General features: G+C 32.9%; 3 protein-coding genes and 1 pseudogene across 7 annotated transcripts; 1 reads left to right on the top strand and 3 right to left on the bottom strand.

Moving 5' to 3' along the window:
- LOC111401243 overlaps positions 1 to 4,090 on the bottom strand; it is a 12,665-nt pseudogene extending 8,575 nt beyond the window's left edge.
- Positions 4,091 to 9,386: 5,296 nt separating this feature from the next.
- LOC111401242 (protein STRICTOSIDINE SYNTHASE-LIKE 6-like) lies at positions 9,387 to 12,260 on the bottom strand. The gene is made up of 4 exons (XM_023028889.1): positions 11,788 to 12,260; positions 10,290 to 10,597; positions 9,942 to 10,074; positions 9,387 to 9,841 (listed from the first exon to the last, which is right to left on the bottom strand). Exons 1-4 carry the CDS (start codon positions 12,169 to 12,171, stop codon positions 9,569 to 9,571), a joined length of 1,098 nt encoding a protein of 365 aa, XP_022884657.1. The 5' UTR covers positions 12,172 to 12,260; the 3' UTR covers positions 9,387 to 9,568.
- A 2,255-nt stretch (positions 12,261 to 14,515) lies between these two features.
- Positions 14,516 to 28,998, bottom strand: LOC111401240 (DNA mismatch repair protein MLH3). Of its 5 annotated transcripts, XM_023028887.1 has the most exons (25): positions 28,677 to 28,940; positions 28,413 to 28,538; positions 27,696 to 27,747; positions 27,381 to 27,428; positions 27,038 to 27,189; positions 26,889 to 26,946; positions 23,205 to 23,262; positions 22,975 to 23,067; positions 22,735 to 22,900; positions 22,626 to 22,641; positions 22,196 to 22,419; positions 21,526 to 21,595; positions 19,615 to 21,081; positions 19,396 to 19,525; positions 17,932 to 18,032; positions 17,618 to 17,691; positions 17,311 to 17,508; positions 16,886 to 16,930; positions 16,762 to 16,815; positions 16,580 to 16,686; positions 16,286 to 16,334; positions 15,628 to 15,687; positions 15,450 to 15,522; positions 15,172 to 15,257; positions 14,516 to 15,061 (listed from the first exon to the last, which is right to left on the bottom strand). In XM_023028887.1, exons 2-25 carry the CDS (start codon positions 28,536 to 28,538, stop codon positions 14,894 to 14,896), a joined length of 3,675 nt encoding a protein of 1,224 aa, XP_022884655.1. In that variant the 5' UTR covers positions 28,677 to 28,940; the 3' UTR covers positions 14,516 to 14,893. The 5 variants fall into 5 exon arrangements, 2 of the variants coding, with proteins under 2 accessions (XP_022884655.1, XP_022884656.1); XM_023028888.1 differs by lacking the exon at positions 16,580 to 16,686 and having other exon boundaries at positions 15,628 to 15,671; positions 28,677 to 28,941; XR_002703956.1 differs by lacking the exon at positions 14,516 to 15,061 and having other exon boundaries at positions 15,202 to 15,257; positions 15,628 to 15,671; positions 28,677 to 28,944.
- A 4,784-nt stretch (positions 28,999 to 33,782) lies between these two features.
- LOC111401239 lies at positions 33,783 to 35,738 on the top strand. The gene is made up of 2 exons (XM_023028886.1): positions 33,783 to 33,908; positions 34,334 to 35,738. The coding sequence occupies exon 2, from the start codon at positions 34,381 to 34,383 to the stop codon at positions 35,515 to 35,517; it is 1,137 nt and encodes a 378-aa protein (XP_022884654.1). The 5' UTR covers positions 33,783 to 33,908; positions 34,334 to 34,380; the 3' UTR covers positions 35,518 to 35,738.
- The last annotated feature ends 17,579 nt before the right edge of the window (positions 35,739 to 53,317 follow it).

The following is a 53,317-nucleotide window of genomic DNA, read 5'->3' as shown; positions in this document are numbered from 1 at the left end:
TTACCATATGTAAGTTACCAGATATAGCTCCCTAAAATCACTCTATGTAATTAGCATGTATAGTTTAAGTTTCCTTGTATACTACTTAATTTTGCCTATATAAATGAAAGACCTTCTCAGAAGAGAAGACAATTCGAACCATTTTAATACGAAGAACAACGTGAAAGTAGAAAATCTCACAGAGATAAAGCCATGGCGAAGGGTCATGTAGTCAGATTTGCTAACAGACCTAAAAAATTGATTGAAAAAGCATCCCTGCATGAAAGAATTTTGATTAGCAGAAAATCGTATACATGAAATATTGAATTTGAAAATGCAAACAACTAAATGAAGGCCACAGGCACTTTACATGGAAAAATTTTAAAGAAGAATGACTAGGGCAATATATCTTACAATATAGAAGAACAACGGAATCCTGGTCCAGAAAGAAGTGTGTGCTCTCACAAAAGATGTCTCGTGAGATAGCCTGAATCTTGAAGGATCTGCCAGTTTCACAATTAAATTGACAACTCAGTGAGAATCACGCAAGTAGTGAGATGTGAAGATTGGATGACATCTAGATAACAAAGTACCATATATAATTATATATTACAGCATGCGAGGATTTACCATTTGAAAACTCATAGTTGTGGGATGAAGTCTCGTTTTCCCATTGCTTCCAGCCACGAATCTGCATGACATAGTTTTAGCAAATGATTATATTACAGTGTAAAATCATGACTTCTCTAGTAGAGATTCTGAACCTTATTTCAGATCAGAGATGAATTTAAGCCTTGGTATCCAGTTTGGTATCATAAAATTAGGATATAATTCAGGTCTAATGGTAAACCTTGAATTTGAAGGTTAGATCTCCTCTCCAATCCTAAAAACAATGGTGAAACAAAAGAGTATATATTCTTTCAGAGAATGTACCCAATCATACTGGATGACTATCTTAAACACGCAAGACTTAAATATACCAGGTGATGAAACATGCTTCAATAACTCCATTTTGTTTCTGTATTTGGCATTTCAAAATGACATTTTACATGACTTTTGAATTCCAAGAATACAAGAGATAAGAGGATTTTAATAGTTGAGTGTCATCCAACGATGAGCGACTGTGACTCATTAGACAAACTATTGGGTTTCAGAAGGAGATAGAGAAGAATACATGGTGTTGTCCCATTAAGGGGCGGAATACATGTAGGTTTTTCAATTAGAGATACTAAGGGCTTGTTTGGCATGATTTTTGCTTCTTGTAGAAAAACTTCTAGAGGAAACTCTCTATATTTTTGTTTGAAAACTAATTTTTAAAAGAGCTTTATATTCCGAAAATGTTTTTAGAGGAAGCTATATTGGATCAACTTCCTCTAAAAACTCTTCTAATTATAAAAATCACTTTGATCAAATTGGCCAAATGGGTTCAAAAGAAGCTTTTGGGTCCCAAAAACTCCTCTAGAATTTTCAAAAGCCATACCAAACAGGCCCTAAATGGAGACTCTCTACTAACTTTGGCCAAAAATAAAATAAAAATAAAAATTCCTCTGAACTTTAGTCGGAATTGATTGATCGACTTCGAAGTCCAAGGTTAATATTATAGAGGCTTCTACAATTGCTCAAATTTGCAGGTTTGATAATGCATTCTTGGACACCAGTGCGGCATTTGGATCCTTAATTAAAATAGATAGTTATCAAATACGAAACATCAACTTGTTCAAAACTTGCACTGGATCTATGTAGAGACTAAGAAAAGATATTTCAAACAATAAGATGGTTAAATTGATCTTTGGGAAACATTGTTTTCTACTTCATCACAGTATTACATTCTTCCGTAAATAGCATTGAAAAGATATAAAAGCACAAAGTCGATAACTACAGTTTGAATTACCTTCAGTCTTCCGAGCGCCATAGTAATAGCACTGTAAATTACATGAAAAACTGCTAGAAAGAATATAAGAATGTGTATCTGATGCAATCCCTTAGCTGATATAAGTGATACATGGCCCTGTAAGAATTGATCAAAAGTAAATGATTAGGGAAGTTAAGCCAAATGTAGAAGGGGAAGAAAAAGAAAAAGGAAAAATGCATAGCATATACTTAAATGTAAAGGTCTAAGAATATAGTTCATTATTATCAGTTATGAAATCACTCCACTGTGTTTTAATTGCTGGCCTCTTGAAAAAGGCAGATTTAGTAGTAATGCATAGCCCATATTTGAAATATGGCCAAATTGTACTGTACTAAACAGGAAAGAAAAATATCTATCTTTGGAAATTGGATCATGTAAAAGTCTCTAAATTAAATCCACCACAAAAAGATTAATCCAGTGTAAACTGAACATCATATACATTTAAGTTTCACTGGCTCAATTTTACTTTCTCATAATAACAAGAAATTGATTGACAACAAAAATAAATTGCCAAAACTTCTGTTAATTATTGATGAGTTGGTCTTCTCGACAAAAAAATTATATCCATCAAGCATGTTGTCTTAAACTTATTGGAGGGTCAAACTTGTCAACGAATCATTTTAGATAATCATATTTCCTGTATCTCAAATTTCATAGAAATTATTTAATGTGATATTGATATTCACTTGGTCCCAATATTATGACCAGTTTTGAGGCAATCACCACATGATTTCCTCAGTTAGACGAGGCTTTCCCAACAGCATTCAAAAATAGTATTTTTCTAGCATGCTCGCTTAGTCGGCTAGCTTGACACTATTTTTATCATATTCTTGTTTATTGGGAATTTTTATCAAAATAATTTACAAGAAACAATTTCATTTAATCAATAACAGAACTATATTCGACAAAAAAACCACGTTTACCTCCTTGCACTCGGGTTTTTTATCGCCAGCCAAAATCCTACGCTCATACCATAGAAGTCTACGATTACCACCATCTCCCTTGCCTTTTTCGTCTTTTAAAGGACAAGGCAACATGGTATTCGCAACGTGAGTAGGTATGCAGATATCAGCAATATAATATTGACTGAACACAAGGATAAGTGAGATGAAACCAAGTATCATCAACTCTGTCACAATCCGAAAAGAATAAATTAGACGCCAAAATGCAAATTTCTTGCTCGGGGAGGACGGAAAAGGGATATGACCTACCGGCTTTGATCTTCTCCAATGCCTCATAAAGAGCTTTCTTATGCCTGTCCGTTAACCACTGTTTAATAACATCAGCAATGTCATGTTAACACAAGCACCCAAAGGAAGCAGCAAACAGTTATGGATTTCTTTAATTCAAGCCAGCAATATGATCAAATATATAATTGGAGCAAGAAAGGAAATATAGCAGTTATTTAAACATCAATAAGTAAATAATCTCGAAAGGTGAAACCATCGAAATACAGATCAATTAAGAAGTTAAGTATCATGTAACAGTCATCATATGTGATGACTACCCAAAGCCATCAATTTGAGTAAACAAAAAGCTTCAACAAGGAAACAACAAATTGAATTGGAGAAGAAGGATAGGTCCATACAGTTATAAAACTACAATCACAGGTTAACAAGAAAAGTAGAAACATAAGATATAAACAGCAAATATCCAGTGGCTTAATATCGAAAGAACATAAACCCACCAACTAATTTGTTAGTATTTTATATCAAGATAAAAAAAAATTTCGAATTACACGAAGAATTCAATTTAAAGACCAGATTGTTAACCAACTGAAAATTAATGTTCAAGAATCCATAAGGAAAAACACAAACAAGAGTGGAATTCAAAATATTTTCAAAAGAAAACAGAAACATTAAAATTGTCTAAAAGTAAATTCATACCGTTCCAACTTTGTGGAGAATCTTTTCCAAAGCAATAGAGATAATAATGATAATTGCACACAGAACAGACACTGCCCATGTCGGTGTCTGATCAATCCCCCTTGAGTCATCCCCCGCCATATGATTTTACACAAAACACACAGTCACACACTCTGTGGCAGAAACTCAGTTGAAGCACAGAAAAACAGATTCGACGGCAGAGAATTTCAAATGAGGAAGAAAAACACGTGGTTTCCTACTCTTCCGGTGAAATTTTATCCGGAAATGAAAATATCCTGAACGCAATTTATAAGTCAATGCATGGAGTATATAAATTAGACGTTAGAAATACGTGTCAATGCTGTCCGAAAACTAAACTCACACAGTCCCAATTATATAGGCTGAATTTTTTTTTTTCTTGTCCCAAATATATAGACAAGTTTCCTAATTTAAAATATGTTGTTTTGTTTCTTTATCAATATACCCTTATTTAATTTTCTCCACTTAATATGCCAATTTGTTGAAATAATCCAAATACACATATTTCCACTTCTTGAAAATATGAAACAACTCTCATTTCTTTTTTTTAAAATTAAATTATTCAAATTCTTTACTAATTTCAACAATAATTTACTACTACATATTAAAAATTAAATAAGTGTAAACTAAGAAATACCTTGACAAAAAATTAATTTCTCAATGACATTAAAAAAGAATTCTTAATCCGTGTAAAAAATGAAATAAACATGTATAATCGGGACAGAGAGAGTATATAGAATAACCCAGTCGTTGTTAGTGACAGGCCAATAAATAGCGCAAACTCTCACACGGAATTAAGAAAGATATTTATTTAGCATTATTTATCGTTTTTTTCCTCCCATTTTTGGACAAAAACTCCGGTTTTTTGAATTGACAGCAAGAAGTCCGAGATTTCGACAATATGAATGTGACTTCTGTCTTATCTCTTTTTATTGTAAATTAATATAAAATGGACTCCCAGTGATATCGTAACAGCTAACTAACATAAGAATATGTTCGATTCGATACAAAATTTCATGTTATTATTTTCTACGTCTCTCGGCTTTCAAACCCAAAAAATAAAAGTTCTTAAGGTTAAAAATGAGTCAAACTATAAAGAAATGGAAATTAAAATCTAAAAAGAAATCTTTGGGCTTAATTAAAAAAAAAAAAAAGGGTTGTCAAAGCACAATGTTGACTGGAACACGTAGAAGAACCGGTTAGGACTTGATCAACTCTTGAGTCAAGGGCTACTTGGTGGAAGACTTGATCAACGACGTCGTTCCGTGCGGGAAGGAATTAATGAATTACGCCTCATTTATTTCATCTATTAAACCACTAATAAATGACACAAACATTTATTGAGCTAATTAGTTTACGTAGGTATACTAGGTTGTTTTAATGGATTTTCAAATTTTTTTTTTTTTGTCAAATAAAATTATTCGAGTTTTGTATCGTTGAAGAACAAAATTAAAAGCCTCCGCAGTAAGAATAGTTCAATCGAATCCAATAAAATTAGTTATCGAATTATCTAGCCCCATATTATTCATATTATCATGAGTTGAGTTTGCTAATGATTACAAATTACTAACTATGACAACATCAACTTGTCTCGATTATGTTTGACGGTTATTATTTGGTAAAAAAAAAATTTTGAATAGTGAATTTTTAGATTATATGTGTGTAAGATTTTGGGTTTACGTGGAAATTATTTTATTGTGTGAATACGTAATTGAAAATGAGTATGTAAAATATAGAGTTGTCAAACCGAAGCTAAAGAATTTTTATTATTTTTTTTTTCTTTTAAATTTTTGGCCAAATGAAGTGAAGGATCAAGGAATTGATACCTTCATTAGTACATAATTGATATATTTCAACTTACCAATGACCAAATGGCTGTTGCCCGCATGTAGGAAACAATCTTGTTGTAGCGTTTAGTAGTAGCTCGTAGAATTTTTCAGGATTACAATCCTACCACCATATTTGTATGAATAATACTATCTAGTATTAGTGCTGCTAGAACAATTGTTTAAATAGTTACACATTATATATTTAATTAAATGAATCATATGACATTGTATTTAAATGAACTTATCTCACCTAAATTACAGCTTGACACAAGTAATACTGGATATTATTTCTTCAATTTACCTATTCCTTCTTTGGAATTGTCTTCTTCTTGTAATTGAATATCCCACCGGTACACCAACCTCTAGCCCAACTCAATAAAGACGAAAGTAAACCAAAAGGTGGTCCCCCTCCAGGTACCTTGTCGATGGACCATCTAGTGATATACAAAAATAAATAAATAAATAAATAATAATGTCTAGACGAAGGTCTAGATTTAGAGGATTTGTTAGAAATGTGATGGCTCAGCAATTTAATTGATTTTATTTCTATTTTTTAGGATACTAGATTTCTTTCTTTTTCACTTTACTTATCTCATCTTTATGGGAAATTTTCAAAATCCAGACATTAACTATGCTATATTTCAATTTTAAAATGATAAGTTTGTAATTTCAAAACTCAGAGAATCCTACATAGGGATAATTTAGCTGCAATTAATCCCTAAAATCAAGCGACTAGTTTCCATCTGTGAACAAACTCCCTAAAATTTATGACTTAATTTATTTAATAAAATTTATGTATGATTTAATTAATTTATTTATTTATTAAATATATTATGGTAACATATCTATACAATTTGATCACAGATTCACAATTTAATTAATCACATATTATTTTTCAGTCACAAATCATAATTTTTAAATGCCACAAATTATTTTAGGATCACAATTCAAAAATTTATAGTTAGCAATTTATTCAATGGTCACAGATCAAAAAGTAATCCGTCAAAATTTGATGTATTGGTCACAAACAAATATTATATGTAATAGTTTATTAGACGATCACAAATTAATATATTTTTAGTTCACATTAGTCACGATTTATCTTTTTCATCGATCACATATTGTTTATTGATCACAGATTGACCAATTTAATGGTCATAATCAATCAAATAATCTTTGATCACCACCATAGCAAGCACAACTCCACCAGCCACCCCTCACCATTGCAACACAAACCACCACCACATTAATAGAGACCAATCACCAAAACAATGAAAAATAAATCACAAGATCTTGTCACCCGACCGATGTCATCCCACACACAACCACCATTGTCACCATTGACCACTGCAGACCGCCATCAACACTCGTGACAACTACCACCGCCCTGACCACCACCACAGCACACCACCACCAATAAACCCCAAACTCGACATCACCGCCGCCACCATGATGAAAATAAATGAAAATATAAGGCTCACCGCTCAAACTAGCAGATATCATCGAAACTGAAAAGTGTTTTCTTAAGCTGCCAAAGAGAGAGAAGACGGGTGGAGAGAGATAATACGGGTGGGAAGAGAGAAGAAATATTGGAGAGAGAAGGAGATTGGATATAGAATAAATACGTGTGGGAGGAGAGAGAAGGAGATTGGAGAGAGAATAAATAATATTTAATATTTAAACATGTAAAATCTGAATTTTGAAATGTTAAATTACTCATCTGATTTTTGAACCCTAGATTTTAACTCTAGGGATTTTTGTAATTTCATCCATCTTTATTTCAATATCAATAAAAGACATGTAGGCGAAAAAAGTATGGCAATAAAATGAAATTCATTGGAGACCAATTTTAAATTTGATCGTGTATTCGTTAGATGTTAATGTCATATAGATTGCAATTCATGGAACGCACTGAAAATACTATAAGCAATTGTCAAACAATTCTAAGCCTTTTGTCAGCCAACTCCGGATACTCATTTTTTTAGTACATGATACATCTCTTGTTTATACACTAAAAACACATTTGTCTACCATGTGTGTTTTGGTACATATTACATTGTCTTATACAACTAATAGTACTATAAAAAGAATGTCTCACATGGGGTGGTCGAGTTGGTGGAATAGATGAGCGCGGATACTTTTAATTACAAGTTCGATTCCCCCTACCAACACTTTCTCGGTCGAGACTATCGCACAGGGCTTGCCTAGTGCGGTTTACTTGGCTGACGTAGTTTGCAGGCTATTGCGCCAGCCTGAGGGTTTATCCAGTGCGCACTCGAAAGGTAGCGACTGCGGGTTCCCACGTTAAAAAAAATGTCATGAAAATTTAAGTGTAGTCACAATGATGGAATAATTAGCCTATTCACCTTCACGGTGCATGCTAAATTTCTAATTACTTTCTCGTGCATTCCGATTTGAGTAGTAGTGTGCATGAGCAAGACTCGGTCAATCTTATAAAATTATCAGTGCAATTGGCTTTCCATCCGGTCAACGCCAAAAATACTTTTCCATGATCGTCATTAAACGGAAAATATTTGTTTCCCTATTATAGTTAAATGAAAATTGAATGTAATTCTAAACCATATAAGAATTTCTTGAAAGAAGAATATGATCAGTTATATGATCAAGTATTGGCCTTCTCTATCGTATCGAATGTAGTCAAGCAATCCAAGCAAACTTTTGATAAATGTACTATAAAATCATTTTCTTTCTCCGTCTATGTAATATTTTTTACATCTTTTTGTGCAATTCAATAAATTGCAATGCTATACAAATCAACCAATTACAACACTATATAGATCAAATTTTATTTTCACAATCCTGTTAAGGATATTACAGTGCATACCAAACATATTATTATTTAGTGATAAAGAAAAAATTACATGACAATCCCTCAAAAGCTCGGAGACCATATTTATAAGAGGCGTCAATAAAGTATGGAGTGCCGATAAAATTGATATCAACAGCATCTGCTAACTTGAATTTTAGTCTGTCGATACCTCCATTGTACCATCTCTACTAAAATTTACTGAGCCTTGCAATAAAAATAGATCTTCTGCATCTAAATTATCTTTTTCAAAATTGAAAAAAAAAAATGAAATTCAGTGAGATTCTAATTATTGGAAAGTTCAATGACCAATTGAATAATTAACCCAATTTCGAAAAGGACCGTCAAGTTTATCCGACGTTTGGTGTAGAAAATTACGTGCTCTTATCACTTTCGAAGTCAACAACTGAAGGACCACCGTAACTACCTAAAGCAAGGACCATTTTTTTTTTTATTTTATTTTTTTTCAATTTACATAAAAGAAAATTAAAATTTTATATGATGTCCAACGAATCCATGAACAAGTCCAAATGGTCTGCCGCCGTTGTTGACCAATCTCTCCACCTTCGACTCGGCTGCTGACTCGTTAACTTGTAATATTGTCATCACTGATTTCCACGTGGACGGAGTCAGTAATTTAGTCAAAACATGATCAATATTATTTATTATTAGGTTTTGAAATTTGTACACCAAAGTTTAACGACCTACGATTTGACAATTCCTCGTATATTAACAATTACGGAAAACGGATAATGGTCATTATTTATTTACTGTCACATTGTATTTCTATCAATAGAATTGGACAGTGTTACTTTAATTCAAATTAAATCAAAGTATAGTTACCTGATCGAGAATAAAATTATAGTGAAGTTATCCGATTGTACCATATTGAGCCCCTATTTGATAATCAAATCAATATTCTCACGTTGTTGTTCTTCATCTTCTTCTTCGTCATCGTCGTCTCCTCCTCCTCCTCCACTTTTTGTACAATCAAAAGTAATTAGTTTACAGGTTGAAGCAAAGATTCAGTAATATTTAGCATTGAAAAGAATATTTACATAGCATTATTAAGGTGAAACTTGCTATCGATCAAATAACCCAACCACCATGCTCCATATCATGTTGCTGGATACTGACTTATATTAAGGCGCATGATGTATGGTAATTCTAAGGCACCACAATACAAATGCTCCCCAATTTTGATGCCGGATGTGATTCGAGATAGATCATAGTCGTAATAGTGTGCAATTGGCTTTCCATCCAAATCAACACCAAAAATCCCTCCATTCTTCTCGAGAAGTGGTGATCGGCCTATGTATTTCTGCGTTATCGCCATCACCTTACGGGTGAAAGCATACCTTTGTGACAAAGTCCAAAAGTATGTGACTTCCTGGTACATAATTTGTTCAGAAAATTGCATGAACAAGTGGTACTTGTAAACTTAATGAAACCATATCAGAATTTTCATCAAGGAAAAATGTGAGTTATACCATGGGAAAAGCAATCCAGTATTTCCCCTCTCCATCATATCGAATATTGTCCGGCACTCCTGGCAAATTTTCGATAAATGTATCCACATGTCCTTTTTTCTCACCTTCTATGTAGTACTTTTTACATCTTCTCCTGCAATTTAATCATTTACAACACAATAAGACTCGATACTTCTTTCTCATTATGGTGTAAAGATTAGTATTTAGTAATGCACGTTCGATAATAATAGATAAGACTACAAGGTACAAGCCTAATCTCCTTTCCCCAGTGGACAAAATAAAAATTTCCCATTTGAATACATTTTTCCTTCCATAACGTTGTCCAATCCAGCGTAAAGAAAAACTTACATGATAGTCTCGCAGAATATAACAGAATTCCGATCAGGTGAAACTGTAACTCCATTTGGAAAGTACAAGTCCCGCAACAGCACTTTTGTTTGTTTGGTGGAAGGATCATAACTCATGAATCTGCCATAGGGTCTGCCCTCGAAAAGATCCGAAAAAAACTCGTTGAGAGAGTATTTATAAGAAGCATCAGTAAAGTAGAGAATGCCGTCGAGATTAATATCAACACCATCGGTTAGCTTAAATTTTAGACCTTCAGCCTCATCGGTCAGCAACTTCACCGTACCATCTCGACTCACATTTATTAACCCCTACAATTTATATAATCAGATTTTTTGCATATCTCATTCCTCAAAACATAATTATTTTTCTCATTATTTCTTTTCATGTACATAAAAAAAGAAAAATGCTCATCATGTGAACACCAAAGAAATCATAATAAAGGCATCTCCAACGGATGCACCAAAACACCAAAATTCACCAAAATTTATAACAAAAGCTTTCCAACGTGGCACCAAAGTTTGCACCATTTTGATACAGAAGTCATATTTGCCCTTTTTTCCCATTTGTCAAAGTAATTGATGAAATTTGTTTGTATCATTTGTGTTATATATTTTTTAATACAATAATTTTCATTATTATTGTTGTTGTTTAAATAAATTTCAAAACTTTTAAATGTAAAAATAATAATTAATGAATTAATTAAAATAAGAATACAAGAAAAAATTAAAATATAGCAAACACGATTATTAAAGTTGACACGAAATATATTACAACAATCACATACATACATTAATCTAGTTTTATTTTAATATATATATATATATATATATAATAACTATCTTTGGAAAGAATATATGAATTTCAAGAATTAAATTGCAATAATATTTCGGTTTCATAATATCATAATATCCAAATTCAAAATACATTGCATTATTTCTTAATGGCATGATTTAATATTTTCATTTTTGTAGTGTTTTTGCTAATTGTACTATATTTTTTATACTTATTATGAATTTAGTTTTTTCATTAATTTAACGTAATTTATGTATTTGTAAAACAAATAAATTATTTAGAAAAAAAAAGAGAAAAAAAATGATAAAATAATGTTTATTTGGTATAAGTTTTGGTGCAATGGTTAAGGATAATTTTTAATTTGATGTAAGATTTGGTATAAAATTTGATATTGGAAATGGCTTAAAAGAGCAAATTGTAACGACAAGGACCGCCCTAATCGGGCTATTATCCCAAATATTTTTTGAATAATGCTATTTGCAGTAACTTGGAGTCGCCCTATATGACATACATGTGGCGGTTAGTAATTTGATATATGATGTAAGAAAAAACTATCATATTAATATATCAAATCATAAGTCGCTATGTAAAATATCATGTAGGACAACTATTACAGTGAACCACTATAAATAACATTACCCATATTTTTTAATGAATTGAGCGATCAAATAATTTTTATTATAAAATTGTATTGTTTGTCACTAACCTTTACAGCATCTGCTACGATGACTTCACCATGATGTCCACGAACAAGTCCAAGTGGTCTGCCACCGGTGTTGACCCATCTCTCCACCTTCGACTCAGCTGCTGACTCGTTAACCGTAACACGGCTGATCCACCCATCGGCACAACCGGTGTATATAACTCCGGCGATAGGATCATAAGCTATATCTTCAGGGCCCAGCAGCTGACCAACCCCGATTTTTTCTGAGCCATGAAGCATGTGACTGTTTCTCTTGGGCACAAACAGGGGCTGCTTTGGAGTCAACTCGTGGTCGGGATATGGAGCCGGATCGAAGGTATCGAGTTGGTAGAGAAGCACGGCCACGATGACTGGTAATATTACCAAAACTGGGATTCTATAGGCCATTATTTTGTGTTATAGAAATTATAAGAGATGAGTTTTGATTTAAAAAGGAAGGAAGGTGAAGTATGAGTTGTTGATGATACTTTAACTATTACTATTTCTAGACAAGCTTTTAAATTTTTGTTTAAACAAGTGGGGATGAAATTGACGTTGCCGAGAACTCGCTCCTGATTGGCCATCATTCTTTTCAAATTTTAATGATTGAAATAATTTTTTTTTCAAAATATATTGTTAAAAATAAGAGAGAAAAAAAGAATGGGAAAGAGAATGGGTCAAACGCCGGGATAGGGAGGTAGGATATCAATTTTAAATTGAAGAATTGGAGGAAAACCAAAAATTGTGTACTTGGTCCTTTAAACTCATACCATAATGAACCAAGTCCAAATCGAATAAAACACTATAGTCTCTGTTTGATGATCATTGATCGACGAAAATTTTATTTGGAATATTGAATTCCCCAAATAGAGAATATTTTTAAATTTACGTATAAAATATTTTATCGTGTGAATGTGTGATTAAAAATGAGTACGTAAAATAAAAAATGTGAAATAATGATTGTCAAATATGAGTTAAAACGAGTTCTAACTGAACAAGGAAACATTTGAATAGTCCAATAACGGTGACACTTAGAATATAATTCAACACTTTCGCATGATTCAACCCATCGAGGGTGGATTTTTTTGGCCCCATTCTGAACTAGACGGGATGGGTTTTTTTCTAGTAATTATCATCGCGCTGCAGGAAAATCAATGTCATCTATAAATGCCAGATTGGCCTACACATGTATAAAAGAACAAATGAAGGCAGTAACACACATCAATCTATGAAAGTCCCCAATCTCTACGTATTGCTTGGGATTATTGGGCACCGTATACGTGGTTTCTTCAACTATCGATTTTGGAAGTTTAAGAGAGGTTTCATTTTCGATGGATTTTAGTAGCGATTTTTCAAACAGTCAAATTTATGTTTAGAAATTTATTATTCAACGGTTCTAAATATACTTTAAAAGAATAAAAAGATTTGCAAGTGTAAAAAATATAGAGTAAATGTATAGTCATCTAATGAAATTTATAATTTATAATTTCATGTATGAAATTATTTTTACTCATAAATAACTTTTTATATATAGAATTTTTTTATAATTAATTTTTTTTGTACTTACAAGTAAATTTACAATTTCTGTACTTAAATAATTTTTCACACATAACTATTTTTACTTATAAATTGTTTATATTTTATAAGAAAAATTTTATCTTATCAGTAGTATTTTTACTTCATAAGCAATTTTTATTTTTAACATATAAGTTTATTTCTAACTTATAAAATGAAATACTCTATAAATTCTATTTATAAATAATATTTATATATAAATTATTTATTTATTTATTTATAATTAAATATACATTTTTATTTTACAGTTATATGTGAATTTCTACTTATAAATTTTTTTATAAGTAAAATTTTATCTTATGAGTAGTATTTTTACTTTAGAAGTAATCTTTTACCCAAATGATTTTTTTAACCTATAAATAATTTTTACTTATAAGTAATTTTTGTTTATAAGTATATTTTTACTAGTTATTTTATATTTATAAATTTTTTAAAATATAATTGAAATTTTGTCTTATAAAATATATTATTTAGAGAAGATAAAATTAGAAAAAAAAATTGTAAAATAAAAAAATATATATAAAATAAAAAAAATTCAACAATTTGATGAGTTTGAAAATTTCAATCCAAATCACACTATACTGATTTTGGATGGTTAAACCACCTAAAAACAGTGTCCCAAAAAATTACCAAGCACTAATTTTTCCAGGCTTATAAACGTTGTCATCCAAAAACCGTTAAACCCAGAAAAAAATAAAAAATAAAAAATAACCCCAAACGTCATTCTGAGGTATAATAAGGGTACTACTCATCATCTCGCTCCTTTATCCCTCGTCTCACTCTTTACAAAACTGCATCTGCCTTCAAATTTTCTCATCTCACTTCTGTTTTATTATACTATCAAGATCAAACATTGACTTATTTCTTCTAGAAGACTAAAACTATCAAAACCATGCAAATATTACACTACCAGAATTCCAACATTTTAATGTAGTCATGCTGTATTTATCAGCTAATGTAAAACTTATAACAAGTTGCATCATATCATCATCTGAGGCCCTTTTAGCAAAACCATATAGATGAAGCAACATTCCTGCAATACAGAGAATAACAAAAGAATGTGCCAAAGGACAAAAACCTCACCAAACAAACGACTACAGCCACCCCCAAGGAAAAAATATGTGTTGCATTCTCCCATCCAGCAAAGACAAAATCCACATTATGATCACACATCGAAAGAGGGAAAGAACACAGCATTCCAAAGGAAATACCACTGTATAAATGGAAGGAAAAAATGATGACAAAATCTTTTTGCATAATGCAGTTACAGATAATCGGTCCAAAGAGCTAAGAACACCTTTCCAATGCCAATGAAAAAAGGAAAATTTTGGTTATCTAACCTACAAGTGGTTGTTTGTCAAGTTATTTCACTAATTGCAAGGAGTGCTATACATAGTTCCCTTTGTCGTAGCAAATGGGAATTACAAAGGAAACACTGATGTATATACATAGTTTCAATAGTTGGCTACAGGTTGCTATGGGACCACTCACATAACCACCTGCCCAAGTCCAACATAGCTTCTCCTTCTGTTGACACGAGGGACGTCTATGAACCTCAGGAAATGTTGAGGCGCTTTCTGGCACGTTCTAAACTGAGTCCATGCTGACGCAACCCATGCCAGGACTCTTGCGAACCAGAGGAACATGAGCCAAGCTTAGCAATCAAATTGTGCAAGACATCCAACTCAACAAGTGGAACAGTCGTAGGTCGTCCATGAGCACACTAGTGAAGAAAAACAGCAAATGAAGATGGAAAAACATCGACCCGTACACACATACTATCTAGGATTGTAGAAGTAGATCCCATAGTTTCTGATGTCATCAGCAGCTTACCTGAAAACAGAGTGATGTCCTTTTCAACTCTTCAACAATGAGGGAACATTCTGAAGGCAGCAGCGAGTCCCCAAACATTATTGCCCCTACAGTATGAAATCAATGGACAGACAGAGAGTTAGAAGAGAGGTTCAAATTCATAGGTAGCTCACTCTTCCACTTTCTTTTCTTTCATCATTACTTCACCTAATAGATGTTCACGGTTTGACTGCAGGAAGGAGCTAGAACACAGTTCAAATTATAGTAGAATATGAAATATTTTAAGTAGTTCTGATTACCCCTGCAGGCTTTGTTATTAAGGATCTGATGAACTGCCGGTGGTATTGTTGATGATCCATCAGTTTCAGCTAGCTATAAAATGCAGAAAAAACATGAGCTCAAAAGAACTCAAACTGATGTAAAGATGAAAATCAAGCACACCTGGTATTAAAAAATAATTAAGAAATTGAGAATTGCCTGTTGAAGAAACTCCAAGAGATGCACATCAGTTAAATCAACACCTAAAATACATGGCACCTGAAAATTACATGAGATGTCCTGCTTTAAGGAAAAAAATCGCTGATCGATAATATATGTCAGTCTATAAAATGATTAGTAGAAATATCTGTAAGCAATAGAAACATTTCTGCAACTTAATTGAAGAAAATGACATTACAAAAGTTGATAAAGATTTTTTCAGTATTTTCCAGAGCTATCTAAAGCACTGTGATAGCCAACATATGGGAAATCTCTAACAGAGAATATACAAGGTAAACATATCCAATTATATTGGAAGTGATAACTGGATATTATAATGAGCTTGGGAGGGGTCGGATAGAGGAAGAAAATAACTTTTTTTGCACTATTTTGGCTAGTTGGTAGGCTGCAAAAGATGAAAAACAAGGTTAGCTAAACATTACGCCCCCGTTTTACCCCCATTCTCAAAAAAATTATTTTTCCCTAAACTCGTGTTCAACCATGTATTCTTTAAATAAAATAATTTTGCACATAAACCTAAAACTTTAACCTACTTTTTAACCACATATCTACAAAAAATTAGTACTACAAAACACATTTTTTTACAAAAAAAATGGGGCTCAAACACACTCTAAATATTGAAAGGTTAGAGCTTTACCGCAAGAAGTGTGGCAACAGTTGGCTGCCTGTGTAGAACATTCAAATTTCTGCATGCAAAATGCATCATAAATAAGGAGACCAACATATAGCCTTAGCTGAAATTAGAGAAATCGTCTTTATTTAAAACTGGAGAACAGACCAAGAAACAACTAAAGCCAACACAAAATTGATGCTTTTAGTTATTAAGACAGCCAATGGAAATTACTGTTTTAAGGTCAGTTCGTGCTCATTAATAATCAAGTATACATGTCTCTGAGTATGAAACTTTTGCTGGACAAGAATCAGCCATTACTTTGTAAAAGACCTTGAATCCTGAGAAAGAATATTGAAGATCCAACCCCATTTCTGAATATGTTCAGCATAATTTTGCAGTAACTGATAACAAATTTCAGGCAAAACCTGTATTCCATATCAAAAACACCAAAAATCAAACGTCATGATGCAAACCAAAATAAGAGATAATCATGAACATACCAGTGTTTGCTCAGCATTTAGATAGGTGATTGTCTTCATTTCTCCAGATAGCACCTAAAGTGTTCAATCGATGTATAAATCACATTGAACAGGGCATTTTGACAGGTTACTGGGACTGTATTACCTTAGAACGCAATTCTTCCAGTCTAATCCTTTCATCAGCAGCATGCTATAGACAACCACCAGGTGCAAAAGTCAGTACATTCTAAATTGGGAGAAACAAGGTTAAACTCTCGACGTGCAAGCAAGAAGGGGCGCAAACATGAAAGTGACAAAGTTTAATGTGTACATGTTCAATTCCAACAATAATCTACAATGAAAGACTTCTGCTTGGAAAGTCGATACATAAGGAACCATCAATCGACTGATGGATCCTTACCAGGGATCAACATCATTTGCCTTCAACAAATGTAGAAGACTAGATGCTATCCATATATTTATGAACTTAGTATAATTTTTTTTGTATAGATCATTAAAAAAAACATAGGCTTAAAAAATAAATTAGGCAGAAATATTATTGAAAAGAGTCATTAAATGAAATGCATTAACCTGGTCAATAACAGCAAGGCTTCTGCCAGCAACAACCACAATAAATTTCTTGTCAACCTGATTGAGAACCTTGGCATCCTCTAGAGAGCTCTTGTCAATGGATTTAGGAACTAAGGAATCACCAGCAAGGTGCAAGATGCCAGAGAATATGTCAAGTATATGATCCTGATCTTTAAAATTATGTGCCAAGTCTCCACCCTGTGCGGTAAGGAAAGTTCATAACTTGATACCAAAACGAAAGAATCATTTCATGTAACAAGATGGTGCGCTAGTAGTACATGATAAGACAACTACAAAGATACTCAACCGCAATGTTTTGAGAATCATTCCTCCATTTTCTCCCAGAAACCGAAGTATCAAGGATCTCCCCTAATGTAAAACCTGAAAAGAAAAAAAATAAATAAATAAACAAATAATAATACCTTTAGTAAATTGAAGTTTAATTAATCATTGCAAAGACCTGATAATGCTCCTTATACAAGGAATATTAAGAATGTGTATTTTGAGATGTGAAAGTATTAAAACAATTTAGAGAGGTCAAAATGTGACATAGAAATATGTCGAGAAAATTTTATTAGTTCCATGACGAATGTAAATTTCTCCAAGCATAAACAAACTCACATTCAACAGACTTCATATTGCAAGCACTCATACTTTGGTCTGTCTTTTGCAATTTGCAATCTTGAAAGTCATGGGTTTCAGGTGTCCTCTTTAAACGTTGTCTGCAGGAAAATTTTGATCAAATGTTAGCATGTAACCAATATTTAAAAGGCTCAGCCAGGTAACAAAGCCTTTTAACTCCGTGAGGCAACACTCAAACCTTTTGAGGCATAGGCCTCCACACACAATGCAGTAAATAATTCAAAAAATTATAAAACACAAAATGAAATCTTAACAAACCATAAACCATCATAAAAAACCATAATAAAGAAATTTTAACAAATTAAAGGTAAATTGTGAACAAACATAAAACAAGTTGATGAAACAACAAATAATAAATCATTAGATGAGAAACAACATCAAATTCATTATCCACTACCAGAATTAGAAACGGCCTAAATGATGAGGACTAAATAATTTTATTAGTTTAGTCCTCTGTTTGAGCCCCATTCTTCAAAACTTATTTTTTCCCGAATACATTTTCCATCACACATTCTCCCAGTAAAATAATTTTATACATAAACCCAATACTTTTTTTCTACTTTTGAACCACATGTTCTCTGAAAACAAAATTAGTATTACAAAATCTATCCTCCCGAAAAATGGGGCTCAAACAAGCCCAACTAGAATTAGGTTATTGTTTGATAGACCGTCTAATTTGAATAAATTATGGTTTATTTACTTTGTTTGTTCCTCAGATTAGGTTTGTTTAGATCTATAGAAAGGGCTTTTGCAATTTAATACTTAAACCTTGAATATTGAACAAAAACTTATATTTCCTTCCTATAAATTCTCTTCCTCCTCTTCTTTTCTTCTTTCTCCTTTTTTTCTCAATATTGTTCTTGTTCGTAGCATCCTATATCATTAAAAGTCATCAATATCATCGACATATTTGATTTCCCTATTTTCCTCATTAATATCAGTTTCTTCCCATTGCTTTTCCTCCCAAGCTCCACTTGCAATGGTGCCTTCTTGTCACTTCCCCATCGTTTCTCCATTCCCTTTTCCTTTAAAGAGAGAGAGAGAACAGAAAGAAAATTTTACTTATGGAAAGAGTGATTCCACATGTTGTAGGTCTCTAGTCATTGGCTAACTGCTAATAAAAAGTTGTAAATTCATTTAGGAGAGGGATTTATAGCACTATAACCATATGAGGCTATGACATGCTTCACTTGCTCTTTTTTCTTTTCTCCAATCCTTTTGCCTAGTTTTTAAGGTTGTGATCAGCTAGGAAGGGTAAGACAGAGACTCCATTCCACGGTGACCCAGAAGCTTAAGCCTGCGGCATGCATTTCAGTAAGTTTTGAACAAATAATGAAGGCCTCACATTAGGTTCATATCAAGACATGTCTCAAGAACTTTCTAAAACAAGGCCAGTAACAAGTTTGACTTGAAGGGTTTAAACAGTTATAAAAGAATTTATACCTTTTAACAAAAGAAATATCCGTCTCTGATCTTTGAAATGAAGATGGATCATATTGATCACAAGAAATTAGAGAATCTTTTAAGTTGCTGGTTTCTGCACAATGTGGTGCATAACCCAGGTTGCTAGATTCTGCACGTCACAAAAAAAAATACAAGCTTATTCTTCCCCATTACATTTTATATTTATTAGTGTATAGAAGTTAGGATCAACAAAACCACCTGGAAGAAAAGACAAGCTGTCCGAGGTCTGTGAATTGATTTCCCCCGACACCATTGTGGAAGGATCACTCAACGTCAAAAATCTCTGCTTGCCTCTGTAAAATGGTGGAGCTGACTTGCTTCTTCTTGAGCTTTTCTTAATGTCAATTGCAGACATTGTCTCTTGGTTCCTACTACAAGGTTTTCCATATTTATCATTGGCTGACAGAGTGTAATGCGTTGAGGGTACTGAAAAGTTTGTGGGACGTTTTTCACTGCAAGAGGGCAAAGATGACCAATCTGTTTCCCTGAATCTTTTCAAAGGACTTGGTGAATAAGAATCCTCAAGATTGAACCCATAAAATTCATCATGCTCTCTCCTATGATCAGCACAATCCTTCAGATCAGGGGAAGAGTTCATAAAGGAGTACTTTTCTAGATGCATGTTCTCTTTTATATTATTAATTGCGATAATGCAGTCTTCTCCTGTACGTGTAGAATAGTCATATGTAGCATCTCCACCAAATTTGAAGTGATTTTCACAAATATGTATGTCAGTAAAATCATCATCCTTAAACTTGGTCTCAAGTTTTGGCTCTGATGTCACAGGGAAACTTCCGGGACTTAAAGACTGCTGACTGGGACCATATTTCCAACCTTGTCGAAATATGTCAGGTGGATTGTGGTTCTTTTCATTGAAACTGTTTCTAGCACTGAGTGATGAATTTACCAAGTCTCCGGACAAACATTCTGAACCTTTAAGTGTTCTACAAGGAGTCCTGGGAGAGGACTGAAATACTGGTGACCCATCACGCTTTAGTGACTTTCCATAAAACTTCTGGTTGATTTCATTCACTACTCTATCATCACCTTCAACGCACTTTTGTTCGATGTTGAAGTCGTCACTTCCAAACTCAAATTCCTCATCACTTGCAAGTGATGGTCTGTCATTTAGAAGGCTTCTCTGAAAGTAACAACTTCTTAGAAACGATCTTCCAGGATCCTGCCTAACATCTGCATCATCACTGGATTCAAGACAATCATCTAACAGGACACGTCCTTTTGAGACTTTATTCATGTTAGCATCAATTTTGGGGAACACATCCTCCAATCCTGAACATAAAATGTCGTTCAGTTGCTCGTCAATATCTCTCACAAAGTCATGATGCTCCACAGATAAAGCATTACAAGAAGATGGATGTGTGCTACTGTCTTTTCTTTCAGCCACTCCACAGTCTGCCAGAGTTCCATCACGTGACTGACTCAAGCAGTCAGTATGACAAACAAAACCTGTCTCTCTTTTATTCCTTTTACCCTCAGAAACATGGGGGTTTCCACGGGAGGATATGCATTCTTTCCAAGCAGGAATATTATCACAGTTTTCAGGTAGGTTCTTCAGCTTTGCTGAGGGGAATCCTGCAGAAGTTCCAAAGTTGTGGTTCTTGAATGTCCTCCTTCCACTTTGACAAGTCCCTGCCATATATTTTTCTAAATTAAAAGGAAAACATAAAAATCAGCAACCCAAAATAGAAATGAAATAGTAACCTTTATTAAACATGTTTTTATTCCCTTGTCCAAAGGACAGCATTTGCAATATCATAGTACCAGTACAAACCATATTCAAATAACCACCATCATAACAAACATAAAAATAACCATTTTACAATAAATTTCAGATTCTCTTCTCTAATGTAGCTTTAGGAAAAGAAAGGTTGAGGTACATGAGGATCTCTTTAAAGCTATATAGCACAAGAGTCTTTGCTTTCATAATATAAATGCCAAAGTTCCAAGTTCAAATAATATAGAATTGCCATTTATCTACCACAAGTTCTTTCTGACAAAGCTCCACCATTAATGATGTTTATCTCATTTGAAAACACCAAATTTTAATGGAAATTCAATTAATATAAAGCCGACTAAATTGTCCATTACCATCGGAGAAATTTTTGCTCCAAAGACATGTGATGGCATTCTCAATGAAAGTAAGTACAGGAGCCCAATCCTGGTTAGGCAAAAAGCATAAAAAAATAATTAATATTTGAATGCCTCATTATACCACATACTTCCTCTGAAATAAGAAATAGTAATGTATTGCTTGGACATATCCTATGCTAAAAATGAAGCAGATAAGAATGACTACATGTCAGATAATTGACTACTAACAGTTTAATAGAAAGGAAATTTGTAGGTAGAGCTAAATATCAGAACAAGAGTTGCATAGCCTACCCTCATATAGTTGGAATGAGGTGCACGTAAATTGAGAATTAATCATAAAATCTAGAGCAGTGCGGCAACCAGCATGTGCTTGGATCGATAAAACCATGAGAAAAGCGATTAAGTAACATCATTATTCAAAAAATAATTGGTACCCAAGATATCATTATCATAATTCTCACTTTTTAGCCTTCTATCATATGTTGGCAGAGAAACCATGAACCACTTCTGATCCTATTATTGTTTCTTTTCAAGACAATGAACCACTTGTGATGCAAGTTCTTATGTGACGCAGTTTCTCTAGAAGACAGAACATTGAACTAGAGCATACATGTAATAAAAAATTCTACACCTATATTAGATAGAGGAATAATAACCAGATCAGCACCTTAAACTCCACTGAGGTCTTTGATTGTTCAAAAGTTATTATATCATAGTGAGATATCGGGCAACTTAAGTTCAGAATGAACAGTGGACATATCTGACACCTATTTCGTTTCCCTTTCTGAGAGCCCGTGCTAGGCTTCCAAGAATTCAAAGAGTCAAATCTAGCAGCCAGCTGATTCAGCAGTTTATGTATTGGTCCCTTGCAAATGAATCTTGAGTTGATGTCTGTGTTTATGATTGAGAAAAACAAATGCTAATATATTCTGAATGAAGATAAGATTGATTTTGTGCAAATTCGTGATATGGGATTTTATATACAAGTTTTATACTCTGCTTGAATAAAAATAATTCATAATCATCCATCTCAATCCTCCAAATACTAGTTCATTAAAAATCAACAGTTTTGGAAACATCAGAGCAGACTTGGATACAAACATATTGGATTGCCTGCATACATGAACAACCATCCATCAGAGAAAGAGGAGTTAAATTGATGTATGCATCATAATTGTTACAAGCCAACTAGGTTTACAACCATACCTTTGGAGAGAAAATGTCAGAAGGACCAGAAATGCATCCAGAAAGCTTCAATACACCGTCAGATACACTCAGATCACTCAAGGAACTTGATACCTCAATCCGGAAATTATTAGAAAGTATTGGTAAAGGAGAAGGGGAAGGTTCAGTGCAAAGCAGCTCATCCTCACTGCATTTCAAGGAATAAAATGTAAACTTGTAAGGTAAAAATACTTATATCTAGCAGGTGCAGAAGGATAATACCTATCAATGTCATTAACCTTGAAGGAAACATCCAAGTGAACAAGTGCAATTCTTAGCACACACTTCTTAATTGAATCTAACACCTTCTCGGGCCTAACATTTCAGAAATATAAATCACAGCCAAATCAATTCAGTACAAATCACTTTCTGTACCACAGAAAATTAGTTAGATGATCATGTTTTAGATGTTGCTCAAAACCAAAAAGCTCGAGTCAAAAAAAAGGGGGCACCTGGATTGAATGTGCTTTCTTCGAACTGGTTGATTGTAAAATATATCACGGACAATGACTGCAAATGGCAAACGTCAAGAAACTTCTAAATTACATTAAAGGAAACAACTTTAGTGCAACTAAATATAACATAACTACTTCAACCAGGCTCAAACACAAAGAACAACATAGGATATCAAATCCATCCCCTTTTCTTTATAGAAGGGTTGAAGACGCTAATTGCCAGCTAAGTAATAAAAAGCTGTGACTATGCAGCCCTATTAGAAGGATCTTAAGAAGTAATCCCAGATCTGCACATAAACAGTCGAGACTTATACATTTTACTTAGTGTTTAGTTGGCTTAAATCACTGCAGGATGTTTTTGTCTTCTCCAATAATTAAGAAACTGAAGTTATAGTCTCACCATATCCAAAGTTAAAAAACAAAAAGAAAACGAAATAGAAGTAGTGCTTTTTTGCATGAGTACCTTTCACAATTTTCTGTCAGATTCTGATTTAGAGGCATCTTTGGGAGACGAAAACGTATGTTTCTAATTATCTCATTTTTTCCCCATTTCAAATATTTCTCTAATTTGATGTGCACCCTGATAAACTCTCTTCTTAACTCATTTTCCCATTTTCTTTCAATCTTCTATATCAACAGCATTTTTCTTTGGTTGGTCTAAAATAGCGTCTCTACATAGTACAACAATGGCGATGAAGAAAGACTGTAGGTAGGCGGATGGAAGCGGGACTTGATATTAGTAAATAAGCTCAAAGAACATAGAATTATATTATAGGAACTTTTTTTGGTCAAAAGTAGTACGGACTATTGTTCATATTTTTCTTGGAGAAAATAAACTAAAATCTTTATGAAATGTTTATGGCATGCTAAAAGTATTTGGCATAAATATTAACAAGGGGAGAATCATCCGAGGCTGCTAACTTTTCATGCACTCACAGAATTAAATCAACCACAGATAAACTTGGGAGAATCTCAACATAATGCACATCCTAATCAGGAGAATCAGACACATTGTGCCACCATTAACTTTAAATTATTAATATTTAACTTGTTCATACTGAATGCATATTAACGTGCATACAGTCCGAATTCAAGTTGGACAGAAGTCTTCCAGCAATTGTTTGTGGAAAGTATGTGATCATGATTTTCCAATTCATATATCAAAGATCATATTGTTCACTTCTTAATCTTCAATGTCCTCAATCATTATCATATTTATCTTCTTTTTTTTGTCTATGTCATTTAAATTTTCATAGATTTGCATCACTCCATCTCATGTAAGTCTATTTCAGCACTCCTTGAGCACGTGCTAACCATTTTAGTCATTTTTTTAACACACCTCCTACAGGTACAACCACAACGACATCGTGAATCTGTTATGCCCTTTTCTTTTCATAATTTATCATTGATTAGGTCGCAGTTCAATTTCAGTCACATGTCTATGCTGTCATTTTGCAGTTCCCTAATATTCTACACCATACAGTAGACTTTTTTCAGCTTTTCAAAAGAATGTATTTTTGTGAGAGCCAGGTAAGTAATAAAAGCAGTTTTCCAGGGGATTCCAATCAAAACGAATCCCTTTCACACAATTTCTCATATGCTTGTTAATTATGTTGCTTGTGACCTACTTCAATAGACTCTCCACTTAATCATACTTCACTTGGTCCTAAGAGGAACTTAATAAGGAATCACACCAAGCGACATAGTATCTGGAGGGTTTGGGCAGCAGATATCCGGAAGGAAGTAAGAGTATAATTTTGAACTGCAATAGATCTAAACAAATATGCTGGAAAGCTTGCAATAAGCACCAAAATAAGCTTGCTTCATCCAATCGAATTGTGTGCACTTTGGCTGAAGTTTTTCTTTCTTTCTTTTGACGGAAATACACAGTTTTAGCCTTCAATTTTTGACATGTTTTAGTTTCTCAAATCAGAGCCAGATCCCATAAAGATTTCAGTAGGTGCCTAGTTTCATGAATTCAAGATTATTATAAAACTTTTATATTGATAGTAGAAAGAATTCCTTAATAATACAGGCCTGCATCAAAGTTCTACCCTCAATCTTTATCTTTTTGTTTTGGTCATGGAGGTACTCAGGAGGTATATTCCAGAGGAAATCTCTTGGTACGTGTCATTTCCAAAACAACATAGTTTCAGTCAAGGAGACCATGAGAAGGATATATCACAGGTTAAAACTTTGGATGAGAACTTCCGATATTAATAGTTCAAATAAAATTGAGGAAATACTAGAAATAACAGAATAGTGACAGAGGATTATTTTTTTGAGTTATTGTTTTAAATATATAGGCTCGCAAAATCAGATCGCCATGGACGAAATGGAGAAGTGCTACTCATATGTGATAGACAGACACCTACGAAGTTAAAAAGGCAAGTTTTACATCTTCAAGAAACCAATTGTGCTTTATGGAGCTAAGTGTTCGGCCTCTAAAAGACAAAATATTCGCAAGATGAACGTAGGAAAAATAAAGCTGTTAAGATGGATTTCTGACATACTAAAATGGATAGACTAAGAAATGACGGTGCACACCAACTAGCAGAGATGGCATCAATTCAAGATAAATTAAATGATGACTTGTATAGCTGAGGTATAAATATGCAGAACTTAAAAGAATCGCAACTTCTAATTCCCAAAAGCTATACAATTTCATTGAAATAGTTAAGAAGAGGAAAAGTTACACCAAATTAATGTAGAACAATGTGATTGCAAAAAAGAAAAATTGATTTCTTTCAACCTCTTACACGTGGTGTTAGATCAAACAAAATAGTGAAAATACAGTTATTTGACCCCAAGTTCAACAGGGAAATATAGCTTAACTTCTTGTTGTTGACACTCTTGGAGTTGATTATATACGAATAATATCTTCAAGTAATTACATCAACTATATATTTTAATTATTCTATAGCCCCTGTTTGACCCCCCCCCCCCNTAAAACTCATTAACCCCCCAAAACACATTTCGAACCAAACATACTTCATGTGACCCACAACTTTTACCAGCTTTTCAACCACACGTTTCACTTACTTTTATCAAAATCTACTAAAAATCTAATATCCAAACGAAATAGGGGCATAATATTTATCCATTTGACATCATATTAATGTCTTTTACTCTGGATTGTAAAATTCTCGAAACACATTTCCAACAATTTAGTTGCTTGAAATGCTCCTCCATTATACAGTGAGATCAATATAGATTAGGCCACTTCTAGTAAAAGGCCTAGCTTTACAACTATTAATGGAATTAGGAAGATCTCATGAGCATTCATATCACCACCTTCAAATCATATGTGCAAGCTATATACTAGAAGTCAGAAGAAAAAGTGCTACAAAGAGTTGGCCTAGTTGTCAAGGTTTTGGATCCACTTTCACGTGGTTGAGATGCGAGTCTCATGACGAGAGGTTTGGGAAACAGGAAGGTTAAGCAAGAAAATAACATTGGACCCAAAAGAAATAGCAAACAAGTAAGCAAAAGATATCCTGTTTTTCTTTCGTTAGTCTTTTCCACTTGTTACTTCATCTCTTAACTTGTAGCCAATTGGGCAAAATTATAACTGCTTGTATGTATAGCACGATGGTGGAAGTCAAAAAACATATAGATCAAAGTGGAAACAACTGGTGGTCATCCATCACTATTAAAGATGATTAATCACAGGAAAATTACCTGTAGTGCCCACATCCTGTCTCTCATCATTGATTCCAAGATGCAAACACTTGCATCCCTAGACAAGAATGAAACGTAGATAACTGCAGTGGGATTCGCACAAAAATTAACTCATCATATGTTAAACATCTATGACAAAATCACTTTACCTTCATAACCTTGCGATAACCATTTGGCCTCCCACGTGCTTTTGTCACAATTTCTAACAAAGAAACATCAGAAATGGAGCCTAGTACTTCTCCTTTGAAACCAAAGCTTACAGTACCATCCGTAACCGTGAAGTTGTCAATCTTTGAAGTAGCTATTCACAATAAAAATACAAATAGTCAAACAGAAGGCAAATAAGAAATCAAACTTCAGCATCATCTAATAATATAGCAGTTCTTATGCTTGGTGGCAGATAAAACACACTCTTACATTAAACTTTTCATTGTAGATGCAAACGCATAAATTAACATTAAAAATGAAAATCCATTTGTCTTTAGAAATTACCATTTCGTTCTCCCAACAGCACCAATCCATCCCTCGTAATACCAGATCCTGCAATAATATAGATTACAGTATGAGATAAAGTGAGAAAGAGTGAGCTTCCCACCGGAATTGGAGAAGATGAAAAAACGTGGAAGTTCAATTGCAGTATGTATCAGGGAAGTGGAGGTGAACCAATGTATCATAAAAATATCACTTCTACAACCTTAGGCTTTCCCTTCCTTTCTCCTGTATTTGTCCAAATACAGTTTTGTATATTATTCCTCTTTCCCCTTAATTAGTCTCAATCATGGAGTCTAAGGCAAGAATGGAACTAACCATTGTCCACCACTATAATGTAGCAGCTGCCAGCTCCAACAGCGACAGACACCTGATGGAACAATTGGAGAGTGATTTTGTAAGCATGACATCACATAGTCAGACATTGTCATGATAATTTGACTACAAAATCATAATCATAAATAAGAAATGAAAATGGAATCCAGATAACAAACACATATACAAATGTAAGCACATCACCAAGTACATACATGCGTGCATGCATGCAAACAAACACGCACGTGAGAGTTGGAGAAGAGTACGACAGTGGCAACTAATATACAAATTAGTGTCCTATTGGTTTTTTTCTTTCTTTTGGGAGACAAATAATCCATAATTATATGAGATATTCTAGTCTCTTATTGATTAGTGTCCTAGAGTACAGTAACCTAATTTCAAGCCTACTATTTAATTTTTCGCCATTTCGTCCATCAATACAACGTCCAACTGCATAGATGAAAATTTTCGTGAAAATCAAAAGGGGGGACGTGAAGGTGTCTCCTAAGAACAACGCCACCAAAACCAGCATGTCTCTTTCTCGGATTAACAGTTTATGTGGTCTTGCCATATCAGAATAAATTACCGGTAAAGAGTGTGACGGAAATAGTAATTCCTCGCATAGAATCATCACAATCAATAATACGATTCTGTGACAACTAAAATATCATACGCTAACTGGAAACTATAAATCAAAAATTTATAGTATGAAGAAATTACCTTGGTAGCACCCGCGTCAAGACTGTTAAAAACCAGCTCTTCCACAATCCGTGTCAAATCACATATCACAATCCCCGAACGCACTGAGCTGTGAACAGCCTCCGGCAACCGCTCAATACGCCTCATCTAACAATACCGAATGTCGAGAAACATAAACCAGTAAAAAGATAACATAATTCTCACATTCGAGAAACCCATGAAACATAAACCAGTAAAAAGATAACATAATTCTCACATTCGAGAAACCCATAAAATATAACTTACAATAAAGCAGTATAATTACTTCAGCCTCACATCACCTGCACGGTTTATTTTCCGACCAATTAACAGAGAATTCCAGAAACCCATTAACAAATTCTTCAATGCATAATATCATACGAGATCAATAATCTTAAGGGAGGGCAAAAAGGGACAGAATTTTAATCGTTTTACCAGAATCTACAGGAAGTTGGAATTTAGGGGAAAAGGGGACAAGTTATTGTTCGAAGTTTGAAACCTTGATTTAAAAAAAAAAAAAAAAAAAGGCGGTCGATAACTTGCTTGCTTGAAATGCAGCAAGTCGATCTCCTCGAAAAGGCTTTTTATATTCTTGTATTTTATTTTTTAAAGCAAACTCTAATTTCATTCAAAAGTGTCACTTGTGTAACTTGTACAGGTGATATTTGAGTCATTTTATTTATTCCCCTTGTCAAACTCTACAATTCGTTTCGGTGCTACTCAATCATCTATTTATTTAAAATTCATTTTAGTTATATCATCAGGCTAGTCAAGCGTTCATTTGTAGAGAAGAAAATCATAGGTAACATTAACGATCGATTAATTTAGAGATTTAACTAGTCACGTTACGTCCCATAAAAATGGATTGTGAAATTTTTAAGGATATCAGATCGACATGGAACTTGAACCTAGCTCACCATCACAGGTATTTTTTTTATTTTTTTATTTTTACCACTTTAGTACTGTTTGCAGCACTTCACTTGAGCACGTTTGTGACTCTAATGAATTGGATGCTAAAAGTTTTTCAAAATCATCTTTCCAATGCATTTGATTTCATTGAAAATAAACTTAGAGAAATGTATTATCTAGAAATCTTACTGTTGGACACAATGATTCAGCATGGGAGCAGAACCTTGTGAATTTTGTTTTATGTAGATTTTCCCCACCATTTGGATAAAATTTTACATGTACTAACTAGACCACCAATTTAAATGATCATATTTAATAAGTACAATTAAATGAATTATGTGATATTGCATTTAATTGAATTTGTCATGCAAATGTTACCTAAATTGGTGAATTACTCGTACTAATATGACATTTTAATACAAAAATAGCTATTATAAGTTATAAAAGTTACAAGTGTTACGATTGCTATTTAAAATGCACAATAACAAACGACTGCAACACATTGCTAGGATGGCACGGTGCAAATCCTGAGGCAAGGCCAAAGCTTAAATTGTGATATAGTTGCGACGATATCCGGTGGTGGTTGCGGTGTGATTTTGAGTGATTCATTGTGAGATTGTATAGTAGCCTCGATGGTATTAGGTATGTTAGCATAGGTTGGGGTTGGGGTCGGAGTTAGGTGTACTAATTCGCTTTGGATTGATTTGGGTGGAATACTCAATCCCTGTTTAGTAGAAATTAAAAATTAAATTTTAATTTAGGAGAAAGTTAACAATTATTTTTAACCATACATTTTATGGAATTTGCAATTTTTTAGTCAAATATTTCATTAATTTTTATCAAAATCTATTAAAAATTTGATTTTAATTCCCACCAAACGGATGCCAAATGTTTTTAGGATTAAGGCCCCATTTGGTACCCATTTTTTTCAAAATGCATTTTTCTCTCTCTCTTCTTTTCAACCACACATTCTTTATTAAAATAATATTAACATTTGTAGGAGCTAGACACTCTCTCTCTCTCTCTCTCTCTCTCAGGGTAAACAAAAGCATTCTTCCTTTTTACTTATGTATTTCTTTATTTGAGATTAAGGTAATTCTTATTTTACATAATTTTTTTAAGATGGAGATTGTTAGTTAAACTATTTGCATTTTCCTTAAAATTGAAAAGGCTTAATGCAAATATATAAATAAATTGTACTGTAAGTACAAGAAAAGGAGCATAGTCAAATTTTCATGCCCTTTAATTTGATTACATGTCGAAAAAGATGAGGAACGACGCGGATAATAAGAAGAGATAAAAGAAATAAAAAAAAAAAAATTTGCCATCAAAAATTCCAAATGCCATAGACGTAATATAGGTAAGAACAAAGGACAAAAACTATTTATCATTGCTAATTAGAAGATTTATTTTTTATTTTTATTTAATTTTTTTTTTTTTATGAAACACATATTTACAGGATTCGCCTTACAGGCTTCTAGAATTGGAGCCAATCGATGTCTCTGGCGTAAATATATATAGAAATTTGTAGTGGAGTTTCGAACCTTTTAAAAAAAAGGTATAGTGCCTATTCGGTAGTGATTTTGAGAATTGATTTTTTAATCGTTAGGAGAAAAGTGGAAGCAACCTGTGAGAGAAGAAATAAAAAATTACGACTGGAACAATGAAATAACGGTCAAAAAATTAATTTTTGGGGATGAAAAATCACTCCCAAATGGAGCCATAATATAATGGGATTTTTAACCTTTAAAACGTAATAAATACGTCTTAAACTTCTCAAAAATATGCGATAGAAGGATCTATAGATGATTTTCACCTAAAAATCGTTGATTAACCAAACTTTAAGCAATTGATCATAATTTGGCCATTTTTTAAAAAGAGTTAAATGATAATCCTATATTTTTAACTTAAAATAAATAATTAAAAAGAAATGAAAATGAGAAAATAAATAAAAAGGAAAACAAAAGGGAAAAATTCATAAGAGGATAAATATCATCCATTTTAAAACTAAGAATAAAAGTTTCAAATTTAAAAAATCTGATATTCAATAAAATTTATTTATGATTTAATTAATTATTTATATATTTTATTAATTAAATATATTAAAGTTACAAATTTATACAATTTGGTTATAAATTATTAGTTAGTCATATATTATTTTTCGATCATAAATCAAAATTTTTATATATGACAAATTATTTTATAGTCAGAATTCAAAAATTTTAAAGATTACAATTTATTTCTCGGTCACTAATAAAAAATTTATAAAACATAATTTATTTATCGATCACAAATTACAAGTATCATAAGTCATAACTTATTATACAGTCACAAATTGTCAAATTATCGATCTCAAAGTAACAATTTTTTAGAATACATATTATTATTTTTTATCACGATTTATCTTTTTTATTGGTTACATATTGTTTGTTGATCACAAATTAACTAATTTAATGGTCACTGTCAACCAAATTATTTGCGACCGCCACCAAAACTTACAACCACCATCTCACCGCTCTACCCACGACAACTGCTAGATCACCGACGCCGCTGCCACGGCTATCAACACCACCACCACTATCGCTAGATGCACCGCCATTGCAATTGCCACCGCCAATTCCACTTCCACTTCCACCAACTCTAGATCCACACCATTAGCAACCTCGATCCACCATCATCGTCGCCAATCAAACCACCCCAACATCACCACACCATAGAAATCACCACCATCAACAAAAACTTCGTTCACACCGTGCACCATCCCCATCAACTCTAGATCCACCATTAGTAGCCCCGATCCACCATCGCCGCTGCTAAAAACCCACCCCTACATCACCACACCACCACCGTTGAAAGCTAACCAAGAACTCTATTCACGTCGTGCATTAGATTGCGATTTTTCTCAAATCTGACACCATATCACTCATTGCCGAAAACCACAAACTATAAACATGACCAACGCTTAACCAATAGATCTAACATCACCGTTACTCAACCAATGTGCTGCTGCAATACCTCTTAGCCATCTAGTGACCTTGCGCGTGGTAGCCCTTCGTGCGACTGTAATGGTCGTCGGCATCTCAATATTGCATGACGGTATTGGTTGCTTCAAAGTGACAGGCTACAGCATCATCTTTGCAGTGGCACTACTGCTTCAAAACAATGTCGCTCAGTGGTCAAGGCGGTGTGATGACGATGGTAGCAGCGTTTTCATGAGAATGGCATTGTCGGCATAGAGAGAGGAGAGTGTGGTGAGGAAGATGAGAATGGAGAGAAGAAATGGAAGAAGAAAATGAATTAGGATTTGAAATGAAATATGGCGTGTGTGTGTACATATATATATAATATCTGATTTTTGAACAGTGAAACATCCAACCTGATTTTAGAATTGTGAATTTTTAAAATAAGATGTGATGAAATTTCCACAAAACAAAATTACTTTATCTTCCACCCCCAACCTAATTCTCCTCATCCACGCTAGCTCTAGTCAGAGTCAATTCCTTTGATTTTCAAAAACAGATCTGCCCTATATTTAATAAGACAAGAAATTTGCATCATTGATGGACGTCTCATCAATCACTCGAAAAGGATTTTTGTGTAAGATCGGATCTCTTGGGAGAGGTGATGATAAAGGTGTTTTAGAGCATCAGCTTCAGTATAGGGACCTCGGTATAAATCACCTCAGCCAATGCACTTCAATCCTCAAGTGGTTGGATCACGTCAAAGGCTTTGCTTCTGGATGTTGTGTATTCTTCATTGGCCTTGGGGCCTCGCCCATCGAGCCACGTGGTCTAGCTCAGGTGGATCACGGCCCGAGTGGGTTGGCCAAGTATACCAGTACGTAACAAGATTTGTGAAGAAAATTGATATTGCCCATGTTTGGTATTCATTTTCTATCTCATTTTCTTTAAACACATTTTCAATCAAACAATTCATGAAAATTACGATTTTTATCAACTTTTTAATTACACATTTATCATTTTTTTAATCAAAATTTACTTAAATATCAAATTCTTATCTAAATAAAACAGGGTCTTCGTAAAAGATTTGTGATTTTCATGGAGAGAGGAAAAAAAAAAGGTCAATTTATAATGAGAAATGGGAAAGAAAGATCAGGACTGGATTCTGACCATGGTTGGGGTTGGAGTGGGTAAGAAAGTAAATATAAATGTTCTCTCTCTCTCTCTCTGTTTTTTTTTTTTTTTTTTTTTCCATCTAATTTGAAAAATGCGGACTTATCATTTTGTAATTTCTACATATGGTCAAATTATGATCAGACACTTCATTTTTGATCACTAAAGAATTTTTTGATGGAAACCATTTCAGAGGCCCTTTTATCCCATTTTTAATAAGTTAGGGACGTATATGCTATGATTTAAAAGTTTAGATCGCCTGCACCTTTTTGAAGGGACCTCCACTGCAAATTTCTGTATATATAATAATCTTTAACGTCTCTCTTTCTTTCTTTTTTAACTGGTTTTGGTTTTTACAACAAACCATCTCCTCTCATATATATATATATATTTTCTCTCTTCTTAGAAAACCCTAATTTCAACTCTTCCTCTCCTCTTTAAAAGATGAAAAGATCCGGTATTCGAACCTCTCAATTTCAGCTTAATTCTATCTGATACTATGTATTTACAGCGTTTGTACACGATCAGATTTGCATGATTGTCTTAAATCAGGATTTAATTATGTGAATTATGGTTAATTTTGATCGTAATTGTGTTTTATCTATGCTTGAAGTTGGGAAATGTCTGTATTTCGTTGAATACTGATTTCTTGTCTCATCTTTCAGGGGTTTATGATTGTTATGTTTCTCATGGGTTTGAATTGAATTTTGTGTAACTTCTTATCCTGGATTCAAATTTGTGTGATGATTGAATTTTTGTTTATTTTATGTCAAATTATGCGTAATCTGATGTGGGTTTTGGGAATTTTTGATGGATATGGATCTGGTTCGTAGCTGAGAATAGTGTGTGCTAAAGGTTTAAATATTTTTTTGTTGTTTGTAGTGTGAAGGATTTTAAAGCTATTGGTATGCATATAGATGTAGAAAGAAATGGAGACAAACACATGTGATGTTAATCACTTGGGTGCGGATGCCCTTTTGCCACCTCGAAAGCGGCTTTTGGCCGGATTGAAGAGACAGAATTCTGATATTAACTGCCATACACCATCTGCTTCTTGTAATGGTCGGAATGGATATGATACTCGCTTTAATAATGTATTGAGATCCAACTTGGCGAACCCTAATCTTTCCAATGAGGAGCTTGTTGAAGCATCCAGATTGGCTGCTGTAAAAGCGACAAAGGCTGCAGAGGCTGCCAGAGCTATTGCTGAAGAGAAGGCTGCTAAAGCAGCTAAGGCTGTGGCCGCTGCAAAGAATGCTTTGGAACTTGTTGCTTCTCTTTCAGACGACAGTGCTAACAAAGAAAAATATCTGAAAAAGAACAAGATGAAGAAGCACGTCCCTGTTCAGACATTGTACAATAAGCAGAAAGGAATTTTAAATTGCAAAGCAGATGAAGAAATAGCCCGGAATCTGCATCGTGCCATCAACAGTTCCCCAAGAATTTCAAAGAATTCCCCTTCTTCTGATTTGAAGAATCATAAACATAAGAGGTTGAAGAGGTCAGCTTCTGGAAGAACCGTGGTTGACAGTGGAGGTTCAGTCTGGGAAGGGAATCAATCTTCCATGAGCAATGGGAATGGGGCAGTAGGAAAAATACATACTGAAGGACTAGTAAAGGAGGTAGACATGATTACGGTAGATCTAAACACATCAAAATTCAACAATGATGACCAACCAAAGTTGGAAAATGGAGAAGGATCACAATATAATAAAGCTGAGCGACTTAAATTGGAAAATAGGGTAATAGGATCACTTCACTCAAAGGAGAAATTTTCGGAATCATTGGATAGTTTTGTCAAAAAGAGGGGAAGGATTAAACAAAAAAAGTTGCCTTTGAGCATTTGTAGTTTCAGAGATCGAACAAGCCCCAAAGAGGAGCTGAAATCTAAAGGAATGTTAGACACACAAGAGAATACACTCAAAGCTGCAACTGTCAATAAGTCAACATTTTCTGTAGGTCCTTCTGGTGATAGTTTGATGCCTGTGGAGAGGACATCCATGTGGAAGTGCCAGGCTTTCAAGACACCTGGTTGTGTTAAACCAAATAAAGTCATGCAGTCGTAGTAGTGTTCATAGTTTTATTTGAAAAAATGGGATGCTACCATGATAGGAGTTGATGGCCAAAGGTTGTTCTTTACGCATTTTTCTTTTGATAAGGCCTTTTTTTGTTCCTGTTTTCTATTTTTATTTTATTTTATTTTTTGCTTGTTGGTGGCACTGTAAGGATTTTGAACTTGCTTAAATGTAAATCGATCTGTTTGAGTGCTTCCATTATTTTTGTTGCACTTTTAAATTTTGCAACATGTTTTGTTTTTCTTTTCTTGAGATGCCTTTTTTTTCCTGTGGAATTGTGTTTTAGTAAGTAAATCATACTGAAGTGAGACTACAGTTACAGATTTGTGTTCTAGTCATTCTTCTTCCTTTTCGTCGTGGTGAAGCTTAAGCCGAAAACAATGAGGGAAAGTCAATTTGCTAGCTTTTGCGTCCTCTGAGAAAATCGTTCTTGTGTACATTTTACCATCTTTTGAAATCTATCTCCCGACTTACTTATTAGAAACATTTTTGCAGCAAATGAGTCATGATCTAATCAGTAACATCGAAAATGAGTTTCATTTGCTAGAGTCTCTTTCAATCCTCTGTATTTTGGGGTTGTTTAGTAGGGATAGACATTTGGGGAGTAATAATGAACGCTGAATGGTTGTGAGAAGCGCAAATAGGGTTCTATGAAATTCATTTAATTGTCATCGCTTTATGATAAGTAATCTTTACTGCTTCAGATGCATGATATATACAGATGATATTCACCTTGTGAAAATGGCACTTTTCAGGCTTTTTTCTTATTCGTTTGAAGCAATCTTTTTTTTTTTTTTTTTACAAAACTAACAATAACAATAATTTAAAAGTTTTAAAACCTAGTTAATTAACCAATTTGTCTCAATTATTCGTTTGAGCATGAATATGTCAGTAGGCAATTTTATGCATAGTTCTGACTGGGACAGCTTAACAGATTTGTGTTTTACAAAATATAATTTATTGTGAAATCAAATAAAGATGAACATCATATATAGTTATAACATGGTAAACCCCTAAAGAAAATATCCACGACTCCCATGGCACGGGTAAAATAATCCACTGCCAAAGAATAAAAAATAAAATAGTTTCGGTTTTGTAATTTCACAAAATTAACAAAAACAACCAAAAGTAAATAAATAACAACTTATTGTTTTCTTTCTTCTTTTGATTTGTGGGAGAAGTGAAATCAAATTCTCTAGTGTTGACTTTATCGTCACTTCACTATCATATTCAGTCGCAACCATCACTTGGATTAAAATTCACCAATTTTAACTTATTCCAAGTAGTCTGGTCTTTGAGTAGAATTATATTCACGCTCAAATGTGTTATCTTCAATTACATTTGAAGAATCCGAGTTTTACTTTGAGATATTTCAATAGACCATCAGTCGGTTAGAACTTATTGAAGATGGTAAAAAGATTTCAGAATTTGTTGCTACAATTTCGCTGGCATGGATTTTTCTCGAAGTAGTAGTTCATCCATTAATGATTTTCTTTACTTACGTAAAGATTCCTCCAAAGTACAAACGTGCCTTACCTAAAATATGGAAGTTTTGCACAGTACGAATAATATAGAATGTATTCGATATGGTCAATATTTAAGTTAAGGAAAGTTTTAATTTGTTAAAATTATCTTTCTTCTTTTAATTATTTGACCAATCAAATTAGTGAAATAAAGTAAATATATATTTTTGTATACATATAGAATATGTTTGATATGGTTTATAATTAAATTGAAAAAAGTTTTGATTTGTTAAAACAATCTTTCCTTTTTTTAATTATTTGACAAATCAAATCGGTTCAATAAAGTAAATATATATTTATGTATATGTTGTTATATGGAAGGTAAAGATTACACCTCATTCGAAAATCCAAAAATTCGCAGCAAAGAAATTTGTTTATCCTTTTATACCCAATCAACCATGACTGACAGGCTTATCCATTTGGACTTCTCTAGTTGAACACATTTTTGGCACATGTTTTGACATTTAACAATCATTATATAAGTAAGACAATAATTAAATAGTAAGTAAAAATATATAATATATTTTGCTTACAATCTTTCCCTTTGACTTAGCTTAATTTCAAATCATCTTTTGAATTTTCAATGTCACTTTTGTGAGTGTGTATAATGTTTGCAAAATAAGGAACATGAATTACTCTTCATTAGTTAGCTCTCTTAAGTAACACACAACTCCCCCTAACTTCATGAAACGAAACAATGTATCACATAGTATGTAGACCTAGTAAAAGCTAAACACATATGCAACAGCACAATATAAATAAGAAGTAATACACCTGCATAGCACAAAACAAGCTTCCTACATATAAAAAATAGTGATCAAAATCAAAAACTACTCCTCCCCCCTTTTTTGAAATTAAAAAACCCACCATATAAAGTGAAACAAATAGGCAAATAGTAAGTTTAAAGAGTTGGAGTAAAAATGATAGAACTAATCAGTTAGTGGACTTCTTGGCCCGTTGAAGGTTGGTCTGGACTGTTTGTTTAGAGTTGGGGTTCAATGTCTCTCTAACTTTCTTAAGCAGGTCAAACGTGACGCTCTCTTCAGCAGGAGCAGTCACAATAGCATCTCTGCTTTAGTTTAACGTGATAGAAAGTTAGAACCTTGTCTTTTCGATGCTGCATGAGTGGAACTAGCTGGTACTAAGGATAATCAATCTTCCCTCACTTACATCTGTCATTTAGAGTGAATTATCCAAATGGTCACTAAACTTTGTAAAAGATTTTTACGGGGTCACTGAACTTTAAAAATCATCAAATTCATCACTGAACTTTGCAAAAGATTTTCACGAGGCCACTGAAATTTAAAAATCACATAATTCATCACTGAACTTTGTAAAAAGTTTCCCAGGGATCACTAAATTAAGTGATCCATGGGAAACCTTTTGCAAAGTCAGTGAACCCGTGGAACCTTTTGTAAAATTCAGTGATGAATGGGGTGATTTTTAAAGTTCTGTGACCCCACTAAAATCTTTTGCAAAGTTCAGCAATGAATTGAGTGATTTTAAAGTTTAGTGACCCCGTGAAATTTTTTTGCAAAGTTCAATGACCACTTGGCTAATTTACTCCTGTCATTTGTAGTCTGCAAAAATATCTTGAAACTACAAAATTTGAAATCAAATGCAATGAGTACTTTTTCAATCAACAAGGCTGAATTCAACCCCTTATATTCGCACCAGATTTTGTTCTTAAAACATTTTTGCTCAATTTTATTTTTATTTTTTTTAATCTTTCTGCAAAAGATACTAGAGTTTATTGTAGCCCACACATGTTAATCATGCAAAAATATGGAAATTTACCAACAAAAAAAAATGAATCAATCACAATATTTATGGACAAATTTCACAATTAGTTTAAAACTTTCGAGATAAGCATGAAATTTCTATTTAGATGTTTGCTCACAATTAATTCCTCAGATTAAAACGTAAGTGTATGATAGGACACTTTAAACATAAATAATTATGAACCATGTCCTAATTTAATTTAACACTTCCAATGACTAAATGCTAAAGTGTGTTTCAAATCAACCATCATCACATATTGTCTCTTTAAATAAAAATATGTGCGTGCAATATTAGAGCATCTGTACAATTATTTTTTTTTATTATTATTTTTGTATGTTTTGTATACTCATGTGATGATTTTTATCTATATTCTTTTTCATTCATAATCTTTTCAATTCACAGAGTTGACTTTTACATAGACATAGGGGTAGCTTTTCCTTCATGATTTATGTTCATTATCAAGGGTGGCTTCACACGTCTATGGTGGTAGACATCTTCTTCAATGAATTTGTCTATTTATACAACATCATATTGTAGTGCAGAGAGACATAAATATTGACCATAGGTGTACACTTGAACACATGTCACCTTCAGATGCATACCTAATCATTAAATGGCCACAATAACGTTGTCATGGTGTCCTAATAGAGTATTTATCTAACAGTAATTTACCATAAGTTAAAATGAGCACACCACACTGATTGAAGATTTCAATTTTATCTCAAAAACCACAAACCAATCTAAATTTCACATTTTGTGATATTTGCGAGAAGAGCCCCAATTTTTTATTTTTATTTTTTAATCTTTTTCAACTTTTTTCATATGAATGCATAACATGCGCAAATAAAATGAACACACATAATTAAACAAAAAAAAAAAAGGATTGTGTACATCGAACTTTCTTTTAATATATTATACATATGCTATCAACATTTTGCAAAGTTTCAAATCGAACAATATCTAAAGCCTCGATAAGTAAATCAGCAATTGTCCTTTAATATGAATGTGTTCTAAGACAATAATATTTCTTTCAACTAAGTCTCTGCTGAAATGATGTCAAATATCAATGTGCTTAGTTCTAGAATATTGAACAGGATTCTTAAAGATATTTATAACACTGAACATCTGCTACATCCCACGAAAGTAGCCATTCCTCCTACATGACTTTCAAAATTAGTTAACACAGAACGATTACAAGTCATGTATCTGGAACAACCACTAACAGAGTACCGGGAGCTAGGTACAATAGATTTATAAGCAACATTGACAGTATAACTCCTAAGATCACTTTTACGTATCCAAACTTGCCTTATTCTAGCCTTAGAATTTTGTTTTATAGCGTAGGTTAGCAAGTTAAGTCTCTTAGTGTGATTCAATTTTCTACATATCAAACAATGGTGTGAATTTTGTCCAAACTGATCACGAGTATAACATCTGACTGTGTGTTGTGACTTGTTCGATATTTTACCTATTTATCTGATCCTGTAATTTGAAATGGATTTTTAGAGGTAGTTAAAACTTGTTGTAGAGTGTCAGTTAGTAGAACTATCCTACTGGTGTTAGGTCTGTTTAGCACTTTGACAGCAGATTTAGATGGTTGACTTTGTAATTTTTTAGATCTTACTGCTACTTTTAACAAACTTCAACTGGGTAGATTCTTTCTTTTTCTTTTTCCTTCATAACCTAAGCCTTCTCTGATATTTGTAGTTATTCCATGCTGAGAACTTCATTTAGGCAGGCGGATCTGATGGTCAACTACCTAACTCTTTCCTTGGTGTGGCCTAATTCAGCCAGGAGTTCCAAGATTTGATTTTCTTTCTTTGTTAAGCATTTGGTGAGGGTTTCTCTTTTAGCAACAATTATAGCTCTTTCTTTTTAAATGAACTCTTTCATGGCATAAAGAGTGATATTTTTCTCTTGTTCAGTTGCCAAATACATTGTTGGTTCCAGCTGTGTCCATATTTAGTAGGTAGTGACCTGTAGTCGACAGTTGTGACATATTGGTATCAAACTTAAGGTTGACAGTTGGAGAAGTTACTTGGTTATCAACAGTTTAGTCCTCCTCATCAGAATCTAATTCTCTTCTATCTTTTTCATCAAAGTGTAGTTCATGGCCTTTGTACAAAACCCTTTTAGTACATTAGCACACTCGGGGTACATATGTTCATATCCTTCACATTCAAAGTATTTGATACGAGTTTGAGTTCTTTCCATAGATACAGTTGGATTTTGCCTTAAACTGTCATAGAATTTCTTCTTTTGTGGTGGTTGAGGACTTGAGCTTCTTTCTTTCTGATTTTCCTTTAGGAATTTCTTAAATTGTTTAGTAAGCATGGTCATCTAGTCATCATTCTCACTTTCATCATCATCATCTTCTTTTATCTCAACCTCTTTGGCTTTATAGGCTATTCCCGATCCTTTTTCCTTCTTGGTTATGTGATGTAACACTCCGCATTTTTCTTACTATGTGAACCTAAACTTGTCATTTAGCATAAGTGATTTATTTGTTTACATGAACTTTTAGAAAATTATTTGAGTCAAATATTTGAAGTTGATGAAAATATATCAATATTATACTCGTTTTATAGCTCGTGTTAAATAATATAATTTGGAATCAAGAAAAAGTAATTTCGAGCTAGTATGCCAGAGTTATTCTAATAAAAAGAAATATGTTATCTTTTAATATTTTATTAATATATAATATAAAATGATTTTCCTTCTAGAAATCTATACTGATTATAATGGTATGAAACGAATAGGTTTTAATAAAATTAAAGTTATTAAACCTAATTATCCCATTAGCCTTTATAATAAATACATTTGTTGGCCTCATCACATTCACAAGCCTTTTTGTATTAATGTTACATGCATGGTGGCTAATTCCATTAATATTCAATTAACGAGAGGACGCCTTTTAACATTTCTGTAAGTTACGTGTGTGGCGAAAAAATTATATATGTACGAGATGGGAATGATTTTCCTTCTACGACAATAATATTATATATATTTCGCGCTACTAATATTTTTAGAATTTGAGTAGTATCATATTTATATTTTCAAAAGTCATTTTCAAATAAATTCTTGGATAGCAAATTGAGGTAAGAATACATGATGCAAGTGATAAATTCTTATTCCTTGATATTTGTATAAATTTTGGCATAAAATGCTATAAGAGCTTCGGGTCGAATTTTATGTTAATCCTTCGGGATGGACCGTTAGGTCAAAGAAAAGAAGTTAAATCCTTCGAGATGGACCGTGAGGTCAAAGAGAAAATGTTAAATCTTTCGGAATGGACCGTTTGGTCAAAGATATTAAATCCTACGGGATATAGAAATTCTTAAGAAATTCATTGAGCTCTAAATCTAAGAAATGTTGGTATGTTATGCTATTTTTATATTTATATCATATGAATAAGGATGTGTGCGTATTCTTACTGAGTGTTTTCAAAATACTCACTCTTACAATATTTCCAGATGAGAACGGGTCGTGTAGATGCGTGAAAGATTGACAGAGCGATGCTAATGGGGTCGTCAAGTAAATTTTGTAGAAAGATAATTGTCAACTTTTATTTGAAGAATATCATATGCATGTTATTTAATATGTTGTTCAAACATTCGATACGTTATGTTATATTTTAAATTAATAATTTCAAATCGAGTATTTTCGATATATTTTCGTTTAAATTAAATAGAAAAAAGTTTTGGTAGCACCTCGAGCTTATTTTAATTTAAAAATAATACAATAATATGAAAAAGAGTTCGGGGCATTACATGTGAAGCTGTAGCTCATAGGTCATCAAGGATTCTACCAATTCTTCCATTTTCATGCTTTCTATGTCCTTGCCTTTTTTGATAGCGGTTACCTTGGAGTGGAACTTATCAAGCAATGATTAGAGAATCTTTTTCACAATTTTACCTTCGAGTACTTCTTTCCGAAGGTATAGGCTAAGTCGGTGATCTCATTTAGTTTGGCATTGAAGTCCTTAAAATGCTCATAATCTCTCATTGTTACTTACTCAAATTCAAATGTTAATATTTGGAGTTTAGAAGACTTCACAATTGATAAGTGTATATAATATGCTTGTTTGGACCTAAATTATGGACATTTAATAGTTTTTAAAGCAATTATAGTCTATATCGTTATATATTATGTTTATTAGGTAAAAACATGATGGTTGGAAGTGAAATTGAGTGAAAGAAGTGAAAACCTACGAAAAATGATGAAGTCCAAAGTTTGAGGACCAAATTTTCAATATTAAATAGTTGATTCAGACCACAAGACTATCTTTCAAGATTGCTAGGAGACAATTAGATGCAATTAGAAGTCAAAAACAAAAGGAATATAATTAAAATATTATTACAAATCAATTTTCAATCGCACAGGTTATATTTTAGATTTTTAGCCGAAGACTAAAACTCATTTTTTTACATAGTAAATGTTTGAATTGGAAAAATTCTATTTCTAACAAAGTTGTAACCTTTTGAGTTAGCTTTCCAATTTACTTTGAATTGTCCCTATCAAATACGGGAGTGAAGGTTATGAAAAAATCTCTGACAACTGTATAGACACAAAAAATATGTTCATGCGAAGGTAACTTTCCTTATTCGATTGGAACTCTAGAGGCAACCCAATTTCTTATCATTTTATTTATTATGCTTTCAGTATGTGCATTGCATGTAATTATTAGGTTTCATTAGTTGTAGGTGCATTTCGTTTCAATAGATAGATCATCACATCTATATGCCTAGATAAGAGAAAAATTTATTGGAGTAGAATATAGTAGAAAAATCACGTGGCACGCACTTCATGGTTCGAGAGAAATACTCCATTGTCCCATAAAGATAGTCCCTTTTTCTTTTTTAGTTGTCCCAAATTGTAGTCCTATTTCTTATTTGAGAGGGTAATTGATATATTAGTTTTCTAATATACCCCTATTTAATGTGCTTTGTTATCATAAATATAAACCACTCCATTATTCAATTGTAGTTGGAACAATAAATTAAAAAAAAAAAAAAAGCATTTCATCTAAAATGACATTTATTCATTTGTATTTGTATTGAATAACTTTGGAATGTTAATTACTTTGATTTTTGCATTAAACAATGAGAAGTACCAAGAATAGTTTAAATACCTTAAATATTGCACTCATAATTTAATTAACTTGAATGTCGATTGCATTAGTATAGGGGTATATTAGGAAAAATAATAGTAAAATTTATTATTTCAACTATATTAACTAAATTTTCTTAATTTGTGTGAAAAAAGTAGTAGGACTATCTTTGTAGGATGAAATTATTATAAAGTCCAATAAAGAATAGAGATATATCACTATTCTTTGCATGACTTCTATGGATGTTCTAGTGATTTAATGCGTATTTTTATGCTCGCATCTTTCATAGGGATATAGGAAAATCACATAAAGTGATAGATTTAATTGATATTGAGATATGCTTTCAATTAACTTAGGAACATTGATCAACATGAATAAGTATATATTGTCATGATATTTAATTGTATTAAAAATGAATTAACAATGAGGATTCGAAGTCTTAGCATTCATCTAACGTATTTGAACAAAAACTTTTCGTAATTAGCTTAGTTAATGTAATTAGTTCATTTAGTAAAAATACTCAAATCAATTTGGCTATTCAATTAAGGTTGAAATTAATTGACACTAGATTAAATATATAGTCCTTGTGGGTTCATTATTCTATTCACTACTGTATTACTTATGACGATCCATTTCACTTGCAGGAAATCAAATTATCAAGTTTGTGGTGATGTTGTCGTGGACTATAGTATTTAATTAGTTTTAGTTAATTATAGTTTTTATTGCTTTACTAGTTAGTTTTACAAATTAGAAAAATATTACAGTCTTTTCTTTTTTCAGGATCTTGTTTGTAAAGTTCAACACAATTAGAAGCACACAAAAAATAGAAAGTAGAATTAATGATTGAAGACTTACAAATTCAGGTGGCAATTGAATTGAATGGAAATGCAGTACATTCGAATGTGGCTGCAGGCAATGAAAATGCGAGGTTGATGGGGGAATACATGGATCCACCAGTTGTGGAAAGCCATACAACATTGTGTATCTACCATTCGATCTGGTAAATTTCCACTTAAGGATGGATGTGATCAATATGTTCTAGAATGCACTACAATTCTTTAGGAAAGCCGCTGAACATCCCAATGCTCATATTTCGAGATTTCTGGACATGTGTGTAACAACAAAATATTTGGGTATTTCAAGTAAGCAATCCGCCTAAGGCTCTTTCCTTACACTTTTATAAACTCGGCCAGGGAATTGTTGGATACTTTTCTACATCAAAGCATCACCAATTGGATCAGTCAGAGCGAAAAATTCATGAACAAATATTTTCCACCTAAAAGGATTGCCAGGTTGGGGGATGAAAAGTTGACTCGGAGTGCTACTATGATGCTTAGGAATGGTACAAGGGCTTGCTCAATCAATCTTCACAACATGTGCTACAAAAATGGCTCTAGGTGCAGTATTTCTACATTTGGCTAAATCTGACAAGTAGGGTTAACACTGACTCTGAATGTGATGTTTTGATCACAAAATGAACAGTGGATCAGGTTTATCAGATCATGGAGGATCTTGCATTCACTAGTGGACTCTGGACAATAGAAAGATCAAGTGGGAAGAAAGTTGCTTGAATCTATAAAGTTGACTAATTGACAGCGATCTCAGTACAATTAGCATCATTAGCTCAAAAGGTAGATCAGATTAATATAGTTCAAGCAGTGTCATGAAAGTATGGATTGTAACGTAGGGAGTTCTTTTGCTCAATCAGTTGAGGATGTAAATTTCACGTAAAATTTTCAGAGGCAACAAGATAATCTCTTCTCCAATTTATACAATCTATGTTGGAGAATCATTCCAATTTTTCTTGGAATAATAATCAGACTGCTCAGGGTATACCACAACAAAATGCACTACTCGATTTTCAGGAGCTAAAAAAGAAGCCCACATGGGAAGAAGCATCTAACAAATTGGCTGCATCATCAACTGAAGCAATGACTAGAATAGCTAAAGCATCAAGTAAGTTCATGCAACAGACAGAGAAAAGTTTTAGAGTTCAAGAGGTACTTTAGAGGATTTGAAAACTCAAATAGGGCAAATAGAAGAAGCACTTTCAAAAAGACAGCCAGGGGCTATGATAAATGACATTGTGAAAAATCCCAAACAACAGGTAATGACGGTGATATTTGTGGAAAATGAGCAAATTGAGGAAATTACTATGCGAAGTGGGGTTCAATTTTCAAAAATTACAGTTAAGATGGTAGTAAATGAAATTATCTTTCCACAGATACGGAGCACGTGGTTCAGTCTGAACAATCAACAAAAATTACGCCAGATTAGAAGTCAGATAGTCCACAGGTTAATGCAATTGTTCCCATCAGGACTTATGTGCCTCATGTTCCCTTTCCACGGAGATTGCAGAAAATGAAGCTAGAAGAACAATTTGAGAAGTACCTGGACATGTTAAAAAAGCTCCACATCAACATACTATTCATCGATGCAATCAGACAGATCCTGAGTTATGCAAAATTCATTAAAAAAAGACATGATATCAAAGAAAATAAAGCTTCCAGAATTTGAAAAAGTTGCATTGACAAATGAGAGTAATGCAAGGCTGCAAAAGAAAGTGCCTCTCATACTCAAAGATTTAAGAAGTTTCACTTTGCCTATTTTACTTGGCAGAGATTTTTGTTTTCATGCTTTATGTGATATAGGTGCAAGTGTTAACTTAATACGTTTATCTGTCCACAGAAAATTAGGACTTAGAAAAGTTGAAGCAACAAATGTTTCACTACAGCTAGCAACATCCAAGAAGCAAGGTTGAGGGTGTAATCATCAGAGTTGGAAAGTTGATATTTCCAGTGGACTTTCTTGTTCTTGACATAGATAAAGATCAAAATATCCCAATAATCTTAGGTCAACCCTTCTTACCAACCAATCTTACCTTGATTGATATAAGGAAATGTAAGTTGACTTTGAGTGTGAAGGATGAACAATAAGCTTTTAAATTATACAACCCTAACAGGTAACCAACAAACCTCGAAGAGTGCAAGTATATTGATGAAGATGTTCAACAAAGCCCCTATAAAAGAAACCTAAAGTTGGTGGAATTCTTGGTCAAGATGGGAATGGAAAGTAAAAAGAGGATGAAAAGCTGAAAATTGCAAAGAGTGTAAGGGCGAAAAACTCCTATTTAAATTACCGTGATTGAATCAAGCTGCAAAATCTAGCTAAATACTATAAATAAAAGACTTATTAGGAGGCAACCCAATTTTTTACCCTTTTGTTTATTATTCTTTCAATATTTACATTGTATGTACTTATTAGGTTGCATTAGTTGTAGGCACATTTCTTTTCAATATATGGTCATCACATCTACACTTAGCCCGGATAAGAGAATAATTTATTTGAGTCAAAATTAGTAGAAAAATCATGTGGCGTGCACTTCAAGGTTCCAGGGATGTAAAAAAAAGTGGTTATCATATGCGTCGCATTTTCCACTACCTTTTGACTCTTATAATTATTTTTTTCACCTTTGATGAGTACTTAGATATCAAGCGGAAGAAGCTAAGCAATTTGATGAATGAAGTGCATTGTTTCAACAAGTTACTTCAAAACTATCGGACATAAAATTCAAGGAATACCGTTTTCCTTTTCTTCCCTCCCTTTATATGCTTGCTTATAATTTAAGATATTAAAGACAATGTCTACTTTAAGTTTGGAGGTGAAAAACAATGAGTTTTTACTTTTTGTATATTGCTGTGTGTTTATTGCTTTATATATGAGAAAAATATTAAAAATTTGAAATTTTTGAAAGTTTTGGAAAAATATCTTCTTTTTAATTTGTTTTCTTGTGTGGGTTAGGTAGCCTGATAGACAATGATAAATATATTTGAGATCATGTGTTGATTTATAAATTGTGAATAGACTACATGCTTAGATTGATTGATTCTTATCCATGTAAAACTTGATATTAATTGTGCACGTAAATTAAGTTAGACATTATAAATAAATAAGTTGATTCATATACTTTATAGGTTGAATTAGTAGAATTTAGATATAAAAAATTCATAGTACATCGTTAGACCAAATTTAGCATACTTTGGAGGTAATTTCACTGTTGTAGGAAGATACTGATATGAATGGGCGTTCCTCGATTTGTTTGAATATGTATTTAATGAGGAGTATTTTACTAATCAGGGTAAAAAAAATATACAAAATAATACACACACACACCCCACTCACCCACCCATACATACGTACATGGGTCATTTAGAAAGTTTACGAAGAGTGCTGAAAAAATATATAAAAAAACATAAAAAGCAGGTACATGAAACATAAGATGCACTACACGCCTTAGTTGAGTCCCAAACACATGCTTGATAAAATTTGAATTTTTATAAGGGATTATGAGCCTAATTAAATATTTGGAGGATCCTTAGTTGTTGAAGTATTGACTTACAATTAGTAAGATCCATAGAAGGCGAGGATTAGTATAAAGATTCTACCTTATATCACATACTGAAAAAAGAACAAGTATGAGGTGTGTGAATTTTACGAGTAATGAAATGACATATTTGACTCTAAGGGTCGTGAATTGGAACAACTTTTGAATTCATTAATGTCTACTTAATTATTCACACATATCGATTTTATATTGGAGATGTGGATATTAATTTTGATATTTAACTTTGAAGTTGTTTATAGATTTAATACAATGATTCAAATCTTGAGGTAAAAAGCTAGATTATCTAATCAAAATATTTTGCATGTTTATGTGTTTGTTATGTTAGGTTATGATTTTGTTTGAGAATAAACAAATGTTTGAGTTTGGGGATATTTAATAAGTATATTTTATATACTTATTTGGACCTAAAAATATAGATATTTTGTATTTTTAAAGCAATTATAGCCTAATTTATTCTATGTTTTGTATATTAAGTAAAACTCGATGAATGAAAGAAAATCGAAAGAAATAAGCAAAAAATTGCTAAAAATGACGAAGTCCTAAGTTTGAGACCAAATTGCAAAAATTTAATAGTTGATTTAGACTACAACACGATATTTTGAAGATTTCTAGGACACAATTGGATGCAAATTAGAAGTTAAAAAGGAATGAAATATGATCAAAATATTAAAAAAAAAAAAATCAGTTTCCAATCGCACAAGTTATATTCCAATTTTTAGCCGAAGATTAAGATGCATTTTGGCCACAGTAAATGTTTGAATTGAAAACATTCTATTTCTAGTAAAGTTGTAGACTTTGAGTAAGCTTTCTAAATCACTTTGAATCATCTCAATCGAATATCGGAAGGGAAAGTTATGATTAAAATACTGACAACTGTGCAGAGATAAAAAAAAATGCATGCTAAAGGCAATTTTCCTTATTCGATTGGAACTCTTTTTGGAACCAATTTGAATGTGATTTTCAACCAATTTCAACCCCTATAAGTACGTAACAATGTAATACATTAGGGACACCTCTCCTACATCATTATATAATTCCGTCAATTCATACACCAAAGGAAGGGCATAATATTGTGAGATCCAATCAAGTGGAAAGTGCAATAACTAAGTCAATTGAAGAATTCATTTTATTTTTGGGCAAAGAATTGAAGAAATGATTGAAGTTTCATCAAGATTTCATTGAAAAGATTCAAGAACGTCAAGATTCTTCTTCTTTATTCATCAAATTCATAATCCGGGTGATGTTCTATAGAATTAATATGTTTTCTTGTACTTTCCATATGCTAGACTAAAATTTATAATTGTTAGGATGTTGATAAACCCTTGTAATGAAGTTTTTAATATAAATTAAGTATTTTGACATCCAATATGTATAAAGTCATGGATGATTGTTATTGAATTTTAATGTCTTTTCAATTGCTTGATTACCAATGTATTTTTTTTTATTTCGAGAGAAATAATAGAAGAGACAGTACTTATAACAATCATTGTAAAGTCTGATAGGGGATAAAGATTTACTGCTATGCTTTTCATGATTTATATAGATATTCTAATGATTTTAATGCATGTTTTCATGTTTGCATCTTTCATAAAAAACATATGAATGTCACACAAAGGGATAGATTTAATTGGCTTCGAGAGATACTTTTAATTAACTTACGAAGATTGATCAACATGAATAAGTACATATTTTCATGATATTTAATTGTATTAAAAATGAATTAACAAGAAAAATTCAAAGTCTTGGCATCATTTTACATATTTGACAAAAACTTTCACAATTAGCTTAGTTAATATAATTAGTTCATTTAGTATAAATACTCAAATCAATTTAGCTATTCAGTTAAGGTTGAAATTATTTGACAATATATCAAGTATATAGTTATCGTGGATTTGACATTCTATTCACTACTTTATAACTTGTTTACGATCTCGTTCACTTGCGGAAAATTAAACGATCAAGTTTTTAGTGCCATTGTCGAGAATTATAGCATTAATTCTATTATTTAATTAGTTTAGTTAATTCTATCTTTAATTTGAATTTTTATTACTTTACTAGTTAGTTTCATGAATTATAAAAATATTACAGTGTTTTCTATTTTTCTTTTGCAGGGTCTTTTATGCAAAATTAGAGACACGATGATTTTGCTCAATTTGATCCAAAAATCAAACAAATATTTAGATTTAGGTGAAGAGAATAGTTAGATGCATACCAAAAATAGCAAGCAGAATCAATGGCAGAAAACATACAAAATTAAGTGGTCGTTGAATTGAATGTAAATGTAGCACATCTGAATGTCACTGCGGCAAAGAAAACGCGAGGTTGATGGGGGAATACATGGTCCACCGGTTGTGGAAAGCCAATCCGGCATTTGATCTGACAAATTTCCACTTGAGGATGGATGTGATCAACATGTTCCAACAACAATTCTTTGGGAGAATTACTGAAAATCCTAAGGCTCATATTTCAAGATTTCTGGACATGTGTGCAACAATAGAATATTTGAGTGTTTCAATTGAAGCAATCCACCTAGGCCTTTCCTTACACTTTGAGAGACTCGACCACTAAATGGTTGGATACTTTTCCATCTCACGGCATCACCAACTGGAACAGTTTGGGCCAGAAATTCCTGGACAAATATTTTCCACCTAAAAGGATTGCTAAGTTGAGTGATACTATGAGGTTTGGGAAACATACAAGGTGATGCTCCGTCAATGTCCGCAGCATAATCTGTAGAATTGGCTTAAAGTGCAATATTTCTACAATGGGCTAAATTTGACAAGCAGGGCTACGTTGACTTTGCGTATGGTTTGATCAAAAAAAAGAAAAGAAAGAAAAACAACGGATCAAGTCAACCAAATAATGGGGGATCTTATATTCACTAGTGCACTTTGGCCATTAGAAAGATCAAGTGGGAAGAAAGTTGTTAGAATCTATGAAGCTGACTCATTGATAGAGATTTCAGCACGGTTAGAAGTATTAGCTCAGAAGGTAGATCATATAAATGCAATTCAAGCAGCTGAACCAAAATGTAGGCATTGCGGGGACTAGTCATGATAGTGTGGATTGTAATGTGGGGAGTCCTTTTGCTCAACCAGTCGATGATATAAATTATATGCAAAATTTTCAAAGGTGGCAAAATAATCCCTACTCCAATTCATATAATCCATCTTGGAATTTCTCTTGGAGTAATAATCAGACTGCTCAGGGTATCTCATAATAAAATGCACTACCCAATTTTCGGCAGCCAGAAAAGAAGTGCACACGAGAAGAAACATTTAACAAATTGGCAGCATCATCAACTGAAGCAATGATCATAATAGTTGAAGCATCAACTAGGTTTAGGTAACAGATTGAGAAACATTTTCAAGTTTAAGGAGTTGCAATACAGAATTTTGAAAATTAGATAGGACAAATAGCAAAAGCACTTCTAGAAAGACAGCTAGGATCCTGCCAAGTGACGCTTTGACAATTCTCAAATAATAGGTAATGACAGTGACAACTATGGAGAACAAGTAAATTGAGGCAATTACTGTGCGAAGTGGGGTTATCTTCCAAAAATTACAGTTAAGGTAGTATTAAATGAAAAGGTACCTTCTACAAATAAGGACCGTGTGGTCCAATCTGAACAATCAACAAAAATAATGCTAGATCAGAAGTCAGACAATCTACATTTTAAGATAACCGTTGCAATCAAGACTTATGTGCCTCATGTCCCCTTTTCCACAGAGATTGTAGAAAATGAAGTTGGAAGAACAATATGAGAAGTTCTTGGACATGTTGAAGAACTTCACATCAAGATTCCATTAATTGATACAATCAAACAAATCCCAAGTAGTCACCCACTCATTTGCTCGTTTATCTCTTTCTACATCATTTTCAATTAAGGTTGGAGTTTTGTAGCCATACACGATCGAGTAACATGCTTTCTTATCTAAAGATTGGACCTAGACTTACATTCTAGTTTTTCAATAAAAATAATTAGTCCCATCCGAGCCAGGAGATCTAAATGGTGCTCCATTCATTTCTAGATTTTCTATAGACTTTTTGAAAGTGAACCACTCTAATACCAATTAAACGTTTTAAAACTGAGTTAATCGACCAATTTCTCTCAATTATTCGTTTCAACCAGAATAAGGCAGATAGTCAGAACTTCTTACAAGCAATTTTACTCACAGTTTTGACTGGGACTACTTAACAATTTGTGTTCTACAAGATATAATCTATTATGAAATTAAATAAAAATAATCATCAGATATAGCGGGCAACCCCTAAGGGAAATATTTACGGGCCCCAAGCCATGAGTAAAATATTCCTCTATCAAAGAATAAAAAATATAATAGTTTCGATCTTGTAATTTTGTAAAATTAACAAAAACAATAATAAATAAGTAAAGAACTACTCTCTCATTTTCTTTCTTCTTTTGACTTGTTGGAGAAGTGAAATCAAATCCTCCAATCTTGACTTTATCATCACTTTACTATTGTATTCGGCTGCAATCGCCACTTGGATAAGATTTACCAATTTTAACTCAATCCAAGTAGCCTGATTTTTTTAGCAAGATTTCATTCACGCTCAGGTGTGTTATCTTCAATAACAATTGAAGAACACGATTTTTGCTTTGAGATTCTTCAATAGAACAAAAATCACTGAAGATGGTAAGAAGATTTTAGAACTTGCTGTTACAGGTTCGCTGGACATAAACAGATCTTTCTCAAAGTATTTTTTCATCCTTGAATAAATTTCTTTACTTATGTAAAGACCCCTCCAAGGTAGGATCGTGTTTTACCTAGAATATGGAAGTTTTACATGGTTAAAATAATATAGAATATGTTTGATATGGTCTATGTTTAAATTAAAGAAAGTTTTAAATAATCTTTCCTTCTTTTAATTATTTGACCGATCAAACCAATCTAATAAGGTAAATATCTCTCTCTCTCTCTCTCTCTCTCTCTCTCTCTCTCTCTCCCT

The sequence above is a fragment of the Olea europaea genome, chromosome 10 (genome assembly GCF_002742605.1).
Source record: "Olea europaea var. sylvestris chromosome 10, O_europaea_v1, whole genome shotgun sequence".
Lineage (NCBI taxonomy): Eukaryota > Viridiplantae > Streptophyta > Magnoliopsida > Lamiales > Oleaceae > Olea > Olea europaea.
Note: the sequence above shows the minus strand (reverse complement) of the source record. Positions and strands in the feature narration are given on the sequence as shown.

Coding starts and splice junctions, on each gene's coding strand:
- LOC111401239 (XM_023028886.1), top strand. CDS start 34,381: ATGGAGACAAACACATGTGATGTTAATCACTTGGGTGCGGATGCCCTT.
- LOC111401242 (XM_023028889.1), bottom strand. CDS start 12,171: ATGGCCTATAGAATCCCAGTTTTGGTAATATTACCAGTCATCGTGGCC. Junction 10,598..11,787: donor TCGTAGCAGATGCTGTAAAG/GTTAGTGACAAA, acceptor TATAAATTGTAG/GGGTTAATAAATGTGAGTCG. Junction 9,842..9,941: donor ACTGGATTGCTTTTCCCATG/GTATAACTCACA, acceptor ATTATGTACCAG/GAAGTCACATACTTTTGGAC.
- LOC111401240 (XM_023028887.1), bottom strand. CDS start 28,538: ATGAGGCGTATTGAGCGGTTGCCGGAGGCTGTTCACAGCTCAGTGCGT. Junction 26,947..27,037: donor GTTATCGCAAGGTTATGAAG/GTAAAGTGATTT, acceptor ATTCTTGTCTAG/GGATGCAAGTGTTTGCATCT. Junction 21,082..21,525: donor GAGCAAAAATTTCTCCGATG/GTAATGGACAAT, acceptor CTTTTAATTTAG/AAAAATATATGGCAGGGACT.